Here is a 66,538-nt window from a genome sequence, read left to right as displayed (position 1 = left end):
AACAGTGTTACTATGAAAATTCTTTTTTTTTTTTTTCTGCAGTCTTTCTTTTACTCATTTATGTGGGTAGATATTTTAACATTTTTTTTTTTATTTTTTATATGAAAATTCTTATACTTGCCATTTTGTGGACACATGCAGTAAATTCTCTTGGCTGTAAACTTAGAGTGGAATTAATATGTCATGGGATGGGCAATTGTTTAACTTTGGTAGATACTATTCAACAGTTTACCAAAGTAATTAGTCTAATTGCCACACTATCCAGCAGTGTATGATAGTTTTTATGACTAAATATCCTCACCAACACTTGGTGTTGTCAGTCTTTTAATTCTTATAAGTGTTTAGTGGTATCTCATAAGTTTCTCTTTGAAACTTTGAAAATCTGAAGTAATTTTTAATTATAGAAATGTTGCAAGAGAGGTACAAAGAACTTCTATACACCCTTCAACTAGATTTACCAATTAACATTTTACTACATTTTCTTTATCATCCTCTTTCCCTATCTATATATGCTGTATGTCTATAACATAAAGGGTTAGGATTATATATAGGTATAAATATACATACTAATATATTTTTTATATATGTATAAAATATATATATGACATTTCTTACTATTGTTTATTGATTGAAATCAGGAAATTTACTGCTATCTAGTCTATAAGCATGTACTCAAATTTTTCCAATTTCCAGTTGTCCCAATAATGCCTATTATAGAAAACATTTTTCTTCAGTCCAGGATCACACATTATGTACAGTTCTTATGTCTCCATGTTTTTTTTTTAATCCATGATATTTTTTTATCTAGAAAAGCTCTTCAGTCTTAGATCTAACAGGCTTAACATTTTGGACAAACCAGTTATGTTGTAGAATGTCCCTCAATTTGGGTTTCTCATATATTCTTGCTGAAATCCTTGTTACTATGATTTTTGTCAAAGGTTATTCATTGTAATTTTTAAAGATTATTTTTTACTGTGGTAACATACATGTAACAGAAAATTTACTGTTTTAACCATTTTTAAGTATATAAGTCAGTGTCATTAATTACGTTCACGACATTATATAACCATCACCATTATTCCCAAAATGTTTTCATCACCTCAGAAAGAGAATCTGTAACCACTAAAGAATAACTCCCTATTCCCACCTCCCTTATTCCTGGTAACCTCTAATCTACTTTCTACTTTTATGAATTTGTCTATTCTAGATATTTCATATACGTGGAATCATGTAATAGTTACTCTTTCCTATCTGGATTATTTCATCTAGCATATTGTTTATAAGGTTCATCCATGTTATAGCATGCATTTGATTTGTATTTCCCTTATTACTAGTGACATTGACCAACTGTACATGTGCTTATATTTATATATCTTCTTTGGGAAAATATCTATTTGAGTCTTCTGCCCATTTTCTAATTGGGTTTGTTTTTTTATTTTTTAGTTTTAGGAGTTCTTTATGTATTCTGGATATTAACCTCTCATATGACTTGCAAATATTTTCTCCCTTTCTATGTGTTGTCTTCTAACTTTCTGGATAATATCCTTTGGTGTACAAAAGTTTTAAATTTTAATGATATCTAGTTTATTTCTTTTTCGTTTTGTTGTTCATGCTTTTGGTATCATATCTCAGAATCCATTTTGAAATCCAGTGTCATGAAGCTTTTGTCCTATGTTTTCTTCTAAGAGATTTATAGTTTTAGCTCTCATATTTAGATTGTAGATACATTTTGAGATAATTTTTGTAAATGGTGTGAAGTAGGGGTCCAATTTCATTCTTTGCTTGTGGAAATCCTGTTGTCCCATCATTGTCTGTTGAAGAGACCATTCTTTCCCCATTGTATGAACTTGGCACCTTTGTCAAAAATTGACTAGCGATTGGGACTTCCCTAGTGGTAAAGTAGGTAAGAGTCCACGTGCCAATGCAGGGACACGGGTTCTATCACTGGTCTGGGAAGATTCCACATGCCTCGGAACAAAAACCCATGTGCCACAACTACTGAGCCCATGCTCCAGAGCCCACAAGCCACAACAACTGAAGCCTGTGTGTCCCGGAGCCTGTGCTCTGCAACAAGAGAAGCCACTGCAGTGAGAAGCCTGTGTACCGTAACTAGAGAGCAGCCCCAGCTCTCCACAACTGCAGAAAGCCTGCTCACAGCAGCGAAGACCCAGCACAACCAAAAGAAAAATTTTTAATTGACTAGCTATAAATTTATTATTTTATTTCTGGGCTCTCAATTCTATTCTCTTGATCTACATGTCTATCTTCATGCCAACAGAACACTGTTTTTATTACTATAGCTTACTGTAGTCATTTTAAAAATAGGAAGTATGAGTTCTTGACTTTCTTTTTTTTCTTTCAAGATTATTTTGGCTATTCAGAGCCCCTTGCAATTCCATGTGAGTTTGTAGATTGATTTTTCCATTTCTACCAAAAAGAAGCTTTGGAATTTTTATTGAGATTGCATTAAATCTGTAGGTCAGTTACTTTGTTTAGTACTTCAGTATTGTCTTCTTAGCCATGGACATAGGCTATCTTCCATTTGTTTAGATCTTCTTTAATTTCTTTCAGCAATAATTTGTAGTTTCCAGTGTGCAATGTCTTTTACTCTCTTGCTTACATTTACTCCTAGGTATTTTGTTCTTTTGAAGATATTATAAATGGAATTGCTGCTTTTATTTTTTCTGGCACACCATGTGGTTTGCAGGACCGGGCAGTGAAAGCTTAGAGTCCTAACCACTGCACAGCCAGGGAATTCCCGGAATTGCCTTCTTAAATTCCTTTTCAGATTATTCACTGCTGTTACACAGAAACACAGCTGGGGCTTTTTTTTTTTTTTTTTTTTTTTTTTTGTGACCCCATGGACTGTAGCCCACCAGGCTCTTCCATCCATGGGATTTTCCAGGCAAGAGTACTGGAGTGGGTTGCCATTTCCTTCTCCACAGCTGGGGCTTTTTGTGTTGTTCTTGTACCCTACAAGTTTGTGGAACTCATTTATTAGTTCTACGGTCATTCTTGTGGATTCTTTGGGGGTTTTCCTCTATATGGGGTTATGGATTTAATCTATGCATAGATATAATACTATTTTTTCCTTTTCAATTTGGATATCTTTTGTTTCTTTTTCTTTTCTAATTGCTCTGGCTAGAATTTCCAGTATCACTTTGTAGTTTAATTAATATTGTCCTAATGACTTGATATTAACAAACTTTTCATGTGTTTTTAACCATTTGGATGTCCTTCTTTGTGAAATGCCAGCTTACATCTTTTGTCCACTTTTCAAATGAGAGTTTCCTGTGTTTTACATATCTCTATCTATCTGCCTACCTATTAATATCATCTTGTGATGACAGTTTTTATCAGATATATGCATTAAAAATATTTTCTCCCAGTTCATGGCTTGTCTTTTATCCTTTTAATGACGTCTTTTAATGGACAGTTCTTAATTTAAAAAATCTTTTATTTATTTATTTAGTTTCGGCTGTGCCGGGTCTTTGTTGCTGCGAGTGAGCTTTCTCTAGGTGTGAAGAGTGGAGGCTTCAGCAGTTGTAGCACATGCACTCTAGAGCACAGGCTCAGTAGTTTGGTGCACAGGTTTAGTTGCACCAAGTTGCACCATGTTGTGTTGGCATGAAGTTGGACCAAGAAAGTCCAACAGATCTTAATTTTAATTAAATCTAGTTCATCCATCCTTCCATTATGACTTTTGTATCTATTAAGAAATCTTTGCAGACTTCCTAGGTGGTCCAGTTGTTAGGGGAAGCACACTGATTGAAACCGCCCACCCTGGCCAAGCACCATAGTAACCATTTGCATGAGTTGTTTTATGAAGAGATCCTGATAAGGAATATGGAACTAATGAGCCACCACCAACTGGAAGAGTTCGGGAAAGATCAAAAGGAGACACCGCGTGTCTGTCCACTTCCCAGAATCCCTCTCGCTAGCATCCATCTTGGCTGAGCGATGTGTGCGCCCCAGGAAAAACTCTGAATTAGAATGATTGGCCAAAGACCACCTGGAAGCTAATCCCATCACCATAAAACCCGAGACTGCGAGCCACGCGGCAGAGCAGTGCTCCTGGGTTCCCTTACCTACTGCTCTCCACCCGGGTGCCCTTTCCAATAAAGTCTCTTGCTTTGTCAGCACGTGTCTCCTCGGACAATTCATTTCCGAGTGTTAGACAAGAGCCCAGTTTCAGGCCCTGGAAGGGTCCCCCTTCTTGCAACACAGTGGTTAAGAATCCACCTGCCAATAGAAGGGATACAGGTTCACTCCCTGGTCTGGGAAGGTTCCACATGCCTTGGGACAGCTAAGTCCACATGATGAAACTACTGAAGCCCCCACTCTCCACAACTAGAGAAAGCCCACGCACAGTGATGAAGACCCAGTGTAACCAAAAATAAATAAATATTTTAAAAAAGAAATCTTTGCCTATCTCACTTCACTAACTTTTTAATACTAATTTCAGGAACTCACATTTGTCCCTGTTTTCAATCCTTTCTAGCCTAGGCCTGGGCATACAAGTAAGCATTAAATTTTCCATTATTAAATAACTTCGTGTTCTGCTAGTTCAATCTCTGTCCTCATTAATAACATTTTCAGTGCTATATGGCAATCTGGTCTATTAGCTACTAGTCTCAGCTTTATGTTTTTATAAATTTTATAAGTATGCCTTTTTAGTCTTTACCCAAGCCCTGTAATTCATCATTCTCTCTGAGGTAGGGAGATCCCTTTATTGTCAAACCCAAAAGTCTCTCAGGATTATTAGGCATTGATTTGTTTGCTTTTTCTTTGATGGAGGAACTTTCTGCAGCACTGTGAATCTTTTCATTTTAATTTTTTCTTGATTCTAGGGCCTTATTATTTGATTCTTATTAATGGTAATTATAACTTCCCCTACCAAGGGAGGGAAAAAAAACAACACCTTGCTATTTTTAACCTCAATTGCTTTCAACTGTGGGTGGATTTTGACAAATGGAAGGTCTTTCCTTCTGGAAATCAGCTAGATGGGGGCAGCATCAGGCAAGAGCTCAATTTCTCCACAAGAGAGGAGGGGAATATTATGAGGTTGTTAGGTAGAATGAAGTTGATTTCCATGTTTTGATTTGGGAGAAAACAACGGTCAGGATAGAAATACTAATTGAGCAAGAAGAAAGAAATCATAAAACAGTTTTATTTTTGTTAAAAAAAAAACCTGAAAACAACCAAAGAATTGTGGATATGTGTTTATGTATTTTTAAAAAGTAGAGAAAGAAAAAAATTAAAAAAAAAAAAAAGTAGAGAAAGATATACAATAAATTAGTAACATTGATGACTCAAGAGAAGTGAGACTGGATGGGGTGAAAGGGAAAAAAGAGGGTTCCTTCTACTTTGCATTGTTATGAGTTTTATTACAGGTTTTTAAATTATAATTTTAAAAATAAGTCTTGGGAAACTATAATGATTAGGTAGGGTGAGTCACATCATTTCTACTAAGAATTTGGGAAATTCAGGTGTCTGAGAGGGTAGTTTAGTATGATTAGACAAGTGGCAGGATGTTGAATGGGCTTGAATCCACTGTAATCCCTAAGGATATACTATATATATGTATATATACACACACATACACACAAATATAGGCCAGAGAAGACCAAATTCCAGAAACATTTCTAATAAAAAGCCTTTACTGGCTGAATTATGGGAGGGAAAAGAAAGTCAAAAACAAGCTTCCACACTGGATTGCTAGGGGCAAATGCTGACACGAACACAGATAAGCAGGACAATACAGAGCTTCCAGAAGCCTTTCTAATAATGAATCAGTGCACTATTCTAATGGGCGATGTGCAAAAGTGGGTCCATGCTTTTTTTTCCCCTTCAGTGTCTGGCTGATAACTGCAGTTGCATGGACGCTTCCAATAGCTTGTGTCATATATACTCTTAGCTCCGGGACCTGGCTCCACACCATCCAATGGCATTTGCTCTGACACTGCTGAAGGGTTAGGGTTCTGCTCCTTGGCCCTGCTATGTCAGTTCATAACTAGGATTCGGGTTTCTCAAAGCCACCTAGGGACGAACAGTAACCTGGTTCCAATACCACCCTAGCTTCTGAACGAGGGAGGAAAGGAGGGTGGAGGCCAGCGCCGCGCACGCGCGTCAACGCACGCAGGCGCAGCCTCTCTCCTTCCTGATCTCTCACTCCCGCCCCACCTCCGGGAAGTCGTTCCGTCCCGCCCTCCGAGAGCAGGAGAGGAATATTATTGGGCATTCTGGCTGTCCATCAGACTGGTTTCTCTTCTGCTCTATACCATTGGCAGCCGGGGTAAAGGCCTGTGGGCCGACGTCGGCCTACCCCTTCGAGGCTGAGAGCCACCGCGGAAGCCGCTATTGGCGGAGGCCAGGGACCGCGACTGCTCACTTCCGGCTCAGGCCTCCACGATTCCTCCCCCTCCCCCGCGGTCGCTCTTGGCCTTCCCACCCCCCGCCCTTCCACCATGGCCGCCTCTGTGTGGTGTAGGGAGAAGCTGGTCGTCCGTGTCCTCCTATAGCGCTTACTGCCTCACCCTCACCCCCTGGGGGCCGGAACCAAAGGAACCTCGCTCCCCAATCCTTGGGGCATCAGCCAGGAAGGTTTCCTATCCCCTACTTCAGGGGCAGGACTCCTTTTTCCCTCCACCCCCTGAGGTAGAAACTTAAGGTTTTCCCAGCTTCTCTTAGGGTCAGAAGCCAGAAAGGGCTCCTTTTCCACTTCTTTAGGGACAGAAGCCTCTCCTACACTTCCCGTAGGGGTGCATACCCTTAGCCCTGCATACTTAGGAGCTAACGGCGTTTCCTCAGCACTGCCAGTCCAGAGGCACGACCTAGAGGCCCTCCTGCCTTCGCCTCCTGCACAGGAGCGCCCTTTCGGAGAGGAGGGACGAGTGCAGAGGCCAGGGGCCCTTATCCCCTCCCCACCCGCCCTTGTCCCTCTTGCCCCCCAGTCCTTGTCAGTCCTAGATTTCCCGTTTCTAGGACTTCCTACCCATCCACTCCCGGGCCTTTTCCCATCTCCCGGCTGCAGCCATGGAGTTACAGAAGGGAAAGGGGGCAGCAGCAGCAGCTGCTTCGGGAGCAGCGGGAGGTGGAGGAGGAGCGGGAGCAGGAGCCCCAGGAGGGGGGAGGCTGCTACTTTCAACCAGTTTGGATGCCAAGGATGAGTTAGAGGAGGTAGGTGTGGGGGGTGGGGAAGGGAGTTAAGAAATGGGGTTGAGGAGGGATACTGGAGCGGATATGGGGTGGGGGTGGGGGAGGAGGTCTTAAAGTTTTTTCTAAGGCAACACAAACACTGCTCCTGACTTCCTGCTCCTGAAGGAAGAAGTGTGGGCCAACTTCCTGGACAGGTTGTCATAGCAACAGTAGCCACTACTGTGAAAATGGGGGGGGGGGGGGCGTGTTGATGAGGAAGGGATATAGCATCCAGATCTGGATTTTTGACATTCCTTTCACATATAGCTCACAGCTATAATTAATATTTAACCCTAATTCAGTTAGGTCATATATTGAGTAATGTATCTGTGTGTAGGTGTTTTGGGGGGTGGGTCTGATAGGAGCTCGCACAAGACCTTGGAGCCTCCTCTTAGATAGCGTTGAGTTCATGTAGACCCTCAATTGCCAGTGATGTTAACTGGGCATTTAGAATGAGTGAAGACCTAAGGAAAAGTGAGTTGTGTTTTGTTAGGGGTGAATGGGACCTGGGGGACTGTCCTTCACAACTAGATAGAACACACACAAGGGAGGGAACATACAGATGCTGAGAAGGAGGGTAGGGTGAGGCGATGCCTTGGGCCTGAGTAGGGATTTTAGACTACTGAATAATTGACTCCCCACTTGTTCCTCTTGCCCTGTCCCTGACAATCCAGAGTTGATCATTTATCCCTTTGCTGTGCTATACATGAGGAGACATACTTAGGAATATGAGACTGAGAAGTGTGACATGATTGCTGGATTGTTTGTATGACCTAATACATTCAACTCAGTGGTTATCTGGGGACGGGATGAGTAAATTATTAGGTTCTGTCTCTTCATGGGCAGTTTCCCTGCTTCTGACTTTGTCATGGCTCTTGATCAAATGTTAGAAGGTGGTCAAGCAGATAGGTGGAATTCATACTGTAAGTTTGAAGGAATGTTGGTTCAGATGCAAGATGGCAGAGCACATGCAAAAATGAGCTTTGTGAATCAAGAAGCACCTGGACAGCAACTTTGTGGGTTATCCATCAAAAATGTCTGTTCACAGACATGATTTCCATCATGCTTCTCCCTTGTAATTCTGTATGAGATGAATCAGAGTTTGTTTTCTCCTGTTGCTATCAGCTAAGGTAAATCCAACTAGGAACATAAAAAATGCTTCTATATGAAACTTGAATGCTACCTGCTGCACTAACAAGGCAGCTAACAATTGCTAAAAGTAATGTATTCCTGAAACAAATACAAATGACTTTGTCAGGATTGCCTGGCATTTTAAATTATCTACATGTTTAGAAATGGCCACTGTCATTGTCAAAGTATTTACTGAGCCCTGGATTCTAGCACTAGACCTCTAGAATTGTAGCAAGAAAGTCGTTGATTACCTTTGATCACTGCACCAGTTGGGGGGAGGGGAAAAGACCCCAGAGGTAGTGAAGCCCTTGTTTATTTCCCACCCTGATTGCTGGAAGGGTCATCCTGTTCTAATTTGTACCACAGCACCCTATTCCCTGAGGAGTGACATGTTTGCTAGCAAGTGAAATAATATGGCAAAAGGGGATCTCATAAGAGACGAAGCATTTATTTTCTTGCTTTTGGACAGTCTGAGAGTGAACTTTCAGCTGTTTCCAGTGAGAAGGGGGAGGGAGGGTCTCCTTTTTTTCTTTATATCCTTTGTGCTGTAGATGTTTCTCAGCTTGTCTTGGCCTTCCTCTTTTCCTTCTATGCCCTTTGTCCTTTGCATCTGAATTTTCCAACATGCCTTGCCAGTTTCTAACCTCGTGTGTGGCTCCTAGTAAACCAGAGTGACTAAGGTTAAAGACTTACTGGCTTCTTCCTCTGGGTCTCGTCACACATCTCCGCACTCAAAACTTAGTATCGACTGATCTGGTTGTTCTGGCTTGGTTGTTTCCAGCATAGTCTCACCTATTCCCCAGGAACACACTAGGGAGACCCAAGGCCTGTCTTCCAGAGCTTATCATCTAAAGACTGAGTTAACACTCACAAGAAAGGTAAAAACAAAAACCCAGTGAGGGTTGTGAAGAGACCAGAGTCATAACTGGACATGATGAGGAAAGGCCTTTCGAGGCCTGGAGTGTGAAGTGCTGGTAAGGAGCATCACAGGCAGGGGCTGTGACCCTTCTACCCAAGGGACCATTTGTCGTATCCTTTCTTCTCTTTGACCCTGTTCTTTTCTTTAGGTAATTCTTGCCCATCCCCATCCAGATTTGAGGAATGAAGTAAAAGTAGTGCCAAAGATTGGAGGCATTTAGAACACGTAGCTCCTAATCTCACAAGCCTTCAAAGCTCCTGGTCATTCCTATGTGGAGAAGGACCCTGTCCACTTTGAAGTAAGGCTAAAGGCAGGAGCTGTGGCTCAAACAAGTTGGAACCTTCTCTTAATCGCTGGACAGGTCTCAGTTTTACATTTGGCTAGAGGTATGTCCCTTCCAGGTTTTCTCCAAGGCGTATCCAGTCTGTGAAGATTCTCCAGGGAATGGGGCTTTGAGTCATTTCTGATTTTTTTCCCCTTAAATCCTCATTTCACTTACAAGTGACTCTCAGTTGTAGAATACTTGGAACACAGTTTGTTCAGGAACTCTTTACTAATGTGAGTCCTTGGGGATTTTGTAGGTCAGATCATATCTTTTCTTTAAGCTTTTGAATTTTAGTCTCTGAAGGCCACTGACTTCCCATAAGGGGACAGTATTTAAGTATTTATTATTGTTGTTGTTTAGTCGCTAAGTCATGTCCAACTCTTTGTGACCCCATTCAGGCTCCTGGCTCCTCTGTTCATGGAATTTCCCAGGCAAGAATAGTGAAGTGGGTTGCCATGTCCTCCTCCAGGGGATCTTCCCAACCCAGGGATCAAACCTGAGTCTCCTGCTTGGCAGGCGGATTCTTTACCAGTGAACAACCTGGGAAGCCATTAAATAATATAATTTTTAGCAAACTATGTTACCTGGAGGAAGGAGGAGACCCTGAGAGGTTAGAGCAATCCTCAGACTTTAGTCTCCAGCTTCAGGTATATACTTGCAAACTAGAAGGCCTCCCTGCTTTCCACCCCCTCTCCATCTACTGCTACTGTCATGGAGACCATGGTAAGGTAGTCTTAGTACTAGAAAAATTATTTTAGAAGCTCCTAGAGATGGTAAATATTTACTCAACTGTCTGAGGTGCTGTCGTGAAGGACTTACTCTGAACAGTCACTCTGCCAGCAGTTGTTGGCAACTGCATGTATGGTTCCGTCTTTACTAAGGGCCTTGGTTGTCTGAGGGAAAAAGGGGTACTACTACTTGATTGTAGGGATCTGGCTCTCTACAGCCCTCTGAGGAGATGTAGTCCTCCAGTCACTCTGAATGATTTGTAATTAGTTCACTCATCTCTGTTTGGGAAAGTAATTTCTGTAGTTCAAGAAGAGCAGTATCATTTATTTCTATTGCCTGGGAAGAACTGACCCTCGTATTTCTTTCCTCATTGCTTTTATTCACCCATCCAAATTCTGGGCTCTCCCATTTTCTACATCCTTAGTTAGGCCTCCCTGTTCCAAGATGCCAGTTTTCTTTCTTGACTCGGCAGTGACCCACAGAAATGACTCAGACCTCTGAGTGGAGCTTAGATATCAAGGAGGGGCCTAGAGAAACCTGGTTCATTCCAAGGTCTCTGTGTGTTACATCACAGGGAGAAACTAGGCCAGCCCTCCAACTTTGCTCCAGGATCTTGGTGCAGGGTCCATCTGTCAGGCCTTCTCCCCTTTCCTGTACTCTTTCCTCTTCTCTCACAGAAGGCAAAAGTAGGAGAGGAAGCTTTTCAGCTTGGTTAGGGATTTACCAATGTCCTGTGTAGGGCTCAGTTTTCAGGAGTCTCTGAGGACGTGCCATTAAAAGTAGTGGCAGGGGGCGCTGAAGGGTGGTCTGGTCCTCATAGTTGTGTGATCTCTGAGCTTCTTCACAGATGGAATAGAGTCTGATTCAACTGAGACTGTATGCTGGGTGCTTTCACATATGTTAACCTTGTTTAATCCTCAAAGCAGCCTTATATGGGCTCTGTCTCTTATTTTTTTAGGTAAGAAAACCAGAGTATTATAAGTAAAAGGTTAAGTAAGTTTTGGTAATTTAGGTAACTCACCTAAGATTAGCCCAAGGCTTACAAGGAGTGGAGGGATTCTCCTGGTCCTTGCTTGTCCATTGGCTTCACAGCCAGCTGCTCTTTTGACTTCTCTTGCATCTCTGTTGATTCCGCAGAGATTTCTTCCTTTTTATCACAACGTGATGTGTAGGATTCTATGATGCTGTGCTGCTGCTTGCTCACCGTCTTCCTCCACTCTGAAACTGCTTGTTAACCTAGGCTGGGTAAGCAGGGCCTCCCAGAGCGCCCAGCAAGAACAGCCTGGATTTAGCAACTGGAGGAACTGATAACTGTCTTAGATGAAGAAGGATAAGACTTAAAAAGAGAAAATACAACCTGAGGTTTTCTCCTTCCCTCCCTTTACCATATAGGAGCTGGACAAGGTAATGATGGATCTCAGAGTTTGTGGGAGAGGTGGGTTGTGAGATTTACAGCTCAGCTTTTCATGTGATCTCACAGCTCTTTTTTCACAAGTACACAGGTGCTGTTGATTAAGGCTAAGCACGCTGATGTGACCTAATTTGGAGGATAGTCAGACCTGATGTTGGACAGTGACGTTGTCAAACCTGAGCAGCTTTGAGCCTAATTTAGGTTGAATTTTTTTGGCTCTGGGAGCTCCTTGCCTTAATACTCAGTTCTACTCTGCTCTTAGGTAGGGATGGATGTAGACAACTTCAGGATGATGGTCAAAGGAGAAACATGATGGTCTTTCATTCCTAGACCTCTTTCCTATGTCCTTATTTGTCAGTAGTTCTCAACAAGATGTTTTAAAAGACTTAGGAAGTAGTTTAGGTAGTTTAGGAAGAGGCTCACTGACTCATATGAGATACACTTTGTCAATATTTTCTTTATCCGTAATATTAAATGCTTTGAAACAGGATCTGTGACTTAAAATCTCCATAGAATATTGAGCACATATTGTGTTACAGAGTTTGCCTTTATAATTAAGAATGGTCCTTGGTGCATGCTGGTGCTAAGTTGCTTCAGTCGTGTCCAACTGTTTGCGACTCCTCTGGACTGTAACCTGCCAGGCTCCTCTATCCATGGGATTCTCTAGCCAAGAACACCGGAGGGGGTTGCCATGCCTTCCTCCAGGGGATCTTCCCGAGCCGACCCAGGGATCGAACCCGTCTCTTTTTTCTAAAAAAAAAGTAATTTAATTGGAGGCTAATTACTTTACAATATTGTAGTGGTTTTTGCTGTACATTCACATGAATCAGCTATGGGTGTACATGTGTCCCCCATCCTGAACCCACCTCCCTCCCCATCCCGTCCTTCAGAGTCGTCCCAGTGCACCGGGCCTGAGCGCCCTGTCTCATGCATTGCCAGAACCTGGACTGGCAATCTGTTTCACATATGATAATATACATGTTTCAATGCTGTTCTCTCAAATCATCCCACTCTCACCTTCTCCCAGAGTCCAGAAGTCTATTCTTTGCATCTGTGTCTCTTTTGCTGTCTCGCATATAGGGTCATCATTACCGTCTTTCTAAATACCACATATATGCATTAATGTGCTGTAGTGGTGTTTTTCTTTCTGACTCACTTCACTCTGTATAATAGGCCCCAATTTCACCCACCTCATTAGAACTGATTCAAATGCATTCTTTTTAATAGCTGAGTAATATTCCATTGTGTATACGTACCACAGCTTCCTTATTCATTCATCTGCTGATGGGCATCTAGGTTGCTTCCATGTCCTGGCTATTGTAAACAGTGCTGCGATGAACATTGGGTACACGTGTCTCTTTCAGATCTGGTTTCCTCACAAACCCTTCTGTTCTGTGTCTTCTGCATTGGCAAGTGGGTTCTTTACCACTAGCCCCACCTGAATTTTATTTTATTTTATTTTATTTTTTTTAGTTTTCAGTGGGTTTTGTCATACATCCCACCTGAATTTTAATGCAGTGCTCCTCACCTTTGTTTCACTGGAGACCCTGGAAGTTTTAGTTTAGCCTTTTGTTCTCCACTAGTTCTTTTCTTTCTTATGCTCACCTTTTTTTTTTTTTTTTTTTAAGTTTATCTTTTAAGTTTTTGGAGGGACATTTCAACCATGAAAAAGTAGAGAGAGTAGTGTAACTGCCCTGGAATGATCACTCTGCTTCAGTACTTATCAGTATATGTCAGTCTTATATCTCCCTTTAGTCTCCTCTGGATTATTTTGAGGCAAATACAAGGTATATCATTTCATCTGTAGGTACTTCATATATGTCCGTGAGAGATGGACTTTTTTCTTTTTAACATAGCCACAATAACATACCTAAAATATTAATAATTCCTCAATGTAATAAAATACTCATTGTTCAAATTAACTGTTTCATAAATCCTTTTGTTTTTTTAAAGATTTTTTTCCCTTAGGTTCCTCATGTGCTTTACTGGGTTTCTTGTTTTTGGGGGCTGTGTGGCATGGCTTGTGGGATATTAGTTCCTGGACCAGGGATTGTACCTGGGCCCACAAGCATCAAAGCAGAGACTCCCAACCACTGGGCCACCAGGGAATTCCCATAAATTCTTTTTGTAAGTGGTTTTTTCAGATCAGTAACCAAACCAAACAAGGAACTCACATTGTTGCATTCCGTTGACATGTCCCTTTAATTTCTTAATAACTATTTTAAAGTAATTTCAAACTACTTTTAAACTATTTAAGTATTTAAACAAATTACTGTTAAACTATTTTAAAGTAATTTCAAATTACTTCAAAAGTAATTTCAAATACTCTTCTTCTGGACTCACCAGTTGTTAACATTTGTTGCATTTGCTTTTAATTTTGTATACATATTTTTTTTTTTTCATTTTGTATACATATTATTATTTTAACCTTTTGAGAATAAGTTGCAGCCGCATGCTACTTAAGATTTAAATACTTCCACGAGTATTTCCTAAGAAAAGGATTTTCACTTACATAATCCCTGTTTTATTATCTAAATTGGAACATTTAACATCAGTATGTTAATATTACTTATAGTACCTATTCACGTTTTACCAGTTGTACCAATAATGTCCATTATAGCAGCCCAGAATCATACATTGAATTTAGGTGTACTATCTCTTTTGTTCTTAGTCCTGTCTCTGTCCTTCACCTTAAACACTTTAAAAGGCCAGTTATCTTACAGAATCTCTCAATTTGGGTTGTCTGAAATTTCAGCAGTCATTTTGTCTTGTTACTTGGGATACTAACGCTGATTGCTTGGTTAAGATGTTATCCTCCAGAATTCCCTTCAGTTATTTTCTCTTCGATTAATAAGTGTTTGAGCCTATGTGACTATATACTCTTGTGAAAGTTTCACCTCTAGTTTTAGCATTAATGATATTTCCCTGAATCAATTATTACTCCCGTCATTCCTTCAGTGTTTTTAGTTGGCATTCCGCTGTAAGGAAGAGCTTTCCCTTTACTTGTCAGGTATGTATGTATCTATCAGCATGGATTCGTGGGTCCTTATTCTGTTCAAGGAGTTGTCATTTTAAGTCTTTTTTTTTTTTTGGCCTGCCACATGGATTGTGGGATCTTAGTTCTCCAACCAGGAATCAAGCCCAGGCCCTGGTAGTGAAAGCCCCAAGTCCTAACCCCTGAACTGCCAGGGAATTCACTTAAGCCTCTTCTAATACATGAGGTTCCCCTTCCCTGCTTTTCCCCTTGCAATTTAAATGTTAAAGAAATCAGAAAGCCTGTCATGGTTTACACTTCTCTGGATTTCGCTGATTATACCCCCATGGTGACTTGACTTGTAAACTGGTAATTAGGTCTGGAGATGTGTTGTTCAGTTGCTCAGTTGTGTCTGACTCTGTGATCCCATGGACTGCAGGCTACCCTGCATGGACACCAGGCTACCCTGTCCTTCAGTATCTCCCGGAGTTTGCACAAACTCATGTCCATTGAGTCGGTGACACCATCCAACCACCTCATCCTCTGTCATTCCTTCTCCCTCTGCCCTCAGTCTTCCTCAGCATCAGGGTCTTTTCCAGTGAGTCAGCTCTTCACATCAGATGGCCAAAGTATTGGAGCTTCAGCTTCAGCATCAGCCTTTCCAATAAATACTCAGAGTTGATTTCCTTTAGGATTGAATGGTTTTATCTCCTTACTGTCCAAGGGACTCTCAGGAATCTTCTCCAACACCACAATTCAAAAGCATCAGTTCTTCAGCGCTCAGCCTTCTTTATGGTCCAACTCTAACATCTGTACATGATTACTGGAAAAATCATAGCTTTGACTATACAGACCTTTGTCGGTAAAGTGATGTTTCTGCATTTTAATACACTGTCTAGGTTTGTTACAGCTTTCCTTCCAAAGAGCAAGCGTCTTTTATTTCATGGCTGTAGTCACTGTCCACAGCAATTTTGGAGCCCAAGGAAAGAAAATCTGTCACTGCTTCCACTTTTTCCCCTTCTGTTTGCCATAAAGTAATGGGAACAGAAGCCATGATCTTAGTTTTTATCATGTTGAGTTTCAAGCAAGCTTTTCATACTCCTCCTTTCATACCCTCATTAAGAGACCCTTTAGTTTCTCTTCACTTTCTGCCATTAGAGTGGTATTATCTGCATATCAGAGGTTGTTGATACTTCTCCTGGCAGTCTTGATTCCACTTTGTGATTCATCCAACCCAACATTTCACATGATGTACTCTGCACAGAAGTTAAATAAGCAGAGTGACAGTATGCACCCTTGTCGTACTCCTTTCTCAATTTTGAACCAATCAGTTCTTCCCTGTCCAGTTCTAACTGTTGCTTCTTGACCTCATACAAGTTTCTCAGGAGACAGGTAAGGTGGTCTGGTATGCCCATCTCTTGAAGAATTTTCCAGTTTGTTGTGATCCACACAGTCAAAGGCTTTAGCATAGTCAGTGAAGCAGAAGTAGATGTTTTTCTGGAATTCCTTTGCTGCTTCTATGATCCAATGGATGTTGGCAATTTGATCTGTGGTTCCTTTGCCTTTTCTAAATCCAGCTTGTATATCTGAAAGTTCTTGGTTCACGTACTGTTGAAACCTAGCTTGGAGAATTTTGAGCGTTACCTTGCTAGCCTGTGAAATGAGTGCAATTGTGCCATAGTTTGAACATTCTTTGGCATTGCCCTTCCTGGGGATTGGAATGAAATTGACCTTTACCAGTCCTGTGGCCACTGCTGAGTTTTCCAAATTTGCTGGTATATTGAGTGCAACACTTTAACAGCGTCATCTTTTAGGATTTGAAATAGCTCATCTGGAATTCCATCACCTCCATAGCTTTGTTTGTAGTAATGCTTACTAAAGCCCACTTGACTTCACACTCCAGGATATCTAGCTCTAGGTGAATGATCGCACCATTATGGTTATCCTGGTCATTAAGGCATTTTTTGTATAGTTCTTCTATGTGTTCTTGTCACTTTTTCTTAATCTTTTTTGCTTCTGTTAGGCCCTTACTGTTTCTGTTCTTTTTCATGCCCAGCATTGCATAAAATGCTCCCTTGATATCTCCAGTTTTCTTGAAGAGATCTCTAGTCTTTCCCATTCTATTGTTCTGTTCTGTTTCTTTTCATTGTTCATTGAAGATCTTCTTGTCTCTCCTTGCTATTCTCTGGAACTCTGCATTCAGTTAGGTATATCTTTCCCTTTTTACTTTGCCTTTTGCTTCTCAGCTATTTGTAAAGCCTCAGACACCCACTTTTGCCTTCTTGCATTTCTTTTTCTTTGGGATGATTTTGATCACTGCCTCCTGTACAGTGTTACGAACCTCTGTCCATAGTTCTTCAGGCACTGTTTATCGGATCTAATCCCAATGAATAAATCTATTCATCACCTCCACTGTACAGTCATAAGGGATTTGATTTAGATCATACCTGAATGGCCTGGTGGTTTTCTCTACTTTGGAGATGTGACGTGATTTAAATTTTTAAATAGCTTATTTGGGACCAGAAATATGTCATCGGTGATGGTATGAAGCCTTCTAAATTTTTTTCCCACCCCTTCACAGAGATTGGAAAGATGTATGAGCATTGTGACGTCGATGACTACTGGTGTCTCAGAGAGAGAGGCCAATGATGCCCTCAATGCCTATGTGAGTATAATACTCTCTCTGTACCCATTTCTGCTGCTTTGAAAGCTTTCAGACATGATCAGAAAGATAGAAAGACTTCAGTGTTTAGGAGCTAGGGGTTGAAGCTAATGTCTTAGTTTCCTGAACCAGACTTCCCAGCTCCTCTCTGTCTTTCCTAATCTGGGAGTCCCATCTCTTAGAGTCTTAGGCATCCTTAAATAACAACTTGAAAAAATAGCTTACAGTTCTCTGGTGGCTAATTTTCTTTATAAATCATCCTCACATGTTTGATCTTTTACGTTTCTTAATCACTGTCTGATGTTGAAGGATTTAAAGTAATACGTGGAAAGGACTTAGAGTAGTTTCTGGCACACAGTGAATGTTCAATAAATATTTATTGTTAGTAATTGTTCTTATTATGTCTTCACCTTCCAGATACTAGGGGTTCAGTGATTTGCCCAAAGTCTTAACTTTGTTTCTATGTGGCTCCCTCTCTACTGAAGGCTGTTAAGGTGTGGAGTAGGATTTCACCCCCCCACCCCACCCCCCACCCCCATTTCAAACACTTTATTTTCTGCCTCTGGCCTTCATCAAGCCTTGGAGAAAGCAGTATGGGTCCATCCTTTCTCTCCACCTCTCTCCTAAAACAGATGTCCATCACTTTTAGCTGATGATTCTCCTTTGCAGGTTACTCAAGAGTCCCAGGTTTTCTGGGAGCAGCTGTGCTCAAGAACTTGTCTCTTGAGTGACAACTAGTTTCTTCTTTCCTCTTATCCCAGGTATGCAAAGGCCCCCCGCAACATGAGGAAATCTGCCTGGGCCTCTTCACCCTTGTCCTTACTGAACCAGCCCAAGCCCAGAAGGTAAGACTCCCTACTTTGTTCCCATATTCCCTTCTCAGATATGATCTGAGAGAATGGTGGAACTTTTGGTTTAACTGGTGTAGTATCAGACCCTTTGACCAGGGCTGGATCATCTTGTTCTCCAAATATAGTTACAACTCCCTTTTCACTCAGTAAACGGATCACTGTCTTACTAAAGTCCTTTCTCTTCAGATTCTGAAGCTAAAAGGCAAGAAAATGCAGTTGTGAGGGTGAAAAGGGATTTAAAGAGTTTTAAATTGTAGATTTTTGAGTCAGAACTAAAAGAGTTGGGATTTAATCCAGAGAAGAGCACAACTGTAAGGAAGTCTGTTGAGAGTTCTTATCCAGAAGAGTGTGACCTGTGGTTTGCAAATTTTATCATTGCAGGTGAACAGAAAGCAGGTTTAACATTGCAGCAAGTAGGATTTAAATTAGACAGCTTGGGAGTTTCCTAGAGGCCTAGTGGTTAGGATTCTGGGCTTTTATTGCTGTGGCCTGGGTTCTTGCAAGCCATGCAACATGGCCCACTCCCCCACTCCCCCTCCCCAACTTAGTTAATTAATTATGCTTTAAAATATTTATTTATTTGACGGTGCTGGGTCTTTGTTGCTGCCCACAGGCTTTCTCTAGTTGCAGACAGTGGGGGCTACCCTCTAGTTGTGGCACACAGGCTTAGTTGCCCCGAGGCATGTGGAATCTTCCTGGACCAGGGATTGAACCCGTATCCCCTGCATTGGCAGGCAGATTCTTAACCCCTGGACCACCAGGGAAGTCCTAGAAAGCTTAATGTTAGGTGATGCCATAATAAAGGAGTGATTAGGAGAAGACTGGAATACTTTGGAGTCAGACTTCTTGAGGAATACTATATGAAAACTAGTCTGGAGTTCTTCACAAATGGAAGAGTCTCTTTTACGTATTGATATTAATAGAATGGTTTAAGAGAGATCCTTCCTTGAGGTGAGGGACTGAGCAGGATGTTCTCTTTGGACTCCATTCTTTCTATAATAAAGTAGCAAAATCCTGCCTTTTGCCTCTCTGGATTTCCGCTTTCTGTGTCCTTGAGTCTTGCGAGATGGTTTGGAGACACATGTTGTATCTGGCGTTAACTGCGTGGCACTAACGGAGAAGAGCTTGGTGTGGGGGAGTTCAGTTTTCTCCGTGCCCCTTCCCTGAGCAAAGGGAGTGTGAAAGGAAACAATCATGCTGTGTCCAGCGTTGTGTTCAGCTCTGTCCAGGCATTTAATCTTCCCAGAAAGCCCATGTGAAACTGGTGGCTTTGTTCCCTTCCCCCAGACTGCTCTCAGTGCACCTGTAAGAAACATGGAGGTTGTTTGTTCAAGGAGAACCAAGGGAACAGCATTCTCAGGGTCAAGGACCAGATGCCCATGGTCCCCTGGCTTAGCTGCTTGTGGTCATGGCAAACCTGGGGTGAGGGTAGGTGGTAGGGCAGCGAGTATTGACAAGTCCCTGGTTTCCCAGGCCATTTCTGGGCTGGGACATTGTTGTCTCTCATGTGAGTTTTTATACATACAGTTAAAACCTTATTTAGTCATCTCAGTGCAGATTCATCTTGCCCACTGGTTTTATTTGTGTTTCAGGTGAGATCTGAATCAGCTAGGGTAAATCAGTAAATCTCAGTGAAGAGGGCAGGGCCCCATGGTATTTCTACCTCTTTGCCTGACCAGTCAGTGAGAGGTCATAGGGCTATGCATTGTAAATGCTTATTATGTCATGAATTTGGCCATCCAGACATGACAAGGCACTAGAGCACCTGGTCTTCTTTTTGCCCCAGGAGCATGGCCCAGGCCCTCACCTTGGGTCTCATAGTTGGTTGACAGGGTTGGTTGCATCAGGGTTATTTTCACATGCTGAAGGTTTCCAAGCACATCCCCTACCTAGGAGCCTCTTCAGACAAAGCAGGTGGAGACTGGGAATTAGGAGGATACAGTTTTAGGCAAATGAGGAACTATCAGGTATGACTCATTCATAGGCCTTGAGCCAGGTCAGAGAATGGTGGAAGAATCTGTGCCCCATCTCCTAGAGCTTTATCCTTCCTAAAAGGGTGATTGTCTTACAGAATACTCTGTCCTGCAGAAGTTTTGGGTGGGTGTAACTGATAACTGATCCCGATGCATTGTTTTAGGCTTAAGTTTAAACCAAGGGGAGTGTTTCCTAAGGGTTTACTTGGAGTTAATTCTGTCTCTGGAACAGAAACTTAGTCAAGGAAAGAGCTGTCAGTTGTTGGCGGAGAGTGGAATGTACATGGGGTGGATTTTGTTCCAGTTCTACCTTCCTAACTTGCATCTGCTCTGTCGGCAGCCTTGTGTTTATATTCTCTGATTTTATTTCCTATTTGATGTCCAAACTGAATCGCTGGGAGCAGGCCTGGCTGGGGCCTGCAGTGTGGTGGGAGGCTAAGTTGAGGGCCTTAACTTCTGCTCCGGTTCTACTAGCCAGGGGATTTAGGTGATAAGAAAGGATTTAACATTGATGCCAAGGTCCTTCGTCACCAAAGATACAACACCAGGCCCTGGCAGTTCTTGGTCCAGGTGCTTCTCTCGGCAGATTCTTCTAGAAAGAAAGTTGGAGGCTTTGAGGGCCGAGGCTGGAACATCACTGTTCCCAGCACGGGACAGGTATCCTGCCTCAGCACCATCCTGTCACCTTTCCTTTCTTTTGGGACCCTCTGTTTCCCACTGAGTTTTTCCACCCATCTACTTATCTTCTAAGCCAGTCAGCACACTGGCACAGAGTTTGGAGAGACAACTGGCAGCATCAGGAATATGATATGATGTGATCCTCCTGGTACCCAGCTGCATGCATTACCAGCAGTTGTGGTTAATAAGGTCCCAGATGGAGCATGGAATTAGGCAGCCAGAACCTGCTTGCTTCATCTGACCCTGCGTCTCCTGAGGGGCTGTCTTTCCCTGTCAGGGTCTCTTCTGCATTTCTGGAATTTCTGCTTTCCTTTGAGCAGAAGGAAGCAGCTCCTCTCTTACTAGTCGTGTCTCTGTCTTTGGCCTGACATAGGTCTTCCTTCTGCCTCTGCATCCCTCATCCTCTGCCCATTCTGTGACTCACTCCTCTAGGGAAGGCTCCAGGGCTGAACCACATTTACTGACGAGCAAGTTGGCAGTAGTTCACTGGCTTCTCTTACGTCTTGTTCCCTTGCTTGTACTTTTGATCTCCCAGTTCTCCCTCTGGCAGATGGACTCAGAGGATAATCAAATTCTCCTTTGAGTATGAAAAGTTTATGGCACATGGGGGAATCTCTAAGTATTGTATTTTCATCAGAATGCTTGTTTTGATCTAAGGATAATAGAAGTGGAAGTAGGATAGCTAATCTCTTAGGAGTCCCTGGACATACCCAAGTCCAGGGAGCAGCTGGTCTTGAGGATTACTTCTCTCTTTCTCCTTTTTAAAAAAAATTTTTATATATTTTTAAATTTTTTGGCCATGCCACACAGCATGTAGGATCTTAGTTCCCAGACCAGGGGTCGAACCTGCACCCCCTGCATTGGAAGCTGTGAGTCTTAACCACTGGACAGACCGCCAGGGAAGTCCTGGAGTACTTCTCTTTTGAACGCTTAGGATGAATGAGTTTAGGAATGTAGTAGTCTCAAAGCCACTGTAAACTCTTAACCTCCATCCCCAGCAGCCTCTTCTCCTTTTAGTTATTTCTGATGTTAGTGTTGGGATAATTAAGAATCCAGAGTTGGACTACTGGGATTTGAATCTTTCTCTTATCTCTAATGTAACCTGGGGCAAGTTACTTTAACCTCTCTGTGCCTGTTTCCTCATCTATAAAAATAGAGATGATAATAAATAAGGTGACTATGTGATTCAGATGCAGTAAATAGAATTTAAGTTTTTGCACAATGCCAATGCATGTTCCCTGTTACAATCACTATTATTATTGATGCTGTCCTTGCCACTGGCCATCCGAGGTTGTGAGATACTGCCTATCTATAATTTTGCCCTTTGTGCTGAGACCCTGACAGCATAGAACCCAGCAGGCTGAGGAGGTTGCTAATGAGGTCCCCTAAGGTAGTCCTCCAGGAGTCTGGTCTCTTTAGAGAGACAGGGTGAGAGAAACAGGAGCTCTCAGAGGAAATTGGCGTGCATTCCCTTACCTCCCCCAGAGTCAGATGTGCTCAAGGACCCTTCCTTCTTCAGTACTTGGCAGAAGCAAAGGGCAGCCTGGAGAAAAGAAGAAAGATGTTTCGTTAAGGAAGTTTGGTTTGGGTCTGCCGTTTCTTTCCGGGATCCTGGTCCATGGATCCTCTTTCCTTAATACTCCTAGCCCTTTGTTTCATCTGGCTTTGTCAATAGAAGTCTAAAAGTCTCTTTAAGATCCTTTCCGGCCTGTTCAACCAAACCCATTCTGCAGTGACCTTTTACTGGCAGATGAAAAGCAGATGGCCTCCACCTGGTTTTGCTCAGCTGGTGGCTTCAAACAGTGTGACGCTTCCTAAGGAGGGAGGTGAGGGGACAGGGAGCCTTTCTTAGCGGGCTTTCTGTCTTACTAGAGTAACTTGGTCCCTTTTCCCCACCCTGAGTGACAGAGCAAGGGATAGGTTTGGGATGGTGGAGCCTGTGGAAGGCTCGTGGAGAGTCTTTACAGAGTGGAAAGTCTTGTGTGTTGGTCGTTGAATGGTAAGCATGCCTTCTAGAGCAGAAAATATTTCACTGCCACTTGTATCCCATTGGTAGTATTTACGTTGGAGAGGCTAGGGGGCAGAGGGCCCACCATAAGTGGGATCAGGAGCCTATGCTTAGCTTGCTAGCTGCTCACAAACCTCACTTCTTACAGTGTTACCGGGACTTGGCTCTGGTGAGTCGTGATGGCATGAATATTGTTCTGAATAAAATCAACCAGATACTCATGGAGAAGTACTTGAAGTTGCAGGATACCTGCCGTACTCAGGTAAGGCCAGGAAGGAAAGAGAGATCCAACTCAGAGACATAACAGAGAATGGATGCTCTCCTAAGGGGAAGGGAAGGAGGAATCAGGGGTAACACACTCCTGTCTTTGTACACCTAACTTATAAAATGATTGGATTAGACCCTTTCTCACGTTTACAGGCCATTCACTTCATACATCTTTTTTTCTCTCCTTTAGTTGGTGTGGTTGGTACGGGAACTAGTGAAGAGTGGGGTTCTGGGAGCCGATGGTGTTTGCATGACATTCATGAAGCAGATTGCCGGTGAGTTGGATGGCAAGAGCATAAGGAAGAAAGGAGTATTCAGTTTGCCTAAGTCCAGGCAGTGGAGAATGATTGAGTGCCTAAGGGACTTGATTCCTGGATTGCTTAGACTCTACTTTTGACCCAGGCATCTTCTGGCCACATATGTTGCACAAAGAAATTGAAAACTTACAGGGGACCTTTTGAAGCGATAAGTCTTGCCTCGTTTTCCTTACTGCCAAACTTGAGGCCTGATATAGAATATTTAGTCTGTTGTTGGCCTGTTGTAACCAGTCCTCACTCTGGGGTTTCGTGGCCTATTGGATCAGGAAGAATCTGGAAGGAATGGGGGAGAAGTAAGGGTAAAATAATTGGTTCTCATCTCACTGTACTTTCAAAGCCCTGGACATCTTCTCTGGCTCCACCTCAATGTCTTAAACACTTAGGGCCAGTTTGAGGGACAAAGTGTGTCACAGAACAGACCCTGACATTTAGGCTCCGTTATCTTCTTGGCATCAGAGACATCTATCTGAGCTGCTGATTATCCAAGAGTCCTGCCCCTGCTACTTCTGTTCCCAAGATTACATGTGTTTGTTCAGAAATGACCCTGTCTCTCTACCTCGCCATTGCCCCTTGGTTCTTTGCTTCCTCTTCAGGATTTTATATAACGGTGATGCTCCCCTTGTGATGTGTATAAACCTTAATCTATGTGATGTGTGACTCTGTAAATTGAATTTTTACATTAGGACCTGGGGCAAGGCATAGCGTTCTTGTGCTGGCTATTTTTATCCATTCTCCTGGCACTTTCCCTGTTTGGCACTCCTAGTCCCCACTTCTGATCCTACGATTTTGATCTGGCATTACTGCTTGTTTAATTCTGCCCCAGGAAGTTTCATAGTAAGCACTCGAGATTGTGATACCTGGAGACAAAAACCCTTGGCCTGTCTTGAGCTGAACACAGGATTTGGGACATCCAGTGGCTGGACTGCAGCTGTTGCTTGCCTCCTGCACTTGTCAGGCCCTATTTGAAATGTCATCTATTCTTTCCAGCTGTGGACTTTTCATATCTCCTTCCCAGACATTCCCTTTTAGGGATCAAAGTAATCCCACTCCAACCCCCTGTCTGTGGAAAGTAGCAGCCCTGATTTCTGGAAAAACCCCAAACCTTCCCTTCCTGTCTCTCTGGAGGCAAAGAAGGAAATTTTAAAGCCTGACGAAACAAAGACAGTCTTTTCAGCCCTTAGAACATGAGTGATGGGATCACAGGGATGGAGCAGTAAGAGGGAGAAGACGTGTCACTAATCAGAGCCGTTCTGACTGTCTGTTTTCTCCCCTTTGATCAGGTGGGGATGTTACAGCAAAAAACATCTGGTTGGCAGAGAGCGTTCTGGATATCCTGATGGAGCAGAGGTAGAGTCTGTCATGAAGGGTGGGGCAAGAGCTGGATATGGCCACAGTGGGTATGGGTGTGGGTTTCAGGGGTTGTGTGAGGAACTGTTAGTGGCCCAAGAACACCTCAGGTTAGAGGGGATGAGGTGGGGGAGGGAGCGCCCACGTACTGGTGGCAAGAGAAGGAATTAATGCCATGCTGTGGCCCAGGGATGAAGGAGTGGGAAAGAAGGTTTTTACTAAAATATCTCGGAGCCCAGGAAAAACTCATTTTATCTGATAAGGGTTTATTTTTGATCCAGACCTCCATGGAATGTTTATCTTTGGCAGGAGGTAGGGGAGAATGAACTCAGCAGAGTGGGGCCAGCCAACCACCCAGGCCTGGCAGGTACCCCTGTTCTCCCTTCCAAGACTGTCCATCCTCCTCACGCCCTCCTTTTGTTGAAGTGGCACAGGGGGTGGTGAGAATGAGGAGGTCACTGAGGCCAGTGGTACAGAGGGCATGAGACCAGCTGATTCTTTCCCTTCTCCTTCAGAATAAAGGATCAGAAAATCTGAGGGCTGTTCGGTATTTGAACTTGTTTGGGCGTGAGGCCTACCTCTTGGTCCTGTGGCCTCAGTCTTCCTGTTGCGTGATTTCAGAGTCTGTTTCTGGGAGAGGACACCACAGTGGTCACATGATTGAGACGGCTGATAGTCTGTATTTCCAGTGGTTTAGAAGAATGGACCTCAGCCCTTCCTCACACTTGTGAAAGATGGCTGTGTTCTGTGCACTGCGGACGGGAGAGCTGTGCCAGCTCTGCCAGGCGGCGCCACCTAGTGCCGTGGGCCTGGATGTGCAGCTGCAGTTGCGGCTGGCAGCACGTCTTCCCTCAGTGGCACCAGTGCACAGCACACTGCTCCTAGCAGTTTCTTATCAGATCTCTTTGTCTTTAGTCACTGTGCCTTCCTGACATCCTGGGTCAGAGGGTTTCACTTTGATCTTTAGCTTCATTACCCCATCCCACGTCTCAGATACATTCATCACCTCCACTGACAATCTTCCTTAAGAAGTGGTTTTTCTAATTTTGTTCCTGGTGCCAGATACCTCCTGTTCCCATACCTTAAGGCAGAATTTTTCTCATTTGGGCAGTCAGAGCACAGACTTATTGTAAAGGTGTCAGATAACTGCCCTGCCTTTTCTCTTGCCCTCCAAAAAACTCACATCTTTTAATGCAAATGAATCCTTAGAAGTTTAAAACTGTCCTCTTTCACACCTTCTTTCCCACTCCTTCTCAGGTCTTTTTAGGGGTGTGGAATTAAAAGGTAACAGGTGGGGGAGGGGGACCCACCCCAGTGGCCTTGGCTGCTACTTTTACTCTGTGAAAGGAGAAGGCCAGAGTCTCTTAATTAGCTGGCTTTGAGGCACTTTTCCGGAATCAGGATGTTGCCTGGTTGGATTAATTAAACTCCCCATCTTCTTCCTCTGGCTCCCTGTCTTCCAGCAGGGGTGCTAAAACTCTTACAGACTGCTCGCTTAGGGGAGACAGCCCCCCAGTTTTGGTGATTTGAGCCAGCATTGGAGTCTGTGAATCTCCCCACAGTTTCTTGGTACTCCTCTTCAAGCATCAGGGAACGCAATTCTTCCATTACCTCCTTTTCTCCCGGGAATGTCTAAAACCCCTGGGAAAATAGACTTTGCCATCCAAAATCATGTTCTTCTTTTCAGATTATTATTTAAGGCAGGTGACTCATTGACTGGGAGTGGGATTAGTGGCCAGAGAATAAACCAGGGGAACATTTGTGACATGGTGGGCTGGTATTGACAAGCACACCCAGTGTGTTCTGAAACCTCCACGGGTCCTGAAAGGGTCTTGATAATCCCCCAGGGGTCCTTGGGCTGCACTTTGAGAACTGCAGACTGAGGGACACTTGCACACCTTTTTCTTCCTGGCCTGAGTCAGGTGGAAGCTATGGCTTATCTCTGTCCCTTGTACCTCTTTCAGGGCTTAGCACACGGTAGACGCTCCATTAATGTTTGAATAACTGAGTCAACAAACAAACTTATTTTATTAGAAGTTAAGTACTTATGTGGTAGAAAGAGATTGCTTTCATATAGCACTTATCTTTATTGGGCACCTGGTAGAGTGAGAGGAAGTTGTCCCCACCTTAACCAGTTAATAGTCCAAGACAGATAACAACAGCACGAGTGAGCAATTAAGGAACCAGAAACTTACTCCCAGTGCTAGTCATCAGACATTTTCGAGGCGCTGGAGCCAAGTGTGGGGGTAAATTGGGTGGGTCTGGATGGAGCACAGGTGCCCATGTCTTCCGTGTCTTCCCTCCCTGCAGGGAATGGGTACTGAAGAGCAGCATCCTCATTGCCATGGCTGTTTACACATACCTCCGCCTCATCGTCGACCACCACGGGACCGCCCAGCTCCAGGCCCTGCGGCAGAAGGAGGTGGACTTCTGCATCTCACTGCTTCGGGAGCGGGTGAGGACAAAAAACCCGTAGGAAAGTGAGACCCAGAAAGGGACACCTCTTGTCAGTTCTGTGGTGACCTGGGGCCAGAGATGTGTTGGAGGTATGGAGGTGGTTCAAGGTCTGTTGTTTTTTCATCACTGTAAGACAAATGAGGATAGCAGGGTGGAGAAATCAGTGTGGAGTAGCCCTAGTTCCTATGATGGCAGAAGATGAGATGGTTGGAAGGCATCACTGATTCAGTAGACACGCACTTGGTGAACTGTGGGAGATGGTGAGGGACAGGAAGGCCTCGCTTGCTGCAGTCCGTGGGGTCCCAAAGAGTTGTACACAACTTAGGGACTAAACAACAGCAAAGCCCCAGTTATTAGAATGCTGCTGGTTACGCTGGCATCCTAGGGATTTTCCTGGTCAGCTTCATGGACGCTGTCCCACAGCATGTCATAGACAGAAGCTGTCTTCTGTTCCCTCTGTTATGTTATCCCCACCCATCCACCTGCCTGCCTGGGTAACTGCCATGGTCAGGTGGGATAGTGAATTGTCCACTGTCAGATCTCCCAGGAGGGACAGATCCTAGAGTTAAAGCTGTCTAATGCAGTAGCCACTAGCCACGTGTCACAATATAAGTTAAAATCAGTTGATATTAGGAACTTCCCTGGCAGTGCAGTGGTTTGGATTCTGTGCTCCCGGTGCAGGAGTCATGGGTTCAGTCCCTTGTTGGGGAACTTGGATCTCACATGCTGCACAGTGTGGCCAGGAAAACACACACACACACACACACATTGTAATTAGATAAAAGTTTTAGATTCAGTTCCTTAGTTGAATTAGACACGTTTCAAGTGCTCATTTGCCACGTGTGGCTAATGGGTATTCTTTTGGACAGCACAACTAGAGGTCATGTCATTACACAGAAAGCTTTGTTGGACCAGCAAGTTCTAGGGTAAGGTGTCTGGGGCTCAACTTACCAGCCCTAGCCTTTTGGAATGTTTGTGTTCCTTTACCTCGACTGAAACCATTCTAGGAGGAGAGGGCCACAGATTAACGTGAGAGCAGCAGGACTTCAGCAGTTTTCAGTAACCTCTCCTCCTTGATTTCGGTCCCCAACTTCAGCTCTCTTCCCCTTGAACAGCTTAGAGCCAGTCCCTTGGTTCCAGAAAAATTGTGTAATCCATTCAACCCTCTTTCCTCCCCTCCCTAGAACATATTGTTCCTTCCTCCCTGCAGCAGGTAGACAGTTCTTGTTTTTATTCTCTCTCCATCTCCCACCACCCACCCCATCTAGTTCATGGAATGTTTGATGATTGGCCGAGACCTCGTCAGACTGCTTCAGAATGTTGCCAGGATACCAGAATTTGAACTGCTTTGGAAAGATATTATCCATAACCCTCAGGCCTTGAGTCCTCAGTTCACAGGTAAGTAAGGGTTGGAGCATCTTCTCTTTGAGAGGTCAGTCGAGAGGGCAGAAGTGGGTGGATAGGAGAGGCTTTGGCGGTCAGGTTTAAGAAGCTTGGGACTGGGCAAGCTCTGCCGGGGACAGCTGGATGTGGGAACAGCGGGAATACACAGAACCATTCATGTTCCCAGACAGTCCCTATGTGGCAGGCTCTGGCTGTCTGTCATTTAAGAAAAAGTGAGATAGAGAACTGTGATCCTCCTCCTCCTCCTGTCCCAGCAACTCTTGGGCTCAAGAGGTGAGCCAATGACCAATTTCCAGCTTCACTGATTGTCAGGAGTGTCAGAGGTCAGCTTGTGAGACTGACTCAGCAGAGGCACTGGAATTTGTCCTGTAAGCAAAGGCTCCTCCCCAGGAACTGTGATGCCTCTGAATTCCAAGGATCTAGCTTAGGCAGAATCCCCTGTGGGGGAGGGAGCGTGTCTGTGTGCCTCCCCCAACGAGGCCCTTTTCATCTCCCTTTTGCCTTCCCAGGGTCCTTATGGTCTAAACAATGACCGTACAGCTTTGTTCCCAGCCTGTCTCCAGCATGCATTTGTGTGTGATATGTGTACATGTGCACACATAACACGAGTGTAACAGTCTAGGACTGGGACTGGGAAGTCAGGAAAGAGGAGAAGCAAGCTCTGGTTCTATGTTATGTTGTACTATTTCTTTTATGGAAACATGTACTGAGTTGTTTTAAGTGCCTGCTGTGTGCTAGGCTCGTGTATGTTAACTCATTTAATACTCAGAACACTCCTGTAAGATGGATATTTTACTTTCCATATTAACAGATAAAGAAAATGAGGTTCAAGGAGATTAAGTAATTTGCCCAAGGCCACACAGCTAGTAAGTGTCAGAGGCAGGATTTGGATCCAGGTCTGTCTGACTCCGTAGCTCGTGCTTATGCCATAACACCACACTGATCCCAGGACCCAGTGGTGGGACCATCAGGAGCAGAAAGAGAGGCTAGGGTTTCCCAAAATTTTCCCTAACTTTCCCACATGTTGCCAACTGGAATAGTGTGAGTAGGTGACTCTGGACGGCCAGTAGAAGAAAAGAATGAATACATCTGGGTCCTGGGGATGGTGGTGGGATGGAGCAGATCATTCAGATGCTGGTTGGAACCCCCTCTTGGTCACGTCTTAGAATCTCCCCAAGAGCAGGACCACTGGCCATCAGCACCTGGCCCAGGTGACCCACCTGCCTTCTGTTCCTCCTGGTCATCAGTCTGTTCTCTTCTCTTTCCTTCCATACTTGGTTCAGGTATCCTACAGCTTCTTCAGTCAAGAACATCTCGAAAATTCCTAGCATGTCGTCTAACCCCAGACATGGAGACTAAGCTCCTCTTCATGACATCCCGGGTAAGCTAACCCACTTCAGCAAGAAGGAAGCTGCAGGTGCTAGCTGGACTTCCGCCTTCAGCCTGCAGATGTCTGGTGGAGGGCAGGTCAAGTGTGCGATTGGGCATAGAGCTAAGAATTGGGGATACAGTGTTGAGAAAGACATAACAGTTCCAGTTCTTACAAAGCTTTCAGTCTGTCTAAAGCAGTCATTAAACCAATACTTGTATACAAATAATGTAATTTACTATTGTGAAATGTGCCATAAAAGAGTAGAGTGAGAGTGTTCATTCTGGGAAACTCATGGTTTCTCTGGGTGAGCCATGACCTCTCAGGAAGAGAGCCTTTTGGTTTCCAAACATGGCTGAATATGACAGCACTGCTTGAGGAGCATGTTAAAAATACACCTTCCTGGACCTTACTTTCCCAGAGGATCTGATTGTGGCAACTGTATTTTTAACAGACTTTCCAGGCAGCAACTTCGGTGCAGCTAGTCTGATGTTAAGGAATCACTGCTCTAGCCAACTTTTGGTTTCCCAAGTCATCCAGGAGAATTGTCTACATCTGGGCCACATGTTGCAATTTAAATTAGTTACAATTAAATAAAATTTAAAGTCCAATATCTCAGTTTGAGAAGCTACATTTTAGGAGCTCAATAGGCACCATCCTTGCTGAATGTTCTGTTGGACTGTGTTGATTTAGTTTTGTTTCTGTTTTGTTTTTTTAAACCTTTCTTGCCTCTATTTTGGTTGAATTGGGAATAGAAGAGGAAATCTGTATCTTCCCCTTAGGAAGGGTTGCTATTTGTACCCACTTAGAGCCCACTTAAGGAAAGGACTTGGGTGGAAGAAGGTTTGGAGAATCTCTGTGTTTTAGATAATGATCCTGTTAGGTCATTCAGCCTAGGAAAGCCTTCAGTCAGTGCTAAGTAGACAGCATTCTTTTTAAATCGAGGAAGAGTTAAATCAGGATGTCTTCCCAAAGGCAGAGAAACTTGAGAGACAATTGGAATTAATGACCAAGTCATGGGAAGAAATTGAGGTTTAGGTCAAACCTGGAGTTGAATGGTGCTCATTTTCCTCTGTCCAGAGATCCCACCCTCCCTTCCTAGCTCTTCTTTCTAACGTTTCCTTCCCCCAAGGTGCGGTTTGGTCAACAAAAGCGATACCAGGATTGGTTCCAGCGTCAGTACCTGTCAACCCCAGACAGTCAGTCTTTGCGCTGTGACCTCATTCGCTACATCTGTGGAGTTGTCCACCCTTCCAATGAAGTGCTGAGTTCGGATATCTTGCCCCGATGGGCCATCATTGGCTGGCTCCTGACAACGTGCACGGTGAGCAGCTGGGCGAGGAGTGGAGGTTACAGGGTGGTGACCCCGCCCTCCCTCACGTCCTGTACCTCCATGCTCCCTCCTGACTCTGGGCCACCTGACCCCGAAGGGCCCCTTTTCACTCTCTTCCTCCTGAGTATCTCAACCTTGCCCTGCCTCCCTTCATATCTCTAGAAGTTTACTCACACTTTTTATTTCCCATGTGAGTTTAGGGTTGAACAGTTTCATCTGAACCTTTACTGCCAGTCTCCAAGCCTGGGTTTCTCAGGCATCCCTGTCTTTCCTGTTAGCTTCCAGAAACCACGTATGATTATTCCTCTGAAGTGTTCCTGACTCACATTCAGGTCTTGTGTTCCTTACACCCTTACTTCCGGGCCTTTTGGCGTCAACTCTGGATACTTCCCTTCTCTGAACAGGGTGAATCCACAGTAGAGCCATTTCCTTCCCAGCGTTTCCTCTCTGTGCCTGGGGTGGGAAACTGTTCTGTGGCATCTAGCTGCCCTCTGACCTCTCCTGACAGGGTTCCCCCTCCCCTGTCTGACTGGGTCCTTGGAATGTGCTGATTCAGATATAACAGCAAACTATGCTTAAGGGTCTTCCCTTCAGGAATGTGCCTGGGGAGCTCAGCACAGGCAGCTGAGGGTGTAGTCTGAGTGTCGTAGCTTGCTGAGGGTGTAGTCTGAGTGTCGTAGCTTGGGGGTGATCATGGGACCCCCAGGCCCAGATGTTCTCCTTGTGGGATCGAGAACCCAGACCAATCCCCAGCCCCTTGGTTGGTGAGACCACATATACAGATTTGGGTGTCTTCACCCCCAGGGCAGTTCCACCCTGACTCACTAGAAACTTATTTCGTGGATGGAGCAGTTAAGTGGGCCCTAGAATCTGCCTTGGGCTTCTGCAGGAAGGGAGCTAGTTGATGAAATTAGCCTCTTTTTTTCCTCTCTTTTTTTCCAGTCAAATGTCGCTGCCTCTAATGCCAAGCTGGCTTTGTTTTACGACTGGCTGTTCTTCAGCCCAGACAAGGATAGCATTATGAACATAGGTATGTGACCGAGGCCGGGCAGCACCGCTGCCCAGCCCCCCAGCGCTGCTGCCTCGTCTCAGAGACAGTGGCCATAAATGTCAGGGCAGCGTGGGGTGGAGACAGCTTATCTGGAGCAGTTCCGTTGTTTCTCATCCGTGCTCCCTTGACCTAGAAGGAAAATTGCTTTGATGAGCCTGAGCGACCATCCCACCCCCTTCACCCCATAGCCTTATGTTCGTGCTTTGAGTAGGGAGGGCCCAGGCAGAGGAAAAGCCTTTGCTATCTCCTGCCACCTCCCTCCTCCAAGCTGAATGCTGGGACAGGAAGGGAGATGAGGGCTGTGAGCCGTTGTGGGGAGTGTCTACTTTTGGATCTGCTCAGCAGAACTAGAAGGGGGCGGGGAAGACATAGCTTTCTCTGGAGCCATTTGTATATATTGATACCTTATTTTATGGGGACTCTCTGATGTGGGGGGACCCTTTAATTCCACACTCTCCAGAACCAGCCATCCTGGTCATGCATCACTCCATGAAGCCCCACCCAGCCATCACTGCCACACTCCTGGACTTCATGTGCCGTGTAAGTGCCATAGCCCTTTTTTCTCCAGATGTTTGCCCAGCAGTTAAATGTGTGTCCTTCTAACCTTGGCAGTCAGTGAATAGGTCTTCCAGTGCCCCTTGACTGTGGGAGCAGAAGTGGGTCATGGTCATGGGTCCTTTGTCCTAAGTTGGTGAAGCTTCTCTCCCACATTCCCCCTGTCTGCAGTTGGATCTTTCCGTGTCTCCATGGGGTTTCTTAGCCGCAGGGATGATGACTTCAGGTAAAACCCTGTCTCCTTGAGGAGCACCGCAGTTGAGTAAGACTTTCCCATTTTAACAGCGCAGGACAGTCAGGAACATTCCAGTCCTTTCTGCAGCCATACCTCCCAGCGTTTCCTGACTGGAACCAAAGCTGCTTTTTAGGTCTAATTTAGTAGAACAGTCTGGATGGAAGGTCCTGTCCTGTGCTCATTTTCTGCTCCTCTTCCCTTCCAGATCATTCCCAACTTCTATCCGCCGCTGGAGGGCCACGTGCGGCAGGGTGTCTTCTCCTCCCTCAATCACATTGTGGAGAAGCGGGTCCTGGCGTAAGCACTTCATGTGTCTGTGGGGCAAGGAAACCACTCGTTTTTCACTAGATCAGGCTTGTCCAGATACTGCTGTACCACTGCCGACCCTTTCCCTTGAGATGTGTAGAAAGTACTAGCTCTACCACAGACTGCTAGGCGTACGTCCTCTTGCCGCTTAGAGGAATTTCTCTCTCAGAGGGATTCGGATGCCTTCCCTGTGCCCCAGTGCCCCTTCCCAGAGAGTATTGCCTGCTTACACCATTGGGCTTAGACTTGCTTATTGTTTAGTTCCATGTAGCATTGGAAGTGAGGAGCTCTGATATTGACCTTCATTCATGTTCCCCATTAGGCATTTGGCTCCCCTCTTTGACAACCCTAAATTGGATAAGGAGCTGCGGGCAATGCTGAGGGAGAAGTTTCCTGAGTTCTGCAGTTCACCCAGCCCACCTGTGGAAGGTATAGACCCACCCAGTCCATCCCTGATTTCAGAAGAGGGATGGAGACATCCAGGGTGCTCAGACTAGAACCCTTGTTTAGGATGCCATGTGCTCCACCTCCGTGACTCTGTCCAATTCAATTTTTCTTGCCCCAGTTTTTTCTTTTATTCATTTTTATGTCATCTTCTCTGGTTCTCCTTCTCCATCTTATCTGCTTTTCACTAACATCCCTTGCTCTCTTAACTCCTCTTTTTTGTGTTTAACCGGCCTCTCAGTAGGTAGAAGACCTTCATGGAATGTATGTTTATCTCACTTTAGCTTTGTCCATCTCTTCTTTCTTCCCAGCCCCAGGCCTGGTCCTCTGATGAGAGGTTGTCATGTTGGGTCTCAAATCTTGCTTCCAATTCCAGGCAGATCCCCTTCCTTTTTTGTTTTGGGGTAAGGGCTTAAGCTAGGCAGAGCTTTCCAACTTGGTTCTAAGTTAAAGAGCACTTGGGACTGTGCCTGATCTTATCTACTGGCTGATCCTCAGCTGAGCATAGAGGCTTCAGGTGCTGTGCTGCTCTCATTGCTGGCAAGATCCACCCCCACAAGCCCTGGAAGGTGGAGGAAAAGATGCCTGTCCTTTCAATGTCTGTGTTCCACTTAGGTCATGGGCTCCTTATCCTCCCACTTTCCCTCTCGTTTCCCCTTCCCAAGAGCATGGAACACAGGAGGCCATCAAATGCCTTGTCTTTCTTTCTTCCAAGTCAAAATCGAGGAGCCAGTTTCCATGGAGATGGACAACCACATGTCAGACAAGGATGAGAGTTGCTATGACAACGCAGAGGCAGCCTTCAGTGACGATGAGGAGGATCTCAACAGCAAAGGTAGTGCTGACTTGTGTCAGTCCTAAGAGGACTAGCTGGGGGGAGCAGCCTCTGTGTCTTCTCTGTGCCTCTGAGTTAGTTTTGTTATCAGTGTTCCTGGATGAGACTCCAGAACTTGACACTGAAGCAGAAGGGAAAAAAGGACAAGTGGTCCCTGCCTTTTCTTGCTTCCTGAGGCTAGAACATGCCACACTCAGGGAAGTGCTTCAGGCACTCAATAGCTCTGAGTGAATGGTGCATACCCAGCACGGGTCAGCAGGGCCGACTGTTCAGGGGGCTGTCTGGCTTCTCCTGTCCGGGCTGAGTGACTCTTTTCCTAAATCACTCCCTTCAGGGAAGAAGAGAGAGTTTCGCTTCCACCCGATCAAGGAGACAGTGGTGGAGGAACCAGTTGATATTACCCCTTACCTTGACCAGCTCGATGAGTCCCTGAGGGACAAAGTGCTCCAGCTCCAGAAGGGGAGGTGGGTGCCGGCCCTGGGTGTCTGCCTGGTACTTGGTGGGTGCAGTCTGGTGTGGAGGGGTTCTGGTGGGCTGTGTGGAGAGGTGACTGAAGCGGCACAGGGGAGACCTTCTACGGTTTAGGTTGCGCGGTGTGGGCTGGGAGGGGCAGCCTTGTTTCCCAGCCCTCCAGGCTCTCACTCCAAGGTTCTGAGTAGAAGAGCTTCTGAATAGAAGAGTGGAAGCTGTGCTGTGGGGGTTCCCCTTCTCCTTGGCCGCTGCCCAGGGAGCAGCAGGTTCTGCCCTGAGGCCCCCGCCACAGCCCGGCTTCCCACAGAGCGCCTTTGTTTTGTCTCTGTGCACGCGAGTGTGCTGGGTGTGTGTCCCTCTCTCTGCTCTCCTCTGTGTCCCTGAGACTTCCTCCCCCTTCTGCTCTGTAGCGACACAGAGGCCCAGTGTGAGGTCATGCAGGAAATCGTGGACCAGGTCCTGGAGGTGAGGAGGAAGCAGCCCAGCCCAGAGCCCCCCAGGCAGCTACTCCCCCTTCCCCTCCTCTGGATGGGTCCCTTCTGCTGGGGGAGGGGCCTGCCGATCCTGGAGCTGCAAGCAGATGAGTTCAGAGGCTCTGGGTAGTGGGGGCAGTGAGGCTGGGTCTAGGCGGTGACAGTCTCTCCTCTTCTCACCACCCAGGAAGACTTTGACTCAGAGCAGCTGTCTGTCCTCGCTTCCTGCCTGCAGGAGCTCTTCAAGGGCCACTTCCGAGGGGAAGTGCTGCCCGAGGAGATCACTGAGGAGTAAGGCTCATCTTTCTGGACCCTTCCCACCCCCCACCCCCATCCCTACCCCAGCCTCAGGAAGCTAGGGGTATGCTCTTATGGCCCGAGTCCAAGAGGCACCTTGCTGGGGACTCGAGAAAAATCATCTCTTCATTTGTTTTTCTTCTCACACGTACTGATTCACCTAAAGAGGATTTATTTTTGCCTGCTGAACACCGGGCATACGGGGTCACTGGACTTGGACGCCTCCCTGCATGTCCTGCCCTGCTCCGCACCCAGCAGCCCCAAGTCTTTGCTGCTTCAGGTGGGATTGGACCATTGCCTGGAACTCCCTGAAGGGCAGGAGTCTCACTTAGAGTGACAACAACCAGACTGGTTCCATGTTAGGCCCCTGATTTCTCTGTGAGCAAGCCTCTGGGGCAGCAGGAAGTTCCATGCTCGTTAAGAAAGGAGCAGGCTGGCATCTAGCCTCAGGCTGGTCCTCCACAATAGCTGGCTGTAGCTCACCTTTCCTCCTCAGTCCTGCATGGACTCTCATATATCACCTTCGTCTTGTAGGTCCCTGGAGGAGTCTGTGGGGAAGCCTCTCTACCTAATATTTAGGTAAGCCTCTCTGATGTTTAGGTCTAACTGTAGGAGATGTTGCCCTCTCCACCCTCCCTGTCAGCACACTTATGCCTCTGTCCTGGGGTGATGAGGCTCCTTCTCAGAAAGGAGGGGTATGCAGTGGGCACAGACAGCCATGCCCCCCAGAAGTGCATGGGAGAGTCTGCCCCAGGTAAAGCTCGCCTCTGTGCTCCCATCTCCCACTCCAGGAACCTGTGCCAGATGCAAGAAGACAACAGCAGCTTCTCTCTGCTGCTGGACCTTCTCTCTGAGCTGTACCAAAAGCAGCCCAAGATTGGCTACCACCTGCTCTACTACCTAAGGGCCAGGTGGGTGTGGTCCCATGTAAGAAGGTGTCGGGAAGCATCCTGGAGCGTGTCTCTCCTATCATACCTGACTCCCCAGCCCCCTTGGTTTCATCACCAGAGCTCGGGGTGGGGGGGGTGTGTGTGTGTGTGTGTGTGTGTGTGTGTGTGACAGTTTTAAAGTGTGTGTGTGTGTGTGTGAGACAGTTTTAAAGTGTGTGTGTGTGTGTGTGTGTGTGTGTGTGTGTGTGTGTGACAGTTTTAAAGTGTACAATTCAGTGGTTTTAGTATATTCACAAAGAGAATCCCAGGGACGGAGGAGCCTGGCGGGCTGCCATCTATGGGATCACACAGAGTCGGACACGACTGATGCGACTTAGCAGCAGCAGCAGCAAAGATATGCAACTATTAGTACTATCTAATTTGGAATGTTTTCATCACCCCAAAAAGAAATCCCATACCTGTTAGCAGTCACTTTCCCATTCTCCCTTTCACCCAGCACGTGTAACACTGATCTGCTTTTCTGTCTCTATAGGTTTACTTTTTCTGGATAGTTAATATAAATGGAATCATACAGTGTCTGATTTTTCATGACTGACTTTTTCACTTAGCCCAGTGTTTTCGAGGTTTATCCCATTGTAGTGTGTATCTGCATTTCATTCTTTCTTAATGACCAGATAATGCAGTTTATGGCTATTACTATGATTTATTTTCCCATTCACCTGTTGACGGTCATTTGGGTTGTTTCCACTGTTTTGTCTGTTTTGAACAGACCTGCTGTGAACATTCACGTACAGATTTTTGCATGGACAGATGTTTTCGGTTTTCCTGAGTATATACCTAGAGGTAGAATTGCTGAGTCCAATGATAACTCTATTTTTACATCTGTGAGACTTGCCAGACTGCTTTCCAAAGTGACACAAGCACTTTGGTTCCGCCAGCATTGTGTGAGTTCTGATTTCTCCACGTGCTCCCGGACAGTTGCTGGCTTTTGAGCATAGCCAGCCTGATGCACGTGAGGTGGCATCTCATTGTTTTGATTAGCATCTCCCTGATGGCAAATGATGATGAGCAGTTTTTCATGTGCTTATTGGCCATTTGTGTTTTCTTTGGGAAAAAGGTCTGTTTCAATCTCTATTTTTCAATTGGGTATTTATCTTTTTTTTGTGGATTTTTAAGAGTTCTTCAGATAAGGGACATCATCTGGGTAGATGTCCCTTATCAAATATATGGTTTGTAAACATTTTTTCCTATTCTGTAGATTGTCTGTTTACTTTCTTGATGGTATCTTTGGAAACACAAAAGTTGTAAATGTTGATCAAGTCCTGTTTTTGTTTTTTTTTCTTTTGTTGCTTGTGATTTACTCCTGTGTTCTTATAAGAGTTTCATAATTTCAATTCTTAGATTTAGGCCTGTAACCCATTTTGAGTTAAGTTGTTTGCATATGGTGTGAGGTAGGGATCTGTAGGTATTATTGCCCTCATTTCTTACAGCCCAAAGAACAAGAGAGAAAGCTTTCTCTAACCTGACGTGCGCCCTCTCTCTTTTCCTGTTCTTTACTCTTAGCAGGTGGTAACTTCACTGATTGTGGTCTCAGCCCTGTTTGGAACACAGGGGAAAGCTGGGGAGAAAGAAGAGTGTCTCCTGATTTCCATAGTCACCAAGTCTCTGGGGAAGGCCAGGGAGGGCCATGAGACACGTTAGCCTGGGGCATTCAGGGCAGCAAAGGGATTCTAGAGTGGGGGTCTACTTAGGGGTTTTTTGAGGCCTGGGTCAAGCTGCTGGCTGAGGCCCGACTGGTCTTGCAGCAAAGCCGCCGCCGGGAAGATGAACCTGTACGAGTCATTTGCCCAGGCCACCCAGCTGGGCGACCTACACACCTGCTTAATGATGGACATGAAGGCCTGCCAGGAGGATGACGTGCGACTGCTCTGTCACCTCACACCCTCCATCTACACAGAGGTCAGCACCTCGATCTGCGTCCCTGGGATGGCACAGCTGTGCCCGTGGGCTCATCAAGAGACCACATCTCGTTGCACACGACCCTCACCCTCCTCTCCCCCTCACTTTTGGCCTCAGTAGGCCCCTTCTCCCACACCGCAGCCGTACCCTCCTTCTGCCTCTCTCCATCAAATTGAGAAGTGTCTAAAACCACAGAATTCTTGTCCTGTGAGCTGGTGTCTGGGCCTGTCCACTTGTCTCCTCTGCTTTGGCCCCATCCTCTGGACGCAGGACAGACAGGGCTCCCAACCAGATCCATGTTCACATATTCAAGCTCTCTGGCCGTCTGATTGCCCTTGCAATTCTCTCTGGTTTTTTTCAAGACCAGGGCCTCTGTAGTGGAGACTCAGCTCTCATTTCCCTTGTTTACTAGTAGTCTTCTCTAGGAATTGGGACATGGGAGGAGATAACAGCTGTTTTTCCTCCTCTTGGTGAGAGTTCCCAGGAACAGGGAAATCAGGGCGCAGGGTGTGGGCATCACAGGAGGAAGTGCGATGTTAGCCAAAAACCCGAGGGAGGAAGGGCACTCATGCCCAGCACCCCCCCCCCTCCAGAAGGGGCCCTGCGCAGCCCACACCCCGCACCCTCCCCAAACACACCCACTGTCTGTACCTTCTTTGGCAGGGGTCAGTACACACTGGATTTCTTTGCTGCCAGAGATGCAAATGCTAATTCTGTCATCGCTTCACACAGAACTAACATCATGTCCAGTCCCATTCAGCTCCAGCTTTGTCTCTAGGTGGCTCCCCATTCCTTTCCTTACACACGCATACTCACTGTGTGGACGCACACGTTTAAAACTGTGGGTTCTTTAAGGATTAAAGAACCTCATAGCTGTTGGATCTTTGTTTAGAGATTATGTTAGGACCCCACGTCTGGCTAGCCCAGCATCCCCTGAGCTTGTAGGGCGTGGGGATGGGCTATGAGGGGAAAGCTGAGGGGTGCACTTTGGACTTCTGCCCTTCTCTCCCATTTTTCCTCCAGTTTCCAGATGAGACCTTGCGGAGCGGGGAGCTGCTCAACATGATCGTGGCTGTTATTGACTCAGCACAGGTGAACACAGAGCTGTCATCCCAAGAGGCCTGGGGATGTGGGGCCCTGCTCCGCCCTCCTGCCTGCAGAGAGAGAGTCCTACTCACAGGCACCCTGCTGCTCCTGGCAGCCACTGTGTGTACCTTCGGCCCCAGGGGCTGGGAAGGAACGTGGAGCCCCAGGGCGGCAGGCTAGGTGTAGGCCAGTTCTGCTTGGAGTTCCCCTTATTCTCCATGCTTCGGGGGCACTCCTCTTCTTCAGGGAAACTGAGGGGACTGTTTTCAGCTCTCTGTTGGTCTTCCCCTTGGCTCAGAACAAAAATGGTCAGACCACTTCTAGTTGACCTTTCCTGCACACGTCCCTCCGAAGCTGTAGCTTGGCTTGTGGTCCCTTCTCAGTCCTAAACTGGGGTCCCATTTCTGCTCCTCCCCACCCAGGAGCCCTCCCACTGTGCTTTCTCCTCCCTACACCTGTAATCCAACCTCCCATGGCCCTTCCCTCAGCACAGGCTGGGATGGATCGGGGTCCAGGCTACATCCAAGCAGAGAAGTTGCCTCTTCTCACTCTGCCATCAGGACATAAGGGATGGCTTTCTGTAACAGTGTTTGCTCCAAACAGGGGGGTCTGGTTCCCCCTGATGCCAGTTGCCCGCTTGCCAGTGCCCTCAAGCCTTCAGAGTCCCGGTGTCCGTCGGGTGCCTTTTCCTTCACATCTCTTTATCACTTGGGTTTCACGTCCTCTGATTTTTCCCTGAATGAGCTCTTCTGCTTCTCCTTCCATACTAGCTTCCTGGCCTCTTTTAAAACCAATGGTTTCTGCCTTCTTCCTCATCCCCTTTAGCTCCAGGAGCTGGTCTGCCACGTGATGATGGGAAACCTGGTCATGTTTCGAAAAGACTCAGTCCTCAATATACTCAGTGAGTGTGCCAAGCCCTGAGGTTCCCTGGGAGGTGAGGGGGTGGCAGCCCTGTGTGCTTGTTGTTCAGTCGCTCAGATGTGTAACCCGATGAACTGCAGCGTGCCAAGCTTCCCTGTCCTTCACTATCTCCCAGAGGTGGCTGTGTACTTTCTAGTAACAGGAAGGCTGGTTCTGGGGCTGAGAATGAGGTAGAAGGTCCTTCCAGCCTACCGTGGGCCTTCGGCAACATCTGTTTGGATCTGTTTTTTGGCTCTATAAAAGTTCCTTGACCTCCCAGCCTCAGGGTGACGAGATTACAGAAGTTGTATGAAGGCTTTGGAAGTGTGGTCTTGGGATGGCTGTTCCCACCCCGTACGTCCTTGCGTGGGGTGCTGATAGCCAGTGGGTTGGCCTGCTCTGCGTGTGCGACAGAGTGTGAATATGTGTGTCTCTTCTCGGTCTGCTCAGTCCAGAGCTTGGACTGGGAAACCTTTGAGCAGTACTGTGCCTGGCAGCTCTTCCTGGCCCACAACATCCCCTTGGAGACCATAATCCCCATACTGCAGCACCTCAAGTACAAGGGTGAGTAGGGTCGTGGGTGGGGAACGTGACTGGAGAGGAGAGGACACTCCCGGGCTTGGGCCTCCTGGCTGCTTTGGCGATCAGCCCAGATCCACAGCTCCTTTTCCCACCAGAGTGACACGTGCCGGAAGGCAGGCCCCCAGTCACTTCTGCTCCCTAGGTGTGTTCCGCAGGCCGCCACTGAGCCAGGTGTGAACTGGGGCTCAGGTGGCGCGGGACTGGGGGCCTTCTTTCTGGTTTCTTGTTGAAGGTTATCTTTACTCCTTCCAGTAGCTGTGGTTGGGGGATGGGAGAAGTGCCGGAATTTCTTTCCAGAATTTTGCATTCCTCTGAACAGCCTCTACCCTCCTCCATAGAGCACCCAGAGGCCCTGTCCTGTCTCCTGCTTCAGCTCCGAAGAGAGAAGTGAGTTCTGCCCCCGCCCGTGGGGGCTCTTTAGTCCCCGCTCTGCACACACCAAGAGGCCCTGTCACATAAGGGCTCCTGTCCTGCCTCTTCGCTGCCGTGTTTTTTCCTGTTGTTGACATCTGCTTATTCCACCCTTCCCCCAAAGTGATTTACAAATAAGCAGGTCCCCTGGGATCTGGGCTTCCTCTGGACTTCACTCCCCTGCCCACCAGGAGCTGCCCTCAGAGGTGGGGACCGGACATCCCTGTTTCCTGCTGCCACAGCAGTTCTAATCCCCGGAGGCTCCTGCTCCCCTCCCCCTTGCTCCTGAGGCCACCACGAGGCCAGTCCTGGAGGAGGAAGGGTCAGGGTGGGGGAGCCACACCGTCCCTGCCTCAGCCTGCAGAGGGCAAGCCGGCTGAGCAGGGGTGGGCGTTGAGGGAGAGCGGGCGGAGGCCCCTCCCTCTGTCACAGCGCTTCTCCAGAAACCCCAGGTGGATGGAGCAGCAGCTGTACACCTTTTCCTGCCTCCCTCCTTGCCATCCTTCCACCTTCTCTCCTCTCTTGGCTGAGAGACTGGAAGTGGTGCAGAGCTTCCTACAGGAAGTGGGAAGGTTGGAGGGCTGTGTGTCCCTTCCTCGAGCTCGATGCTGGGTGGCCCACCGCTCCATCTGGGCAGGGCACAGGGAGCACTCACACACCACAGGCTTGTCCTTTTGCCTCTCGCCCCACTTCTTGACTCTTCTGGGCAGCGTGGGGGAGATTTAGTGGGGCTCCTTCCCAGCACACACACACACACACCTTCTACTGCCACTGAGAAGTGAAACTGAAAAGTCTCACTTCTTGTCTCCTGGCGTCCGCAAAGGATGAAACCAGGCATTCCTTGGCCCAAAGAGAAGAGGGAGAAGGATGTGAGAGTAGAAAGCTATTGCAACCCTGGGGTGGGACGGGGTAGGGAGGGCAGGGTTTTGGGGAAAAGTCCATGAGAGAGTGTCAGGAGTTCCTGTGGTCAGCTGTGTGAGCCAGGTGCCCCTGCCCACACCCCTCTCTTGCCCCCAGGCCCAGCGAGGAGATGGTGAAGATGGTGCTGAGCCGGCCCTGCCACCCTGACGACCAGTTCACCACCAGCATCCTGAGGCACTGGTGCATGAAGCATGACGAGCTGCTGGCTGAGCATATCAAGTCCCTGCTCATCAAGAACAACAGCCTCCCACGCAAGAGGCAGAGGTGGGACCCTCCCCGCTGGCCTGGCCCACAGCCCGGCAGCAGGGCAGTCCAGTTTGGTCCCTGCCTGGCTTGCGGGCGACACCTAGTGGTGTGAAGCAGCCTGGCGTGCAGGACCACTGTGGCCCCTTCGCGTCTGCGTCTTTTTCTTGTGCCCCGTCTTTGGTCCCTGTTCTAAGCACACCTCCATTACCCCGCCCGGCCCCTCCCAGGCCTGTCCTGCCTGTCTCTGTAGGGGCTGCCTCTGTCCTGAGGAGGAACCCCAGTAAGGGAGGCTCTCCATGCTCCTGGAGCCTGCACCCCAAGCTCAGACTCACTCTCGTGACTTCCCTGCAGCCTGAGGAGTTCCAGCAGCAAGCTGGCCCAGCTGACTCTGGAGCAGATCTTAGAGCACTTGGACAATCTGCGTCTCAACCTGACCAACACCAAGCAGAACTGTACGCTCCCCCGCCCTGTCCGCCCTGTCCAAGTACTCCGACCACCTGTGGATCTGGGTGGGGCAGCTCGCAAACAGCTCACTGTTCTCCTTCCCTCCTCTCCCTTCTCCCTCTAGTTTTCAGCCAGACTCCGATTCTGCAGGCTCTGCAGCACGTCCAGGCGAGCTGTGATGAAGCTCACAAGATGAAGTGAGGCTCCCTGCGCTTGTGGCCCTGAGAAAGGGGAGGGCGTGGGCGAGGGCGGCCTGCTGGGGACACAGACTGAGTCTCCGGCGAGACCAGGTGCTTGAACACAGATCAGAGACAAGGGTGGGAGGGTGGCCTGGGGGCCAGGACGCCCACCTTCTGAGCTCTCCCTCTCCCTCTCAGGTTCAGCGATCTCTTCTCCCTGGCCGAGGAATACGAGGACTCTTCCACCAAGCCACCCAAGAGCCGGCGAAAAGCCGCTCTGTCCAGCCCCCGAAGTCGAAAGAATGCCACCCAGCCGCCTAATGCCGAGGAGGAGTCTGGCTCCAGCAGTGCCTCGGTGAGACCCCTGGCCGGGCACGCCACGCACGGGATGCGGGGAGAGGCGGGGTGTGGCAGAGCTGGGCCCAGCAGCTGCCCGGGCTAGCGACTCTCTCCCACCTCTCCCTCAGGAGGAAGAAGACACAAAGCCGAAGCCCACCAAACGGAAGCGGAAAGGGTCCTCTGCGGTGGGGTCTGACAGTGACTGAGGCCGTCCCCGCCCCCCCCCCATGGTGCATCAGAGGTTAACAGAGGCTGGGGAGATCGCAGGGGAGCAGCCTGTCCCCATCCCAAAGCTCTCCCGGGGAGAAGGACGAGCTGCCCCCTTCAGCACAGCCTGAGAAGCTGCCATCAGCCCCAGCCCCACCCCCCTCTGGGGCCTGCAGCCCCGTCACTGCTGCTGCCGCTGATAGTCGGGTTCCCACTGAAGCCAGAGGCTGTGCGAAGCTGGGACTGTGGTGGAAGTCCTTGCCCCCTCCCCCAGCCTCCCCAAAAGCTATTTCAGTAGAGGAGAGAAATGGCCAAGGGGCAGCTGGCCACAGAGGCTAGGATGAGAGCAAAATGTGTATGTGCACCCCACCCCGCTCCCCTTTCGGGTCTTGATCTGCTCTGAACAGGCATTTTATAGTTGTCCTCTGCACATCGGTGTGAAATGAGCATTTAATCTGTGATGTGCTCAAGTCGCCTTTTCCTCTCCGAGGGCCAGATGCCACAGGTGTTCAGGAAGGAATCTGAGAGGGGGGCCACAGCCACACCCGGGCCGCCCTGGAGGCTGGTGCTGACCTGAAGTTGGCACCTCACGCCGGGCCAGAGCCCTGGGAGTCCCAGAGACATGTTCCACAGAACTGTCAAATGGTCCCATTTCCTTGGATCTGTCTGTCTTGTCTTTTTCTTTTTTTGGCAGAGATAATCGCATTTTAAAAGTTGTTTTTAAATGACAATAAAACAAGCCAGAACCTCTTCTGTGCCAGAGTTGCTGCCCCCACTTACCCTGTGCATGTACTGGTGGTCTTGGTTTAATTGGCACCCTTCTCCCCCTTCTCTCTTCCTGCCTGCCCCCTTCTTGTCCAGAGCAGGAGGGAGTTGGCTTTAACCGCCACATGCTTCTTACTGCTCCTGGCTATGCAGGCCAGGCGCTGACCTGTCCAGGCAGAAAATCGATGCTGTACCATCTCCCAGAAGCCTGTCTGTCCTTATCCATCTCTCAAGAAAACTAGAGGCTTCCAGAAGCTGCCAGAATGCTGGTGTTACATTGGTGGTGTAGTGGTGAGCATAGCTTCCTTCTGGAAGCTAGTGTCATACTCTAATGCTTACCAGCTACTGGAGGACTGCCTGCTTGGGCGCGGGTTGGGTGGGGCAGGGGTTGCTAATATGTGTGCCTGGAGTAGAGAGTTCAGATACCTGAGCGAAGGAGCCCTCTTCCAGCCGCTTGCCCATTCATGTTTACCAGCAGAAAAGCTCCTTGGCTATGCGTTTGTTCCCCTGCTGTCCCGGGAGCTTGAGTGGCAGGCTGAAGAGACAGGAGTGAAGTTCGGGCTGACAGCAGACAGCTCCTCCTGTTCAGCCGGCAAATTTATCTTTTACAGAACCCAGGTTTTCCCATCCCTCAAAGCTGCTGCTCCTTCCTTTGAAAGCTTAAACTGCAGGAGGCCTCTTTTCCTTCGCCTCTCTCCTTCCCCTGTTCCCTCTGCCCCAATTAAAACCAGGATGGAAAGCATTCGCTGGCTGGCCCCAATTATTGTCCTTTTGCCCAAAGGGAGGGGCCTCTGCCGCCGTGGCCCCTCCAGAAGTCTGGCTGTCTGGGCCTCCACCTCTCCCCTACTTCGCTCTCGGCCCCCACCCATCTCCTGGGGCTGCTGCTACTGGCGGCTGGAGGGAGGGCATGGGTCTGCCCGACGTGCCATGCCGCAACTTGCAGCACCATGTGGGCCGGAGGCCGAGTTCTATAGTCTCCTGGAAGAGAGTGCCACCTTCCCGCATCCGGTGAAACAGAGGGAAAAGGGAAAGATGGACTCGGCTCTTGGTGTCATGGCTCTCTGACCGGGGCCCAAAGTCCAGCCAGATGTCTAGACTGTCCTAGAGAAAACCTTGAAACAGACCCGACCCTGGGATTTAGGGAAGGCTTGAGCACCGCCCAGGAGTTGGTAGGGTGCGAGCCGCGAGAGGCCCGGGAGGGAGCGCGCCTGGGGCGGAGCGTCGCTCTGGGAAGGGCCGGGCTGCGGGGCCGCCCCCCACTAGCACTCCTCCCGGGCCTCGGCTCTTCGCCCGTGGGGAGGGGGGCCGGGTGGGAAGGGGCGTGTGCCAACGCGCGCGCTCCCGGGAAGGAGAGGTCTGAGCGCTAGACCAGCGGCCCCAGTTTGTCGGGAGTATCGGGCCTGTCTGCGAGCTGCTGGGGCCAGACCGGGCCGAGCGGAGGAAGCGGGCACCATGGCCTCTCTCCTGCTGCTACCCCTGTTGCTGCTGCTGCCGCTGCTGCTGCTACCGCTGCGCCTATGGTCTCAGTTGCGCTGGTTCGCGGCAGACTTGGCCTTCACGATGCGCGCCCTACGCTGCAAACGGGCCCTTCGAGCGCGCGCTCTGGCTGCGGCTGCCGCCGACCCAGAAGGTCCTGAGGGGGGCTGCAGCCTGGCCTGGCGCCTAGCGCAGCTGGCCCGGCAGCGCCCGGCGCACACCTTTCTCATTCACGGTGCGCAGCGCTTTAGCTACGAGGAGGCCGAGCGCCAGAGCAACCGGGCTGCGCGCGCCTTTTTGCGCGCGCGAGGCTGGGACGGGGGACCCGGCGGCGGCGGCGGCACGGGGGGCGCCGGGGAAGGCGAGCTGGCGGCGCACTGCGCGAGAGACCAGGCGGCCGGAAGCGGCGCGGCGCGGGCCGTGCGGGAAGGGGATGGCGCGGCCCCTCTGGCACCTGGGGCCACCGTGGCGCTGCTGCTCCCCGCCTGCCCAGAGTTCCTGTGGCTCTGGTTCGGCCTGGCCAAGGCCGGCCTGCGCACGGCCTTTGTGCCCACCGCTCTGCGCCGGGGTCCCCTCCAGCACTGCCTCCGCAGCTGCGGCGCCCGCGCGCTGGTGCTGGCGCCAGGTAAGGCCGGAGCGCCCGACAGACGGGGGCGGGGCCAGCCGCGGAAAGGGGCGTGCCGAGGGCCGAGCAAGAGTGGGCTGGGGAGGAGGCCGCATCTCTCCAAGGGGTTCGGAAGCGGCGCGGAAAAGAGTTCTTCGGGCTTGTGATGGGAGGCAGCTGGCTCTCTGTGTGGTTTCCCAGGGATTCCCCAAGACTTGGGCTCCAGGTCCCAGCCCCATGATGGGACGTCGGTTCTGTCCTCTTCAGCCTTACTCGGGAGTTGTGCGAGTCGGGGGTGGGGAGTCTTCCGGGTCGGGTAGAACTGCGGGACTGTGCTTTCCCACCCCATCCAGAATTCCTGGAGTCCCTGGAGCCTGATCTGCCGGCCCTGAGAGCCATGGGGCTTCACCTGTGGGCTGTGGGTTCTGACAGCCGTCCTGCTGGAATCAGCGATTTTCTGGCTGAGGCCTCAGCGGAAGTGGATGGGCCAGTGCCCGGGTACCTGTCTGCCCCCCAGAACATGACGGACACGTGCCTGTATATCTTCACCTCCGGCACCACGGGTGAGGATATTTACCTCCTAGAATCTCAAGCCAAGGAAGGCAGGGGCCTGGGAACATGATCTATGACCTCCTCAGTTCCTAGGCCACTCCTCCAAAGCCCCCAGAGAGAAGGGCCAGGATCCCCTACTTCACCAATCCTCCCACCCCTCTTCATTTCTCCACTTCCCTGAACGTCCCTCATTTCTGGGACATCCCGGTCTGCCTTCTCAGTCTCAGCCTTGCCTCTGCCTCTTGCTGTGGGAAACCCAGCAGGGGCAAAGAGGGGTTCAGACCCTTCCCTGACCTCCGCCACCCCCACCCCCAGGCCTCCCCAAGGCTGCTCGGATCAGTCACCTGAAGGTCCTGCAATGCCAGGGATTCTACCAGCTGTGCGGTGCCCACCAGGAGGATGTGATCTACCTCGCCCTCCCACTGTACCACATGTCTGGCTCCCTGCTGGGCATCGTGGGATGCTTGGGCATTGGTCAGTCTCTCCCACCCCAACCCCTCCTTCAGCCCTCTGGCAAGTGTTTGTGCCAGCAAACCTCTAAGTACCTACGGTGGTGTGCTCACCTGGGGATGCTTCCTGAGCCCTTCACGGTAGAGAATGGAGAGGAAGGAGGCTGGGTCTCCTCTCCAGGAGTTCCTGGTTCAATGGAGAAGCATCACCTGCTCAGACCTACAGGCTGAGCAACCAGCGGGGCCATGCAGTTCGCAGAACTCCAGGCTCCAAAGGCCAGGGGATGGGAGGGCTGTGAATGTCAGCCCAGGAAGGGGCAAATGGAGAAGAGGGTTGGGACCTGGGGGCAGGATTCAGAGAATGGACTGCGTGAGGATGGAAGTGGGGACAAGGCGGTGACCTCCCTAAATTACAGGTGGGAAAGGATGAGGGCCAGCTTGGCCTGTGGCAAGGATGAATGTCACAGCCTGGTCTTTCAGGTCACAGCCTGGTCTTCCCAGGGAAGAAGGGAGTCAGGCCCCCACGCCCCTCTCCAGCTATTAAGCTCACCTCCTTCCTTCCTCCTCTCCCTCCCTGATTCTGGCAGGGGCCACGGTGGTGCTGAAGTCCAAGTTCTCAGCTGGTCAGTTCTGGGAGGACTGTCAGCAGCACGGGGTGACGGTGTTCCAGTACATCGGGGAGCTGTGCCGGTACCTTGTCAACCAGCCCCCGGTGCGTGGGGCAGATCCTGGCAGAGCCACGGCGGCAGGGAGATGGCCAGTTGACAGGGGGCACTGAGACCGTTGTCTGGGAGTCAGAGAGAGGAAGCAAGAAGAAGAAATGGAAGGGGGGAGAAGGAGCCTGGGTGGTCGGACGTGGATGCTTAGTGGAGGGCGTCGAGGAGAATGGGGAGCAGGGCCCCACTCCGGGGAGCCGGCTGGCAGCTGGAGGCTGAAGCTCCCGCCCCTCTGCCCACTCGTCTCAGAACAAGGCAGAACGTGGACACCAGGTCCGACTGGTGGTGGGAAGCGGGCTGCGGCCAGACACCTGGGAGCGCTTTGTGCGGCGCTTCGGGCCCCTGCAGGTGCTGGAGACGTACGGGCTGACCGAGGGCAATGTGGCCACGTTCAACTACACCGGACAGCAGGGTGCTGTGGGGCGCGCCTCCTGGCTCTACAGGGTGAGTCTCAGGAGGAACCCAGGAAATCCGTGGGACGGTGGCGGGGGAGTGAGCGGGGAGGGGGCTCACGCACCGGAAATGACCCAGTCCCTGGGTCTCCCTTCCCCCAGCATGTCTTCCCCTTCTCTTTGATTCGCTATGATGTCACCACAGGGGAGCCAATTCGGGACACCCAGGGGCACTGTGTGGCCACATCTCCAGGTTTGTGTCCAGGTGGGGTGGGCGGGGGTGGTGCACTTGGAGAGTGGGGTGGGGGGCGGCCACCCCTGACCCCGGTGGCTCTGGCAGGCGAGCCAGGCCTGCTGGTGGCCCCTGTGAGCCAGCAGTCGCCATTCCTGGGCTACGCTGGGGGGCCAGAGCTGGCCCGGGGAAAGCTGCTGAAGGACGTCTTCCGGCCTGGGGATGTTTTCTTCAACACGGGGGACCTGTTAGTCTGCGACAACCAGGGCTTTCTCCGCTTCCATGATCGTACTGGAGACACCTTCAGGTACCTGCCCCTCACTTTCTGATTCTTCTCCTGGGCATCTGAATCTCTGGGACCCAAACCCTCTGAACCTCTAACGTGCACCAACCTAGCCTCTCACCTAACCTCTCCTCTCCAGCCTCCAACTTCTTCCCCGAGACCATCTGGCACCTCGCCCTCATCCCGGCCTCTGTCTCTCCCCACCAAGCCCTGCCCGCTAACTCCCAATTTCCCGTCTCTGGCAGGTGGAAGGGGGAGAATGTGGCCACCACCGAGGTGGCCGAGGCCTTGGAGGCCCTGGACTTTCTTCAGGAGGTGAACGTCTACGGAGTCACTGTGCCAGGTGCCCAGGTGGCGGGGAGGGCGCCAGGCCCACCACTCGGCGGTGGTGTCCCCTCGGGTGCAGGGAGCAGAGGGCCTCGTGGAGGTCAGCGCCCACGGCTGACCCTGCCCCCCGCGCCCACCAGGGCATGAAGGCCGGGCGGGGATGGCAGCCCTGGCTCTCCGTCCCCCCCACTCTCTGGACCTTGTGCAGCTCTATGCCCATGTTTCTGAGAACTTGCCACCTTATGCCCGGCCTCGATTCCTAAGGCTCCAGGTAAGCAGCCACCCCTGCTCTGACCCTTTACCTCACCCTATGTATCTGCAGCAGTCATTGACTCCCAAACCCTACCAGAGGACCCCCACATAACATACTCTGTGAAGAGAAAACAACACAGTTCCTTCCCAGACACATACTCTTCACCCCCTTCATCCTTCAGGCCTGGCCCCTTCTCTTCCCTGTCACCCGCTCCTCTAAACCTGGACCTCATCTCCTCTTTCCCCAGACCTGCCCCTTCACAAAACTCAGGCAGTTCCCCTGAACCGCTGGGGCAGAATACCCCTTCCTTCAGCCTCCTCTGACCTCCCCCTCCCCAGGAGTCCCTGGCCACCACAGAGACCTTCAAGCAGCAGAAGGTTCGGATGGCAAAAGAGGGCTTTGACCCAGGCGCGCTGTCCGACCCACTCTACGTTCTGGACCAGGCCGGGGGCGCCTACCTGCCGCTCACCCCGGCCCGGTACAGAGCCCTCCTGGCTGGGGACCTTCGCATCTGAGAGCCCCCGCGCTAGCACGCCTGACGGGGCCTCTGTGGGCTGGGGAGCTGCTCCTAGGGATCTTTTCTGTACCAGGTTTGCGATCTTTATTTTGTAATAAACGTGACCAGAGCTCCTCTGGTTCTGCCTTTCTGCTCCACAGTATCCACTTTCCTGTCTGTCTGTGGAACTGCTTTTCTCGCTGACATTTTCTCCCAGTCGGAGCCACAGGCGCTCCTGCCCTGACTCTGGGCCTGAGCTCACTGTCTGGATCTCAGTATTTTTCCTCTCGGATGACCCCGTGTGATCCTTGTCCCTGGAAAACCCCTGATGACTGATGTCTGTGCTGTGGGTGTTCTGTCCCAGTTTCACTCCCTGAGCGTGGGGCCCCCACTGCTTCCTCTGGGGAGCCAGAGGTCCCAAGGGGCTCGCTCAAATGGCCTAAGTGAACAGAGGTTTGGAAACAATGCCCCCTGCGGGCAGCCAAACATCTCCACAAGCTCACCTGTGTTTGGGGCCTGGGGAAAGGTCTTAAATGGGCAAAACAGAGGCTTCATTTAGAGGGAAAGGACCCTCTAGACACCTCTCACCCCCAAAAACTGGCTTTGTTATTCATTCCATGAGGAGGAGGGGTGCAGCCAGCCAGTGCAACTCAGATGTTCCAAATTTTACCCACATTTAGTCCTGTATTCCCAGAAGTAGCAGCACAGTTTCTGGGGAGAGTCTGCCTGAAAGCCCTCCTTGGAGCAGGGCTCCAAACACATGTATGCTTGTGGTGGCAGAGGGATGGGGAAATCACAAGGAAAGGGGCCTCTCCTTAGCTCCTGAATAAGGTGTCAAAAAGGTGAATCATCAGGGAGTTCCCTGGCGGTTAGGATTCACGCTTTCACTACTGTGGCCTGAGTTCAGTCCCTAGTTGGGGAACTGATATCTCGCAAGCTGCATTGCATCACCAAATTTTTTTTAAAAAATCTTTTTAAATAAATAAAACTGATTCAAAATAGCTTTAAAAAAAGTTAATCACCTTAAAAGCTTGAAATGATGAAACTGCTGCTTGTCTTAGAACTAAACTCCCCTCCTGTTTTAAGCAGTGGGTCCACAAAAAATTCTACTACTCTCTTTTGGATTATCTTTCCCCCTCCAAACCCTCTTCCCAACGTGAGAGGTCAAGGGACACACCCCATCACCTATCTTGGGTCCCTGTGGCCTACCTTCCTATTCCAAAACATACACCTTGTCCCACCCTCCACCAACAAACCCAGTTCAGATCATCAGCAGACTAGACAGACCAGACGTGCACCCAATCCTTGTCTCATTTGGTCGAAACCTGTACTGCACAGCATGGTGGCCACCAACCAGTGTTTAGTGAGTGCTTGACATGCGGCTGGTCTGCAATGGGATGTGTGAACTACACACCAGGTTGCAAAGACTTAGGACCCTTTTAAAATAAAGGGGAAAAAAATTTCATTAGTAACTGTTCTATATTGCTACATGTCAAAATATTGGGTTAAAATAAATGTATTCCACTTGTTTATTTTTACTTTCATAAAGGGGTTTCCCTTTTGTAAAGGTGGCTTAGCGGTAAAGAATCTGCCTGCCAATGCAGGAGACATAGGTTTGATCCTTGGTACGGGAAGATCCCCTGGAGAAGAATACCCACTCCAGTATTCTTGCCTGGAGTATCCTATGGACAGAGGAGCCTGGCAGGTACAGTCCATGGGATCTCGAAGGGTCAGGCACGACTTAGCAAATAAACAACAACAAAAAGAAGGCTACTAAAAAATGTAGAATTACAGACCAGTCACATTATATCTCCACCAAATAGAGCTAATCTAAATCCTGTCCCCACACCTCCCACTGCAGACCCACAAATACTGAATGTAACACATCAGCTGTCCCTGTATGATGCCTGCTTTTGAGCTGCTGCACTTTGGAGAGGACAGCCAGAGGAGGGGCTTCTGTTCCAATGGGCTGAGCCAGGTGGCTGAGGCTGGCATGCTGTCCTCCAGAAGGAATCGCAGCTCTTTGAACCAGCTTTGTTGCAGAGGCTATATAACCTCTAAAATTGAGATGCTGGAAGGAGGCACACTCTGGATCCAAAAGAACTAAGTTTTCCATTTACCACAATCAAATATAAAATAAACTTCAAAAGAATTAAGTTTTCTTACCAAAAATGTCCAAAGGAATAAAATAAAATGGAATAATGAGAAATTTGCTGAGATAGGTTGGTCCTCAAGAGGTAAGTTCCGTTTCTCAGGGCCTTTGTCTCTGAGATGCTAGGAGCTGGAAAGGGAGGGTAGTGGAATCAGAGAACTGTCTAACCTCAAGTTCAGTTACAGCAGTGTTCTCAACTCTGTGTCTGTGAATTCCCCGGCTGCTTAGGCCACGAGTTCTCGACAAATACAGGAACCAGTAAAGGGGCACTGGCGGGTGGCAAACCACGCTCTTTACAGCCAGAGGCTAAGAATGGTTTTTTTACTTTTAGATGGTTGAAGAAAGCAAAAGAAGAATATTTCACGACATGTATGGGATTCAGACTTAAGAGTCCACGCGTAGTTTTAATGAAACAGGCCACGTGCATTCCTTTACATACTATCTATAGCTGCTTCTTTGCTACAAAAACAGAGTCGTTGTGACAGAGACAATATGACCTGAAAAGCATAAAATATTTACTATGTGGCCCTTGGCAGAAAGACTGCCCTATTCCAGGGCCTCGTCCCTACCCCGCCGCTGGGCAGCAGTTATCCCGCGCGCAATGACAGGGAGTGTCAGGGGGACGGCCCGGCGACGCTTGGCGACTGCTCCCAGCAGGGCTTGGCAAAAAGCACCCGGGATGCGGCGCCGCCTGAGTCGATTATGTGGGGAAAAGCAGTAACACGCCAGGTCCTGCTCATTGCCGAGCGCCCACGCGCCAGCAAGATCCCAGGAGCAGCCACGCACACCCGCGGAAACCGAACCCGGGGCGCCAGCGCTGATTGGCGCCGGCCACTCGCCGCCGCCCACATCCTTGCTCGAGGGAGGCGGGGCAGGCTAGGGAGTGGGAGGAGCGCTGATTGGCGCCGGCCACTCGCCCCCGCCCACATCCTTGCGCGAGGGAGGCGGGGCAAGCTAGGGAGTGGGAGGAGCCATCCCACAAGGGGCAGGGCGAGCCCCTACCCTCCTTCCGAAGGAGAAGGGCGCCTGCGCACTGCTGCCCCGTCCGTGGGGGAGGGGGAGGGGGAGGGGGAGGGAGGGGAGGGGAGGGGAGAGGGGAGGGGAGGGGGGAGGGGTGGGGTGTGGGCTGTGAATGTGTGTGTGTTCAGTCGTGTCCTTGTCACCCCACGGACTGTAGCCCGCCAGGCTTCTATGTCCATGGAATTCTCCAAGCAAGAATACCGGAATGAGTTACCGTTTCCTCCTCCAGGGGATCTTCCCGACCCAGAGATCAAACCCACGTTTCCTGCATTGGCAGGCAGACGTATTACCACTGGGAATTACCTTGGAAGCCTGGCGCTCTGGCTAAAATTAAGAGACAAGTGGGGTAACAGGGTCAAAGTAACGGAAGTTTTCTTCTTTGGGCCTGGAGAGAACAAATGTGGGAAGAAAATTGTTTTTGTTTTTTCAAAATTGAGATGTAATCCAATTCACCCTTTTCAAAAGTTTAGTGTTTCTAGTATATTCATAGGTTTGTGCATACCTAACTTAGAACATTTTCACCCCGCCCCCCAGCCGGAAGTCCCTACCCATTAGCATTCTTCTGTCACTCCTGTTTCTGGCAGCCACCAATCTGCGTTGTCTCTATGGATTTATCTGTCTGAACATTTCATATAAATGGAGTCATATATGTGACATTTTGTGTACCAGTGGCTTTCACCTAACGTAACATTTTTGAGGTAGATTCACCTCTGTTGTGGCAGGTATCAGTACTTCATCCTTTCGTATGGCCAAATAATAATTCTATTGGATGTCTATACCACAATCTGTTTATCCATTCATCAGTTGATGGAATTTGGGCTGTTTCTACTTTTTTACTATTTGAATAATATTGCCCTAAACATGTACAGGTGTTTGTGTGGACATAATATTTTCAACTCTTTTGGGTGTATATCTAGAAATGGAATTGCTGGGTCTTAGAGAAACTCCGTGTTTAACTTTGAGAGGAACTGTCAAACTGTTCCACAGTGGCTGCACCATTTTACAGCCCCAGCAGCAAGGTATGAGGGTTTCTCTACATCTTCAATATCACTTGCTGTTATTTGTATTTTGACTATAGCAATTATAGTGGGGGTGATATGGTATCTTATTGTGGTTTTGATTTGCATTTCCCTGATGGCTAATAACATTGAACATTTTTTCATGTGCATACCAGCCATTTGAATATTTTCTTTGGAGAAATGTCTATCCAGATTATCTCCTTTCTTTTTAATTTAGGGTTTTTTTTTTTTTTGCCTTTTTATTGATGAGTTGTGAGATTTCTTTTTTTGTTTTGTTAGGGTTTTTTTTTTTTTTTTAATATGTATTCTGGACTCAAGTTCCCTTGTTTTTTCACTTCCTTGTTACTGTCCTTTGAAACATAAAGATTTTAAATTTTGATGAAGTACAGTTTAATTTTTGATGAAGTACAGTTTGTCTGTTCTTTTAAAATACAGGGAGAATATGGCAAGAGTTAGTTTTTCCCCAAGGACAAAGATATGAAGATATGTTGCATTTCATTTGGTAGTATACATATTAATAATAAAATTGGCATTATTTGAAACTATTTTATGGCATATTGTATAATAATAAACATTAGGAATCACTGTTTTCAGAGCAAGAGAAAAAGATATAAGTATAAAATAAGTGAAGTAAAAACCTCATAATGTCACTCAAAAACCCTAGAAGCAACAAACTATTTGACAACAGTGAGATGTCCTGGTGCACACTCCTTGGAGGAAAGGTTGGTTCCAGGTCAGCAGGGAATACTCAAGATGAGACTTGGGGCATCTTGTACCAGAAAGCAAAGATATCAAAAAATAGGGGAACAGCAAAAGCACACAATGCTCCCATCATTCCCGTCGCCTAAGATAGGGCTATCTAAACTAGGAAAAAGATTAATGAAGGCACTGCAAACACTGAACATACAAAATGTAGCCATTCAGAGTGATACTGAAAGGGGCTAGGAGGATAAAGAGCTAGAGGGTTAAGAAACAGGTGGGGTAGAATACTGGCCATTAAAGGAAAGAATTTTGTCCTTTAATTTGCTTTTATCCTTTAATAAGCATTAGTCCCTCCTTTACTGTGAGAATTGTGTCTCAGGGTCACCAAATTGTCCTAGTTGATGAGGGAAAGTTCTTTACAAAAGACTTCCAATTAATGAGTGAGAAAAAAATGATAGAATTGGAAAATTACCATTTGGCAACCACTAATAAATTTAAGGCAGGAAATTATCATCAATGAATAAAACTATCAGATGAAAGCCTGAAAGGGAATTTTACAAGGGATCGGTCAGGTTATCACGACCTGAAGCCACCAGTCAATCTTAGAATCTCTAAAAGTAGAACCCCACCCACGAGGCATTTCTTGCCTCAAGAAGAGATGGAGTATGCCACACACAGCACTGCCTGAAAGGTTTTCTGTCTTAAGAGTGGAGCATGAAGCTAACCAAGTCTCTAGGGCCAACATCCATTTACAGAGGAACATATTTAATAACACCAAAAAAAATCAAAGAGATCCAGAATGCAGGTACTTCTACTAGAAAATTTATCCAGTATCTTCAATAACTCAATGATATATGAGAGAGGGGTGGTGGGGGGAGGGGATTGGACAAGGCTTGCCTCAATTATATCCTTAAGATATAACCAAATGTAGTATAGTATATGGACCTTGTTCTGAGTGGTTCAAAGAGTAAAAAGACATGTTTTTTAAAACAATCAGGGAAATTTGATTATGAACTCATTACTAGGTGATATTAAGAAATGATTGTCACTATGATAGGGAGGAAAATTTGTATTATTCTGAGTGTATGTGCTAAGTTGCTTTCGTTGTGTCCAACTCTTTGCAACCCTATCTATGGACTGTGGCCCTCTAGGCGATACTTCAAGCAAGAATACTGGAGTGGGTTGCCATTTCCTTTTCCAGGGGATCTTCCCAACCCAGGGATCGAACCCAGATCTCCTGGGGCTCCTGCATTGCAGGCAGATTTTTTACCACTGAGTCACAGGGGACGCTCCTAGTATTATTCTGTTACAAGTTAATTACTAAAGGGATGTTACCTATCAGTTTAGATTATGCATATTGGCCCATCTCTGGGACTCCTGCCTCCCAGGAAATGAGGATTAAGCTAAAATACCTTTGATTAGCTCACAAAAAACCAGCCTCACCAGGCCCACCTGGGAATGGTTGCAAGAGGAAGTCAACACATCCTGGAACTAGGATTTCAGCCCCTCCCCTTTTAGTATAAAAGAAGCCTGCATTCTAACTCAAGGAAAGTGGTTTCTTGGGAAGTTAGCTCGCTGTCTTCTTGTCTGCTAGGTCGCCATTCCTGCCACAACAACCCATCTCTTGATTGGTTGGCCTGTCATTCAGAGAGCAGGATGAGCTTAGACTTGGTAAGAGATTTTGGTGAAACCATCAAGGACCCTTGCTGCTCATGGCCCTCTGACTTGGTTGGGGAATTTTGGAGTAAGTCCCGAGCAGCTGCCAGGACCTCTTGTCCTGAGGATCTTCCCTTTCAAGTTCCCCAAAATGGAACTGGCTACTCCAGCGCTTGCTAGTGGGAGCAAAGAATTAAGATCTGGGAGTTGACAGGCTCAGCGCAGTTGGATAAGCCACTCTGGTGTGTAGAGCTAGAACTTGAAATGTGATTACTTCTCTTGAGTTTTTTCCTGTGGAATAAGCCAATTTGCTTTGTACTTGAGTGGAGTTCCCAGTTAGAGGAAATAATTGTAGATATTTTACCCAATTTGTGAACTGGTTGGTTTGTTTCTTTGTATGCTAGCATGTGTGTGCCATTTATGTTTCATTTGTCTTGCATTTCTGTCTTTAAAAATTGGGATATTTTCCACTTCTAGGCATACACACTGAGGAAACCAGATCTGAAAGAGACACGTGTACCCCCAATGTTCATCGCAGCACTATTTATAATAGCCAGAACATGGAAGCAACCTAGATGCCCATCAGCAGACGAATGGATAAGGAAGCTGTGGTACATATACACCATGGAATTTTACTCAGCCATTAAAAAGAATTCATTTGAATCAGTTCTAATGAGATGGATGAAACTGGAGCCCATTATACAAAGTGAAGTAAGCCAGAAAGATAAAGACCAATACAGTACACTAACGCATATATATGGAATTTAGAAAGATGGTAACGATAACCCTATGTGCAAAACAGAAAAAGAGACACAGATGTACAGAACAGACTTTTGAACTCTGTGGGAGAAGGCGAGGGTGGGATGTTTCGAGAGAACAGCATCAAAACATGTATATTATTAGGGTGAAACAGATCACCAGCCCAGGTTGGATGCATGAGACAAGTGCTCGGGCCTGGTGCACTGGGAGGACCCAGAGGGATCGGGTGGAGAGGGAGGTGGGAGGGGGGATCGGGATGGGGAACACATGTAAATCCATGGCTGATTCATGTCAATGTATGGCAAAAACCAGTACAATGTTGTAAAGTAATTAGCCTCCAACTAATAAAAGTAAATGGAAAAAAAAATTGGGATATTTTAACTCTCCCTAAAAAAGCCCTCCGGGGCACGTTCAGGATAAGGGGTCTGATGACAGCTGTGAGGCTGACTGAGAGGCAGGGGGTGTTTCAGTGTAACAGTGTAGCGCAGTGCCTGTTGTCATCGGCAGGAGGGGTTTAGCAGGGCTGCCTTGGGACTCTGTACTGTCACCTCTGCTGTGTTGTTCAGTCGCTCAGTCGTGTCCAACTCTTTGCGACCACATAGACTGCAGCACGCCAGGCTTCCCTGTCCTTCACCATCTGCTCAAGTTCATGTCCATTGAGTCAGGCGGTGCCATCCAACCATCTTGTCCTCTGTCTTCAATCTTTCCCAGCATCAGGGTCTCTTCTAATGCATTGGCTCTTCGCATCAGCCATTTCGAGCTTCAGTTTCAGCATCAGTCCTTCCAATGAATATTCAGGGTTGATTTCCTTTAGGATGGACTGGTTTGGTCTCCTTGCTGTCCAAGGGACTCTCAAGAGTCTTCTCCAGCTCCACAGTTGGAAAGCATCAGTTCTTCAGCGCTCAGCCTTCTCTATGGTCTGGCTCTCTCATCCCTGCGTGACCACTGGGAAAGTCAGAGCCTTGCTCTGCGGCATTGCCTCTGGTCTCCTGTGTTGATGGTCTGGATCCAGCAACTCTCCAAGGAGTCACATTACATGGGGTTTTAGTTGATGGTTCTTATGACATGTCAAACCCCAAGACCAAACTTGAGGGTAAATTCAGAGTTTTCTTTAGGTTTTTTATTCCATTTAGTTTTGGTACCATGTCTCCACATAGACTGTCAGTGGAGGAAAGGACATTCCCAGGGAGAAGAGAAAGGTTCCACTTGTTCCTAAAATCACCAGAAGTCCCACCCCAGAACCCAGCCTGGTTGGTGGATGCCGAGGCAAAAGGCAGCCTTCTGATAGAGATAGTCAGTTGCTATTTATGGTTTTATAGTGGCCTTTGAATGAGTCAGACACAACTTAGCGACTAAACAACAAAACAATAACATAGCTATGCTGTGAAGAAGTGGGGAAGAGTGATGAGATCCTCTATGCGCAAGCATTTGTGCTATTACATCAGGGTGAGAAAAAGTCAGACAGTGTCACTTTGTGGTAAAAGAAGCCCAAGGAAAGCCTGTCATACAGGAAGGAAAGAGTAGGAAGAAGGGTGAGGATAGATTGCTCCAACCTTGGGCCAAGCTGGCTGTCCCAGCTGCTCCAGCTGTTATGCCAATATATCCACTCCTTCCATCACCTCCCATTCCTATTCAGCTTCAGTTCCCAACCTGGGGCTCAGGAAGTGGTCCAACTAGCTCCCGCTCCTTACAGGGATCAATTAGAAAATCCCTGAGGCACAGGGACCTGGTGTGGTATCACCATCCAAGACCCAACAAGGCACTCAGTTTGGGCCAGGAGTCACTCCTGAGGCAGCGCAGTTTCCCTTACACAGTTATTGAGGGGACCTAGATGCAAATGGCCAGCTAGCTGTTTCCTTGGGCTTTCTCCAGGTCAGGCTTGTCTAATTGGTGGCCCTTATTATAGGGGGGATCCTCTAGATGAAAGGATAGTTATTGATAAGTCCAAGAGAGAAGTGTACCAGCTCCATCTAACAGACCCAAACAGCACACCAGAAGCCCATTTGGCGGTACCCACAGCTGAACCACATTGGGACCACAATAACGGAGGAATGCCCTTATTAGAGCATATGCCCTTACTATACGGAGAAGGCACTGGCACCCCACTCCAGTCCTCTTGCCTGGAAAATCACATGGACGGAGGAGCCTGGTGGGCTGCAGTCCATGGGTTCGCGAAGAGTCGGACACGACTGAGTGACTTCACTTTCATGCATTGGAGAAGGAAATGGCAACCCACTCCATTGATCTTGCCTGGAGAATCCCAGGGGTGGCGGAGCCTGGTGGGCTGCCGTCTACGGGGTCACATAGAGTCGGACACGACTGAAGCGACTTAGCAGCAGCAGCAGCAGCCCTTACTATAAATGTATCCTGCCAGGCTTTGAGAGGGGAACCAAAACATAAGAGTTTGAACAAAATCCAAGAAATTCGGCAAAAAAGTATTACCAGGCCTACAGACTGATGCAGATCCTGAGGCCTCTGAATATAATAGAATAGTAAATGTGACCTTTTCTGGGCAAAACCCCTCATATAAATTGGGGCAAAAATTAGATGGTGTTTTTGGAATGAACCCTTCTCAGTTGGTAGCGACAACAGGGAGCGATGACAGAAGAAAGAAGATGCAAAATGCAATACCACTTTTCTGACCATAGCATTGGATTCCTAAATGCGAGTAACCCAAAGAGACATAATGCCACTGGGGAAGGAACAATATGCTTACTGTGAGGAGGAAGGATATTAGAAAAAGATTGCCCTAGGCTAAAACATAAGAAAAACAATAAAAAGACAGGAGCCTCTTGTATTGTTAGGGAATCATTGACCAAAACCACATGCTTTGGTCAGGCATAATGATAACAACTTGCACAAGTTGTCTCACAACAGGAGGTCCCAATCAGGAACACAGTGCTGCCCCCCAAAACTAACCTGGGGAAAATTCTGGAGGGGCCAAAAGGAGGGAGGAGATGCTACTCCACAATATCGTCCTCCCAGTGTCCCAGGATTTTTCTTGCTGGAATCCATCTTGATTGAGAGGTACAAGCCCCACCAGGAAGGACCCTGAGTCAGGCCGAATATGGGCCAAGCAAGATGGTTGGCCAGAGACAACCCAGAAACTTAGCCCACTCACCATAAAACCCGAGACTTCAAGCCACGTGGCAGAGCAGTCCTCCTGGGTCTCCTTACTCTGCTGCTCTCCACCTGGGTGCCCCTTTCCAATAAAGTCTCTTTCTTTGTCAGTGCATATGTCATCTCGGACAATTTCTGAGTATTAGACAAGAACCCACTCTTGGATCCTGGAAGGGACCCCTTCCTGCAGCAGCGTGGTAGAAAGAGAGGAACACTGATTTAACGAAGAAGCCCAGGAGCTCCCTTGGACTTGAGGCACCCAACTCCAATTTCCCCACAGGAGCTCCAGGTCAGATGGGCAGTGGGAGATGAGCGAAGACTTTCTGATAAACACAGGTGCATCATAGTCTGGTTAACACCAAGATGGCACAGAAAACCTCTCGATCCATCCCAAGCATGGAGTCTCTGGAGAAGTACAAAATCATTGGTTCTTCCAACCTCTAGAATGCCAAGTAGAACACCTCACCTTGATGTCCCTCTCCATGTAAAAGGCAGCTGACCAAGCAGCAAAGGAAGGCGATTAGCGAGCCGCGATAGCATCCCTCCTCCCACAGACTGTATTATCAAAATGCCAGCCAGTGCATTCAGAGAAGGACAAAGAGAGGACCAGAGAGTGGGGTTTCGCTCTGACCACACCTCACCTGGCTGCAAATGTAGGCCACAGGGAACAGTTTTGATCCCCCAGGCGCTCTTGGACATGGTGGCAGAACATTTGCCGTGGTACCCATCACGTGAGAGAGGCCCCCTACAGCGGAGTCAAAAGTATACAATGGGGCCTAGCCTACAAAAGGCCATCCAGCGAGCTCTCAGAACTGCATCATTTGTGCTAAAAATAACCCAAAGACTGCTGCTAGACCTCCCCAGCTGAGGACTCAACACAGGAACCTGCCACACCGGGGACTGGCAAAGGGACTTAAAGGCCTCGAGCTGCAGGAAACTTCAGATACCTGCTAGTGTTTAGACACGTTCTCAGGATCGGTGGAAGCACAGCCCATCTGGACTAAATAAATAAATTAATTAAAGGTCTCCAGGCTCCCCTGGTCACTCAGCGGTAAAGAATCCGCCTGCTAATGCCAGAGGCACAGTTTCGATCCCTGATCTGGGAAGATCCCACGGGCTGTGGAGCAACTAAGCCAGCTCAGCACTGCTAGGGAGACTGCGTGCCACAGGGAAGATCCTGCGTGCCGCAGCTGAGCCCTGACATCCCGAAACATATACACGTAGAGGAAGGTGTTTCTGTTCGGGTCTTCGTTGCCGCTCGCACTTTTCTCCGGTTACTCCCTAGTTGCAAGCGGGGTTACTCTCTAGGTGCGGGGTGTAGGTTTCTCACTGCGGTGGCTCCTCTTGAGGAGCGCAGGCCCTGGGCTGCTCGGCCGTCAGCAGCTGTGGTTCCCCGGCTCTAGAGCAAGGGCTCAGTGGTTGTGGCACATGGGCTTAGTCGCCCCACAGCACGTGAGGTCCTCCAGGACCAGGGATCAAACCTGTGTCCCCTAAATTGGTGGGCGGATTCTTTACCACTGAGCCACCTGGGAAGCCCTAGGTTCAAATAGTTGTATACGAAAAAGGAAAGAGGGTTACCAGGCTCCTCTGTCCATGAGATTTTCCAGGCAAGAATACTGGAGTGGATTGCCATTTCCTTCTCCAAGGAGGACTGTACTACTGATAAAGGACTAAACAATATTCCCTGCCCAGGACTGATCAATTCCTTTCCATGATCACCTCTTCTTAGGCACAGTCCAGTAGGCCTAGACCAATCTTATCCCTTTCGCAGGGGACTGTGGAATGGATCATTGACAGTGGGGAATTGTAACAGGAAAAGATCTTGTATTCCAAGTCAGTCACTAAAGGCATGTTGCCTATAAACTTAAGTTACACATAATGGGAACTTTTTTTTTTTTAAAACACATAATGGGAACCTTGTCTCCCAGGTGATGAACATTAAGGTAAAATACCTTTGTTTAGCTCACTTTTCCACCTGAGAATGACTGGCTGGAAGAAATTAAGGTATCTATCGCCTCCAGTGGATGGCTGGAACCAGGACTTTACTCTCTACCCTTTCAGTATAAAACAAGCCTGAACTCTAACTAGGAAGGTGGTTCTTTGGGATGCTAGTCTGCCACCTTCTCAGCTTCTGGCGGCTTCTAAATGATCGCTACTCCTTGCCCCAACGACTCATCAGCTTCTCACTGGAGAGATCAATCAGTCAAGATCAGGAGCTTGGACTTGGTAGCATTATTTTTGTTAGATAGGATAATGACATTAGGTATGGAAAATTTTGCTTTTTTTAAAAGATACACAGTAAGTATACAGGAGTGGAATGAGATGATGTCCAGGATTTATTTGAAAATGCTTCAGCAAAGGGAAGACTGAGGGAAGATGAGCCCAGCAGGGGGAACAGAGAGCAGGAAGGGCCAGTGACTGGCAAAGGCCACGGCGAGGAGGGAGCTGGAGGCGGGCAGAGACACTCCCTGGGACCATGTCCTGTGGCGCTTGAACTTCGGGAGAAACATCCCGGGGCGGGGACAGTACCTCTGACGGACTGTGCGGAGCCAGGGGGAAAGGGACCGTTGGGGTGTGGCGACGTCAGGGCAGTGTCAGGGCTCCTGCGCAGAGGTGGTGGGCTGGAGCCGCCTCGACCCGCTTTCTGCCCGGCTCTGCTCATGGACCGCCTATCGGGTGTTCACAAAAGGGAGAGAAGGATGCAGATCGGAGTCGAGGGAGGTCTGGGCATGACTTTGCAAGGCTGGCTGGCTCTCCTTTCATCTTCCCCTTACCCCGTGTTGACAGGGAGTGCCACCTGCTCTGGCTTTGGGCACCCAGAGGGGATCATGCACAGCTCCTGCCCTGGTGGAGCTCACGCTCAGGTGGGGAAATGAGGAGTCAGCGGGTGACAGTGCCGGCGATAGAATAGACAGGGATCTTGAAAAGTTTTCTATCTGCTGTATCAAATGACCACAAAAGTCACGGCTTCCAACAACACCAAGTTACCCTCTTAGGCTCTCAAGTCGGACTTCAGACACGGGTCCTACGGCTAAGAGCCAGATGTTCTCAGGGCTGCATTCCTATTGGAGGCTTCAGAGGAGACTCCATTCCTGCCTTTTCCAGTTTCTAGAGGTCATCCACATTCTTTGGTTATCTGATCCCTTGTCTCCAACAACAGCTCGGCCCCCTCTCCCCTCACGTGACTCTGACCTTTCCTTCTGAGTTCTGCTGGCCTCTTCCACTGCTAAAGACCCACAGGCTCATCCAGGGTAATCTTGTTTTAAAGTTAGATGACTGGCCGTGCAGTGCAGCCAAAAAAAAAAAAAGGCCATCTGGACCTTTATTCCTGGGGCAGCACCTCCTAACCTGGGGTTTGGGGTGTATGCAAATGTAAGTTTCCTTGGAAGTTGGGGCAAGCTTTCACCAAATCTCAAAGGGTCCTGGCACCAATAGAAAATTAACTCCTATCTTGAGGGTTACAAAAAGAAGTGCTTGGAATGTCACTGACTGCAGCCACTTTGGAAAACAGTTTGACAGTCCTCAAAATACAGTGTTACCATATGACCCAGAAATTCCATTCCTAGGCATGGAACTGAGAGAACTGAAAACACGTCTCTACACAAACTGTACATGAATGTTCCCAGCAGCATTATTCATAATACCCAGAAAGCGGAAACAGTCCAAACGTCCGTCATCTAGCAAATGGATAAACAAACTGTGGTAGAGCCATACAGTGGAAGAGTGTTCAGCCATAAAAAGGAATGAAGTACTAACACATGTCTGCAACGTGAAGGAAACTTGAAAACATCATGCTCAGTGAAATAAGCCATACACACACAAAAAAACATATGTAGCATGAGCCCACTTATAAGAGGTATCCTGAATAGCAAAGACAGAAAGTAGAGTGGTTGCCTGCAGGGGAGGCATGGGAGAGAGGTGGATGGGAGTGAATGTTAATGGGTGCACTGTTTCTTTTGAAAGTGATGAAAACGTTCTAAAATATATTCTGGTGATGGTTGTGCAACTCTGTAAAATATACTAAAGGCATTGAATTGTACTGATTAAGATGGATGGACTTTAAGCTCTGTAAACTCTCTCAAGCTGCTCTCTTATTTTTATGTTTTTAATGTGTATTATTTATCTGCTTGTGCTGTGTCTTCGTCAGTTGCGGCATGCAAACTTTTACCTGTGGCCTGTGGGATCTAGTTCCCCTAGAGAGGGATGGAACCTGGGCGTCCTGCCTTGGAAGCTCAGAATCTTAGCCACTGGACCACCAGGGGAGTCCCCAGACTGTTTTTAAAAAGGAGGAGGAGTGGAACTGGGCCCTTAAAGTGCAAAGCCTTTCATTTGATCATCACAACCCTGACAAACAGGGCTTGCTCTTCCTCCCACATGACAGGTGGGGTGTCTCAGAGGCGAGGGATACCAGCCCAAAGCGAGACGGCGGGGGAAGGACAGAGCTGTGCTTGAACCCAGGTCTTCTGTATTGATGCTGGTTCTTTGTCTTGTGGGCCCCGTTGGTGAGTTCAGAGGTGACAAGGTAGACACAGGAGATGAGACATCCTGTTAGTAGGTACTGGAGTGAGGTCTTGACAGCAGGAAAACCGGATAGAGAGGCAAGACCAAAGACTGCAAACGCTGATCTGGGCCACACACTATCCTAAGTCCTTGCCTCACTTAATCCTCCCAGTCATGGGGGGAGGTGGTTTCTATCACATCCACCCCCATTTTTATCAACGAAACAGGTTCAAGAGGGAAAGTAAAAGTGTCAGTCACTTAGTCCTTTCTGACTGTTTGCGACCCCATGGACTGTAGCCCCCCAGGCTCCTCTGTCCATGGGGGTCCTCAGGCAAGAATACTGGAGTGGATAGCTATTCTCTTCTCCAAGGGAATCTTCCCCACCCAGGGGTCTCCTGGATTGCAGGCAGATTCTTTACCATCTAAGCCACAAGGTAAAGCCTCCTACAAAAGATACAATTTATCAGTTACTTGAACCACATCTTCCTGACACCTCAGGGGTCCAGGCTGTGCTGACTCAGTAAGCCACTCCGGAGAAAGAGTGAGAACCTGAATTGGAGGCTCCAAGACAGAGAGATGCAGGGCTAGTGAGGAAGGCCCAGGGGGAAGCTGCAGGCTCTCTTCCCACAGTCTCCTTTAGGGGTAGCTCAGGTTCAATCACCCACCCTGGACTGCTGGTCTCGGAGGAGGAGGAGGTTGAGCCGGGAGAGGCAGTGTAGGGTGAGTTGATTCTGAAAATGCTTTTGCATGAGGCAGGGAGCCAGGGAGGAGGTTGAACATGTCAGAGAGAAGACCAGCGATGGGAGCTTGTGCTGAAGAGATGAGGGGCACAGCCTGAGCTGGGTAAAGCCAAGGAGAAAGAGTAAGGGGCAGGGGACTCAG

The 66,538-nt window shown here is 48.3% G+C and overlaps 2 protein-coding genes across 4 annotated transcripts; both read left to right on the top strand.

The window, feature by feature from the left end:
* The first annotated feature begins 6,453 nt into the window (after positions 1-6,453).
* INTS3 (integrator complex subunit 3) lies at positions 6,454-44,945 on the top strand. 3 transcript variants are annotated; one of them, XM_065903811.1, is made up of 31 exons: positions 6,454-6,657; positions 7,034-7,179; positions 17,268-17,351; positions 18,110-18,193; positions 23,007-23,120; positions 23,316-23,400; positions 24,723-24,789; positions 27,100-27,244; positions 28,515-28,644; positions 29,934-30,031; positions 31,152-31,343; positions 32,295-32,382; positions 32,864-32,943; positions 33,399-33,490; positions 33,822-33,928; positions 34,659-34,778; positions 35,113-35,242; positions 35,660-35,714; positions 35,910-36,013; positions 36,554-36,598; positions 36,811-36,930; positions 38,715-38,868; positions 39,892-39,960; positions 40,780-40,855; positions 41,305-41,418; positions 41,775-41,823; positions 42,865-43,032; positions 43,366-43,466; positions 43,583-43,655; positions 43,836-43,992; positions 44,105-44,945. In XM_065903811.1, exons 2-31 carry the CDS (start codon positions 7,036-7,038, stop codon positions 44,180-44,182), a joined length of 3,123 nt encoding a protein of 1,040 aa, XP_065759883.1. In that variant the 5' UTR covers positions 6,454-6,657; positions 7,034-7,035; the 3' UTR covers positions 44,183-44,945. The 3 variants fall into 3 exon arrangements, with proteins under 3 accessions (XP_065759883.1, XP_065759884.1, XP_065759880.1); XM_065903812.1 differs by lacking the exon at positions 7,034-7,179; XM_065903808.1 differs by having other exon boundaries at positions 6,454-7,179.
* A 1,288-nt stretch (positions 44,946-46,233) lies between these two features.
* On the top strand, positions 46,234-50,881 carry SLC27A3 (solute carrier family 27 member 3). Its single transcript, XM_065926386.1, has 10 exons — positions 46,234-47,049; positions 47,382-47,591; positions 47,896-48,054; positions 48,617-48,741; positions 48,995-49,189; positions 49,300-49,390; positions 49,478-49,676; positions 49,898-49,995; positions 50,120-50,250; positions 50,571-50,881. Exons 1-10 carry the CDS (start codon positions 46,401-46,403, stop codon positions 50,745-50,747), a joined length of 2,034 nt encoding a protein of 677 aa, XP_065782458.1. The 5' UTR covers positions 46,234-46,400; the 3' UTR covers positions 50,748-50,881.
* Positions 50,882-66,538: the final 15,657 nt, after the last annotated feature.

This window comes from Muntiacus reevesi, chromosome 1 (assembly GCF_963930625.1).
Source record: "Muntiacus reevesi chromosome 1, mMunRee1.1, whole genome shotgun sequence".
NCBI lineage: Eukaryota > Metazoa > Chordata > Mammalia > Artiodactyla > Cervidae > Muntiacus > Muntiacus reevesi.
The sequence above is the reverse complement of the archived record's forward strand: the minus strand, read 5'-3'. Positions and strand labels throughout refer to the sequence as shown.

Excerpts from the sequence above, each read along its gene's own strand:
- INTS3 (XM_065903811.1), top strand. The coding sequence starts at position 7,036 with ATGGAGTTACAGAAGGGAAAGGGGGCAGCAGCAGCAGCTGCTTCGGGA. Across the intron at positions 33,929-34,658 it reads ACCCAGCCCACCTGTGGAAG|TCAAAATCGAGGAGCCAGTT; the intron begins GTATAGACCCAC and ends CTTTCTTCCAAG. Across the intron at positions 36,931-38,714 it reads CTCTACTACCTAAGGGCCAG|CAAAGCCGCCGCCGGGAAGA; the intron begins GTGGGTGTGGTC and ends CTGGTCTTGCAG.
- SLC27A3 (XM_065926386.1), top strand. The coding sequence starts at position 46,401 with ATGGCCTCTCTCCTGCTGCTACCCCTGTTGCTGCTGCTGCCGCTGCTG. Across the intron at positions 48,742-48,994 it reads ACCTTGTCAACCAGCCCCCG|AACAAGGCAGAACGTGGACA; the intron begins GTGCGTGGGGCA and ends CACTCGTCTCAG. Across the intron at positions 50,251-50,570 it reads CTCGATTCCTAAGGCTCCAG|GAGTCCCTGGCCACCACAGA; the intron begins GTAAGCAGCCAC and ends CCCCCTCCCCAG.